Source organism: Bufo bufo, chromosome 7 (assembly GCF_905171765.1).
Source record: "Bufo bufo chromosome 7, aBufBuf1.1, whole genome shotgun sequence".
Taxonomy (NCBI): Eukaryota; Metazoa; Chordata; class Amphibia; order Anura; family Bufonidae; genus Bufo; species Bufo bufo.
This window is the reverse complement of record NC_053395.1, coordinates 214,386,594-214,458,682: the sequence shown is the minus strand read 5'-3', so window position 1 is coordinate 214,458,682 and position 72,089 is coordinate 214,386,594.

The following is a 72,089-nucleotide window of genomic DNA, read 5'->3' as shown; positions in this document are numbered from 1 at the left end:
AGAGTTGGTTGAGTGACTCACTCAGCCTTCCGCTTCTGTACCCCCCTCATCCTCTGTTCCTGCACCCTCCTCACTCTCTGCTGTGTGCACCCCCAAAGACACCACCACGACCACCACCATAGCCCCTCCACTCGATTCAGAGGAATTATTTTCCCATCCATTCCCAGACCTTACCGATGCGCAGCCATTCTTGGCATTGGATGAGGAAGAGGAGGTAACGGCCACCACCCAGCGGTCTGACGACAGTACCTATATCGAGAACAGAGCCCCGCAAGGTGGTGGCTGGAGGACTCCGGTCCGGGCCACCACCAAGCTGGCTCTCCATAGAAGTGAATGGGAGCGTACCGCGCATGCTAGCGGTATGCCCCCATTGTCCATGATGAGACAACCCCTTTAAAGGCTTACGTTTTGCATTCTGTCATCGAATTCTGTTATATTCCGTTATAACGCAAACTATAATAGAATTCCTACATTTCTTGAAACTGGTGAAATTCAGGTTTGCTCATCCCTAGTCAAGAGAGTCCAAATTGGAAAAAAACATGAACCAAAGTAATCCTAGAAAACCCTTCTATGGTTGCACGGCCACAAATTGCTTTAGACCAGGATGCCCAACCTGCGGCCCTCCAGCTGTTGCAAAACTACAACTCCCAGCATGCCCTGACAGCCTACAGTTATCAACCTACAGCAGGGCATGGTGGGAATTGTAGTTTTACAACAGCCGGGGGGCCGCAGGTTGGGCATCCCTGCTTTAGACAATAGACAAGGGGACATAGAACAGAAGGAAAAGGGTGTGGCTTAAACAAAGCAATGGACACCAAACTAAGGGTACTTTCACACTAGCGTCGCCGAAACAGCCGGCAATCTGTATGCAAACGGATAGCATTTGTAGACGGATCCGGATGCGGATCGGTCTCACAAATGCATTGCAATACCGGATCCGTCTTTCCGGTTGTCATCTGGAAAAACGGATCCGGTATTCATCTATCTCACATTTTTAAAGGTCTGCGCATGCGCAGACTGCAAAACTGGTTCAGTTTTTCCAGAACACTTGGGGCCGGATCTGGCATTAATGCATTTCAATGGAAAATAATGCCGGATCCGGAATTCCTGAATTTTGGACGGAGAAAATACCGCAGCATGCTGCAGTATTTTCTCCATCCAAAAACCGTACAGTGACTGAACTGAAGACATCCTGATGCATCCTGAACGGATTGCTCTCCATTCAGAATGCATGGGGATAAAACTGATCAGTTTTTTTTTCCGGTATTGAGCCCCTAGGATGGAACTCAGTGCCGGAAAAGTTTAACGCAAGTGTGAAAGTGCCCTAATCGGTGATGTAAAGTTATACAAAAGTGCCTAAAGCATGTAATAAATTTAGTGCATCTTTAGACTGTCTAGTTTACGTTTATACGTTTAGTAAATCCGCCCCTATGATTTATAAACCACAGACTTTCTGGGGCCGAGGGGAAATGAGAATGTGACCCCCATCCCCACCTTTGCTATGACTGGTAAATATGTTGCGGGGCTGATAATGAGTTGATTGAGCCTGGTAACAATATAATGTGATTGAAGACACCGCAGCTTATTAACACTGGGGGCAGTCATTAGATATTCTAAGCAGAGACAAACTCGCCGTCCTCATTAATAAATGACTGCCGGCTGCTCTAAACGGCGTTCTGTCTCCTCTCCTGGTCTGCCATTAGAATAAGGGCTCATGCACACGACCGTATGGCTTTTTCAGGCCCCTTTCACACGGCGAGTATTCCGCGCGGGTGCAACGTGTGAGTTGAACGCATTGCACCCGCACTGAATCCTGACCCATTCATTTCTATGGGGCTGTGCACACGAGCAGCCCGGCATCTCTTCTGTCTTCTTTGTTGCTGTGTGCAGGAAAAGGACCTGTGGTGACGTCACTCCGGTCATCACATGGTCTGTCACATGATCTTTTACCATGGTGATGGATCATGTGATGGACCATGTGATGACCGGAGTGACATCACCACAGGTCCTTTTCCTGCACACAGCAACAAAGAAGACAGAAGAGATGCCGGGCTGCGCGATCAAGTGCATTAACCCCTTAAGGACTCAGCCTTTTTACACCTTAGGACCAGGCCATTTTTTGAAAATCTGACCAGAGTCCCTTTAAGTGCTGATAACTTTAAAACGGTTTGACTTATCCAGGCCGTTCTGAGATTGTTTTTTCGTCACATATTGTACTTCATGACACTGGTAAAATGGAGTCAAAAAAAAAATTTTTTTTGCACCAAAAAATACCTAATTTAACAAAAATTTGAAAAAAATGTGCAAATTTCAAAGTTTCAGTTTCTCTACTTCTGTAATACATAGTAATACCCCCAAAAATTGTGATGACTTTACATTCCCCATATGTCTACTTCATGTTTGAATTGTTTTGGGAATGATATTTTATTTTTTGGGGATGTTATAAGGCTTAGAAGTTTAGAAGCAAATCTTGAAATTTTTCCGAAATTTACAAAAACTCAATTTCTAGGGACCAGTTCAGGTCTCAAGTCACTTTGCGAGGCTTACATTATAGAAACCACCCAAAAATGACCCCATCTAAGAAACTACACCCCTCAAGGTATTCAAAACTGATTTTGCATACGTTGTTAACCCTTTAGGTGTTGCACAAGAGTTATTGGCAAATAGGGAGGAAATTTGAGAATTTCATTTTTTTGTCTAATTTTTCATTTTAACCCATTTTTTCCACTAACAAACCAAGGGTTAACAGCCAAACAAGACTGGATCTTTATTGCCCTGACTCTGCCATTTACAGAAACACCCAATATGTGGCCGTAAACTACTGTACGGCCACACAGCGGGGCATAGAGTGAAAGGTGCGCCGTTTGGTTTTTGGAAGGCTGATTTTTATGGACTGGTTTATTTACACCATGTCCCATTTGAAGCCCCCTGATGCACCCCTAGAGGAGAAACTCCCTAAAAGTGACCCCATCTAAGAAACTACACCCCTCAAGGTATTCAAAACTGATTTTACATACGTCGTTAACCCTTTAGGTGTTGCACAAGAGTTATTGGCAAATGGCGATGAAATTTGAGAATTTCATTTTTTTGCCTAATTTTCCATTTTAACCCATTTTTTCCACTAACAAAGCAAGGGTTAACAGCCAAACAAGACTGTATCTTTATTGCCCTGACTCTGCTGTTTACAGAAACACCCCATATGTGGCCGTAAACTACTGTACGGGCACACAGCGGGGCGTAGAGTGAAAGGTGCGCCGTTTGGTTTTTGGAGGGCTGATTTTGCTGGACTGTTTTTTTGGCACCATGTCCCATTTGAAGCCCCCCTGATGCACCCCTAGATTATAAACTCCATAAAAGTGACCCCATCTAAGAAACTACACCCCTCAAGGTATTCAAAACTGATTTTACAAACTTTGTTAACCCTTTAGGTGTTGCACAAGATTTAATGGAAAATAGAGATACAATTTCAAAATTTCACTTTTTTGGCAGATTTTCCATTTTAATATTTTTTTTCCAGTTACAAAGCAAGGGTTAACAGCCAAACAAAACTCATTATTTATGGCCCTAATTCTGTAGTTTACAGAAACACCCCATATGTGGTCGTAAACAGCTGTACGGGCACACGGCAGGGCGCAGAAGGAAAGGAACACCATATGGTTTTTGGAAGGCATATTTTGCTGGACTGGTTTTTTTGACACCATGTCCCATTTGAAGCCCCCCTGATGCACCCCTAGAGTAGAAACTCCAAAAAAGTGACCCCATTTTAGAAACTACGGGATAGGGTGGCAGTTTTGTTGGTACTAGTTTAGGGTACATATGATTTTTGGTTGCTCTATATTACACTTTTTGTGCGGCAAGGTAACAAGAAATAGCTTTTTTGGCACCGTTTTTTTTTTTGTTATTTACAACATTCATCTGACAGGTTAGATCATGTGGTAATTTTATAGAGCAGGTTGTCACGGACGCGGAGATACCTAATATGTATACAATTTTTTTTATTTATGTAAGTTTTACACAATGATTTCATTTTTAAAACCAAAAAAATGTTTTAGTGTCTCCATAGTCTAAGAGCCATAGTTTTTTCAGTTTTTGGGCGATTATCTTAAGTAGGGTCTCATTTTTTGCGGGATGAGATGACGGTTTGATTGGCATCTATTTTGGGGTGCATATGACTTTTTGATTGCTTGCTATTACACTTTTTGTGACACAAGATGACAAAAAATGGCTTTTTTTACACCGTTTTTATTTTTATTTTTTTACAGTGGTCATCTGAGGGGTTAGATCATGTGATATTTTTATAGAGCCGGGCAATACGGACGCGGCGATACCTAATATGTATACTTTTTTTTTATTTATGTAAGTTTTACACAATGATTTCATTTTTGAAACAAAAAAAATCATGTTTTAGTGTTTCCATAGTCTAAGAGCCATAGTTTTTTCAGTTTTTGGGCGATTATCTTGGGTAGGGTATGATTTTTGCGGGATGAGATGACGGTTTGATTGTTACAATTTTGGCGTACATGCGACTTTTTTGATCACTTTTATTACCTTTTTTGGGAAGTAAGGTGGGCAAAATTTCAATTTCATCATAGTTTTTTATTTTTTATTTTTATGGTGTTCACCGTTCGGGTAAAGTAACATGACCGTTTTATAGATCAGGTCGTTACGGACGCGGCGATACCAAACATGTGTAGGGAATTTTATTTTTTTCATTTTTTATCAGTGATAAATGTGTTTTTTGATTTTTACTTTTTTTTCACTTTTATTCACTTTTTTTTGACCCAGACCCACTTGGTTCTTGAAGATCCAGTGGGTCTGATGTCTGTATAATACAGTACAGTACAATATATATTGTTCTGTACTGTATTTTACTTACACTAAACAGATCTATGCCTTTCAGCACAGATCTGTTCAGCACCATGGACAGCAGGACGCCTGAGAGGCGTCCTGTTGCCATGGGAACCTTCCCCGTCTGCTCAGTACTGCTCAGAACTTCGCAGACGGGGAAGGGTAAGGAGGGGATCTCTCGGGGGGCTCTCTGGGGGCTCTCTCCCTCCCCATCGGGGGGCTGCAAAGGCACAGCAGCCCCCCGATGGGAGAGGGAGGGAGCTCCCTGCGCTGTTAACCTTTTCCATACAGCGGTCCGTACGGACCGCTGTATGGAAAGGGTTAAACGGCTGACATCGCATCGCAGATGTCAGCCGTTTATACCAGGGTGCCAGCAATGTGCTGGCACCCTGGTATCCCCACTAGACACCAACGATTATACAAGGGGAGGCGGGCGGGGGATCGCGATCCCGCCTGCCGCACCGCCCGCCTCCCGCACCGCCCACACCGCCCGCAACCCTCCCCCTGCACCTCCCGCCACCATAAAAATCATTCGGGGGTGCAGGGGGGGGTGAATAAAACTTTTTTTTTGGCATATAAAGTTTCTGATCCCCGCGGTCAGGGACTGCGGGGACCAGAAACTTCAGAAATCGCAGCAAACCGCAGGTCTGAATTGACCTGCGGTTTGCCGCGATCGCCGACATGGGGGGGTCACGGGACCCCCCCGCGCATTTAGCCTAGGTGCCTGCTCAATGATTTGAGCAGGCACCGGGTTCCGATCACTGCCAGCCGCACGGCAGTGATCGAAAATACACAGGGCGTACATGTACGCCCTGTGTCCTTAAGTACCAGGGCACAAGGGCGTACCTGTACGCCCTATGTCCTTAAGAGGTTAAGGTGAGTTTAATTTAATTTTTTATTTTTTTTAACCCCTCCAGCGCTATTGTACTATGCATTCTGTATTCAGAATGCTATTATTTTCCCTTATAACCGTGTTATAAGGGAAAATAATACAATCTACAGAACACCGATCCCAAGCCCGAACTTCTGTGAAGAAGTTCGGGTTTGGGTACCAAACATGCCAATTTTTCTCACGCGAGTGCAAAACGCATTACAATGTTTTGCACTTACGCGGAAAAATCGTGCATGTTCCCGCAACGCACCCGCACCTTTTCCCGCAACGCCAGTGTGAAAGAGGCCTCAGTGTTTTACGGTCCGTTTTTTACAGATCCGTTGTTATGTTTTTTGTTTCCGTTGTGTGTCCGTTCCGCTTTTCCGTATGCCATATACATTATACAGTAATTATATAGAAAAAATTGGGCTGGGCATAACATTTTCAATAGATGGTTCCGCAAAAACGGAACAGAAACGGAAGACACACGGATGCATGTTCTGTTTTTTTGCGGACCCATTGACTTGAATGGAGCCAAGCACCGTGATTTGCGGACAAGAAAAAGACATGTTCTATCTTTTCACGGTACAGAAATACGGAAATACTGAAACTGAATGCACACGGAGGCACTTCAGTTTTTTTTGCTGAACCATTGAAATAAATGGTTCAGTATATGTTCCGCATACTGAACTAAAAAAACGGGCAGTATACTGAACGCAAAATACTGTCGTGTGCATGAGCCCTAAGTCAGTGCAGGGAGAGCGCGGTGCTCCGTCCAAAGTTCATTCAGAACGGTGCTGCCTTCACCCCTCATCTCCTTACGTCTACTTTTCTGACTCGACATCGATGTAACAGCCTGAGGCTGAGTATCCCTTCAGACATCAGCACTAAGGCCCCTTTCACACGAGCGTGACAGATTAGGTCCGGATGCATTCAGGATGCGTTCAGTGAAACTTGCACCATTTTGCAAGCAAGTTCAGTCAGTTACTGTATGTCTGCGATTGCGTCCACTTGTTCAGTTTTTTACACGCGGTTGCAATGCGCATTGATGCGTAATAAAAAACTAAAGGTTTACAAACAACATCTCCTAACAACCATCAGTGAAAAATGCATCACATCCGGACTTGATTCCGGATGCAATGCGTTTTTCACTGAAGCCCCATTCACTTCTATGGGGCCAGGGCTGCGTGAAAAACGCAGAATATAGGGAGTGCAGAATTATTAGGCAAGTTGTATTTTTGAGGATTAATTTTATTATTGAACAACAACCATGTTCTCAATGAACCCAAAAAACTCATTAATATCCAAGCTGAATATTTTTGGAAGTAGTTTTTAGTTTGTTTTTAGTTTTAGCTATTTTAGGGGGATATCTGTGTGTGCAGGTGACTATTACTGTGCATAATTATTAGGCAACTTAACAAAAAACAAATATATACCCATTTCAATTATTTATTTTTACCAGTGAAACCAATATAACATCTCAACATTCACAAATATACATTTCTGACATTCAAAAACAAAACAAAAACAAATCAGTGACCAATATAGCCACCTTTCTTTGCAAGGACACTCAAAAGCCTGCCATCCATGGATTCTGTCAGTGTTTTGATCTGTTCACCATCAACATTGCGTGCAGCAGCAACCACAGCCTCCCAGACACTGTTCAGACAGGTGTACTGTTTTCCCTCCTTGTAAATCTCACATTTGATGATGGACCACAGGTTCTCAATGGGGTTCAGATCAGGTGAACAAGGAGGCCATGTCATTAGATTTTCTTCTTTTATACCCTTTCTTGCCAGCCACGCTGTGGAGTACTTGGACGCGTGTGATGGAGCATTGTCCTGCATGAAAATCATGTTTTTCTTGAAGGATGCAGACTTCTTCCTGTACCACTGCTTGAAGAAGGTGTCTTCCAGAAACTGGCAGTCGGACTGGGAGTTGATCTTGACTCCATCCTCAACCCGAAAAGGCCCCACAAGCTCATCTTTGATGATACCAGCCCAAACCAGTACTCCACCTCCACCTTGCTGGCGTCTGAGTCGGACTGGAGCTCTCTGCCCTTTACCAATCCAGCCACGGGCCCATCCATCTGGCCCATCAAGACTCACTCTCATTTCATCAGTCCATAAAACCTTAGAAAAATCAGTCTTGAGATATTTCTTGGCCCAGTCTTGACGTTTCAGCTTGTGTGTCTTGTTCAGTGGTGGTCGTCTTTCAGGCTTTCTTACCTTGGCCATGTCTCTGAGTATTGCACACCTTGTGCTTTTGGGCCCTCCAGTGATGTTGCAGCTCTGAAATATGGCCAAACTGGTGGCAAGTGGCATCTTGGCAGCTGCACGCTTGACTTTTCTCAGTTCATGGGCAGTTATTTTGCACCTTGGTTTTTCCACACGCTTCTTGCGACCCTGTTGACTATTTTGAATGAAACGCTTGATTGTTCGATGATCACGCTTCAGAAGCTTTGCAATTTTAAGAGTGCTGCATCCCTCTGCAAGATATCTCACTATTTTTGACTTTTCTGAGCCTGTCAAGTCCTTCTTTTGACCCATTTTGCCAAAGGAAAGGAAGTTGCCTAATAATTATGCACACCTAATATAGGGTGTTGATGTCATTAGACCACACCCCTTCTCATTACAGAGATGCACATCACCTAATATGCTTAATTGGTAGTAGGCTTTCGAGCCTATACAGCTTGGAGTAAGACAACATGCATAAAGAGGATGATGTGGTCAAAATACTCATTTGCCTAAGGCTGAGTTCACACGGGCGAGATTTCCGCGCGGGTGCAATGCGGTAGGTGAACGTATTGCACCCGCACTGAATCCGGCACCATTCATTTCTATGGGGCTGTGTACATGAGCGGTTTTTTTCACGCATCACTTCTGCAATGCTTTAAAATCGCAGCATGTTCTATATTCTGCGTTTGTAACGCAGAACAGGCCCCATAGAAGTGAATGGGGCTGCGTGAAAAACGCATTGCATCCACAAGCAAGTGCGGGTGCGATGCGTTTTTCACTGATGGTTGCTAAGAGATGTTGTTTGTAAACCTTCAGTTTTTTATCACGCGCGTGAAAAACGCATCAAAACGCATCGCACCCGCGCGGAAAAAACTGAACAACTAAACGCAATCGCAGACAAAACTGACTGAACTTGCTTGCAAAATAGTGCGAGTTTCACTGAACGCACCCTGAACATATCCTGAGCCAATCCGTCACGCCCGTGTGAACCCAGCCTAATAATTCTGCACGCAGTGTATAGAACATGCTGCGTTTTTCACGCAACGCAGAACTGGTGCATGAAAAAAAAACGCTCATGTGCACAGACCCTTTGAAATGAATGGGTCAGGATTCAGTGCGGGTGCTATGCGTTCACGTCACGCATTTCACCCGCGCGGAAAACTCGCTCATGTGAAAGGGGCCTAAGTATTTCTTGACATAGACTAAGGCCCCTTTCACACGGGCGAGTTTTCCGCGCAGTTGCAATGCGTGAGGTGAACGCATAGCACCCGCACTGAATCCTGACCCATTCATTTCAAAGGGGCTGTGCACATGAGCGGTGATTTTCACGCATCACTTGTGCGTTGCGTGAAAATCGCAGCAAGCTCTATATTGTGCGTTTTTCATGCAATGCAGGCCCCATAAAAGTAAATGGGGCTGCGTGAAAATCGCAAGCATCCGCAAGCAAGTGCGGATGTGGTGCGATTTTCACGCACGGTTGCTAGGAGAAGATCGCGATGGGGACCCGATCATTATTATTTTCCCTTATAACATGGTTATAAGGGAAAATAATAGCATTCTGAATACAGAATGCATAGTAAAATGTAAATTGAAGTGTTAATAAAAAAAAAAAAATTTACTTACCTGTTCCAATTGATTGCGCAGCCGGCATCCTCTTCTTGCTTCTTCTTTCAGGACCTGCGCGATCAATTGGAACAGATAAGTTCATTTTTTTTAATTTTTAACACCTCAATTTACATTTTACTAAGCATTCTGTATTAAGAATGGTATTATTTTCCCTTATAATCATGTTATAAGGGAAAATATTAAAATCTACAGAACACCTGGGTACCACAGTCAGTTTTTTCTCACGTGCGTGCAAAATGCATTTCACTCGCGCGGAAAAGAACACAACTCAATCGCATACAAAACTCACCCCTCTCGCAGGCAAAAATTGCACGATTTTCCCGCGACGCACCAGCATCTTATCCGGCCCTCACACGCGACGCCCGTGTGAAAGAGGCCTAAAGATGGAGAGGCAAATTGTGAACAAAGACTGGACAGTAGATCATAGAAGGAAAAGACAGAGATCTGACATTAGCATAATACTAAATAGATAAGGCAAAAAGTCAACAGATATTTAAATTAAAACTGAACGTGTCCATAGACCTTCAAAAGTCAATGCGAATATACCTCTCCTGACTCCACCATACTCACTTCATACATATACCGTACATATTATGGAAGTTATATATAGCTAACTGCAGTATTATAGTAGTTATATTCTTGTACATAGGAACAGTTTTATAGTAGTTATATTCTTGTATATAGGAGCAGTATTATAGTAGTTATATTCCTGTACATAGGAGCAGTATTATAGTAGTTATATTCTTGTACATAGGAGACAGTATTATAGCAGTTATATTCCTGTACATAGGAGGCAGTATTATAGTAGTTATATTCTTGTACATAGGAGCAATAATATAGTAGTTATGTTCTTGTACATAGGAGGCAGTATTATAGTAGTTATATTCTTGTACATAGGAGCAGCATTATAGTAGTTATATTCTTGTACATATGAGCAGTATTATAGTAGTTATATTCTTGTACATAGGAGGAGTATTATAGTAGTTATATTCTTGTACATAGGAGGCAGTATTATAGTAGTTATATTCTTGTACATAGGAGCAGCATTATAGTAGTTATATTCTTGTACATAGGACCAGTATTATAGTAGTTATATTCTTGTACATAGGAGCAGTATTATAGTAGTTATATTCTTGTACATAGGAGCAGTATTATAGTAGTTATATTCTTGTACATAGGAGGCAGTATTATAGTAGTTATATTCTTGTACATATGAGCAGTATTATAGTAGTTATATTCTTGTACATAGGAGGAGTATTATAGTAGTTATATTCTTGTACATAGAGGGCAGTATTAAAGTAGTTATATTCTTGTACATAGGAGCAGTATTACAGTAGTTATATTCTTGTATATAGGAGCAGTATTATAGTAGTTATATTCTTGTACATAGGAGCAGTATTATAGTAGTTATATTCTTGTACATATGAGCAGTATTATAGTAGTTATATTCTTATATATAGGAGCAGTATTATAGTAGTTAAATTCTTGTACATAGGAGCAGTATTATAGTAGTTATATTCTTGTACATATGAGCAGTATTATAGTAGTTATATTCTTGTACATAGGAGGAGTATTATAGTAGTTATATTCTTGTACATAGGAGGCAGTATTATAGTAGTTATATTCTTGTATATAGGAGCAGTATTATAGTAGTTATATTCTTGTACATATGAGCAGTATTATAGTAGTTATATTCTTGTACATAGGAGGCAGTATTATAGTAGTTATATTCTTGTACATAAGAGCAGTATTATAGTAGTTATATTCTTGTACATAGGAGCAGTATTATAGTAGTTATATTCTTGTACATATGAGCAGTATTATAGTAGTTATATTCTTGTATATAGGAGCAGTATTATAGTAGTTATATTCTTGTACATAGGAGCAGTATTATAGTAGTTATATTCTTGTACATAGGAGCAGTATTATAGTAGTTATATTCTTGTATATAGGAGCAGTATTACAGTAGTTATATTCTTGTATATAGGAGCAGTATTATAGTAGTTATATTCTTGTACATAGGAGCAGTATTATAGTAGTTATATTCTTGTACATAGGAGCAGTATTATAGTAGTTATATTCTTGTATATAGGAGCAGTATTATAGTAGTTATATTCTTGTACATAGGAGCAGTATTATAGTAGTTATATTCTTGTACATAGGAGACAGTATTATAGTAGTTATATTCTTGTACATAGGAGGCAGTATTATAGTAGTTATAGTCTTGTAAATAGGAGCAGAATTATAGTAGTTATATTCTTGTACATAGGAGACAGTATTATAGTAGTTATATTCTTGTACATAGGAGGCAGTATTATAGTAGTTATATTCTTGTACATAGGAGCACATAGGAGCAGTATTATAATAGTTATATTCTTATACATAGGAGCAGTATTATAATAGTTATATTCTTGTACATAGGAGCAGGATTATAGTAGTTATATTCTTGTACATAGGAGCAGTATTATAGTAGTTATATTCTTATATATAGGAACAGTATTATAGTAGTTATAGTCTTGTACATAGGAGCAGTATTATAGTAGTTATATTCTTGTACATAGGAGCAGTATTATAGTAGTTATAGTCTTGTACATAGGAGCAGTATTATAGTAGTTATATTCTTGTACATAGGAGGCAGTATTATAGTAGTTATATTCTTGTACATAGGAGGCAGTATTATAGTAGGTCTATTCTTGTACATAGGAGGCAGTATTATAGTAGTTATATTCTTGTACATAGGAGCAGTATTATAGTAGTTATATTCTTGTACATAGGAGCACTATTATAGTAGTTATATTCTTGTATATAGGAAGCAGTATTATAGTAGTTATATTCCTGTACATAGGAGCAGTATTATAATAGTTATATTCTTGTACATAGGAGCAGTATTATAGTAGTTATATTCTTGTACATAGGAGCAGTATTATAGTACACTGCTCAAAAAAATAAAGGGAACACAAAAATAACACATCCTAGATCTGAATTAATTAAATATTCTTCTGAAATACTTTGTTCTTTACATATTTGAATGTGCTGACAACAAAATCACACAAAAATAAAAGAAAGGAAATCAAATTTTTCAACCCATGGAGGTCTGGATTTGGAGCCCCCCTCAAAATTAAAGTGGAAAAACACACTACAGGCTGATCCAACTTTGATGTAATGTCCTTAAAACAAGTCAAAATGAGGCTCAGTAGTGTGTGTGGCCTCCACGTGCCTGTATGACCTCCCTACAACGCCTGTGCATGCTCCTGATGAGGTGGCGGACGGTCTCCTGAGGGATCTCCTCCCAGACCTGGACTAAAGCATCTGTCAACTCTGGACAGTCTGTGGTGCAACGTGACGTTGGTGGATAGAGCGAGACATGATGTCCCAGATGTGCTCAATTGGATTCAGGTCTGGGGAACGGGCGGGCCAGTCCATAGCATCAATGCCTTCGTCTTGCAGGAACTGCTGACACACTCCAGCCACATGAGGTCTAGCATTGTCTTGCATTAGGAGGAACCCAGGGCCAACCGCACCAGCATATGGTCTCACAAGGGGTCTGAGGATCTCATCTCGGTACCTAATGGCAGTCAGGCTACCTCTGGCGAGCACATGGAGGGTTGTGCGGCCCTCCAAAGAAATGCCACCCCACACCATTACTGACCCAATGCCAAACCGGTCATGCTGGAGGATGTTGCAGGCAGCAGAACGTTCTCCACGGCGTCTCAAGACTCTGTCACGTCTGTCACATGTGCTCAGTGTGAACCTGCTTTCATCTGTGAAGAGCACAGGGCGCCAGTGGCGAATTTGCCAATCTTGGTGTTCTCTGGCAAATGCCAAATGTCCTGCACGGTGTTGGGCTGTAAGCACAACCCCCACCTGTGGACATCGGGCCCTCATATCACCCTCATGGAGTCTGTTTCTGACCGTTTGAGCAGACACATGCACATTTGTGGCCTGCTGGAAGTCATTTTGCAGGGCTCTGGCAGTGCTCCTCCTGTTCCTCCTTGCACAAAGGTGGAGGTAGCGGTCCTGCTGCTGGGTTGTGGCCCTCCTACGGCCTCCTCCACGTCTCCTGATGTACTGGCCTGTCTCCTGGTAGCGCCTCCATGCTCTGGACACTACGCTGACAGACACAGCAAACCTTCTTGCCACAGCTCGCATTGATGTGCCATCCTGGATAAGCTGCACTACTTGAGCCACTTGTGTGGGTTGTAGACTCCGTTGCATGCTACCACTAGAGTGAAAGCACCGCCAGCATTCAAAAATGACCAAAACATCAGCCAGGAAGCATAAGAACTGAGAATTGGTCTGTGGTCACCACCTGCAGAACCACTCCTTTATTGGGGGTGTCTTGCTAATTGCCTATAATTTCCACCTGTTGTCTATCCCATTTGCACAACAGCATGTGAAATTGATTGTCACTCAGTGTTGATTCCTAAGTGGACAGTTTGATTTCACAGAAGTGTGATTGACTTGGAGTTACATTGTGTTGTTTAAGTGTTCCCTTTATTTTTTTGAGCAGTGTAGTTATATTCTTGTACATAGGAAGCAGTATTATAGTAGTTATATTCCTGTACATAGGAGCAGTATTATAGTAGTTATATTCTTGTACATAGGAGGCAGTATTATAGTAGTTATATTCTTGTACATAGGAGCAGTATTATAGTAGTTATATTCTTGTACATAGGAGCAGTATTATAGTAGTTATATTCTTGTAGATAAGAGCAGTAATATAGTAGTTATATTCTTGTATATAGGAGCAGTATTATAGTAGTCATATTCTTGTACATAGGAGGCAGTATTATAGTAGTTATATTCTGGTATATAGGAGCAGTATTATAGTAGTCATATTCTTGTACATAGGAGGCAGTATTATAGTAGTTATATTCTTGTACATAGGAGCAGTATTATAGCAGTTATATTCTTGTACATAGGAGCAGTATTATAGTAGTTACGTATATTCTTGTACATAGGAGGCAGTATTATAGTAGTTATATTCTTGTACATAGGAGGCAGTATTATAATAGTTACGTATATTCTTGTACATAGGAGGCAGTATTATAGTAGTTACGTATATTCTTGTACATAGGAGCAGTATTATAGTAGTTATATTCTTGTACATAGGAGGCAGTATTATAGTAGTTATATTCTTGTATATAGGAGCAGTATTATAGTAGTTATATTCTTGTACATAGGAGCAGTATTATAGTAGTTATTTTCTTGTACATAGGAGCAGTATTATAGTAGTTATATTCTTGTACATAGGAGGCAGTATTATAGTAGTTATATTCTTGTACATAGGAGCAGTATTATAGTAGTTATATTCTTGTATATAGGAGCAGTATTATAGTAGTTATATTCTTGTACATAGGAGCAGTATTATAGTAGTTATATTCTTGTACATAGGAGACAGTATTATAGTAGTTATATTCTTGTACATAGGAGGCAGTATTATAGTAGTTATAGTCTTGTAAATAGGAGCAGAATTATAGTAGTTATATTCTTGTACATAGGAGACAGTATTATAGTAGTTATATTCTTGTACATAGGAGCAGTATTATAGCAGTTATATTCTTGTACATAGGAGCAGTATTATAGTAGTTACGTATATTCTTGTACATAGGAGGCAGTATTATAGTAGTTATATTCTTGTACATAGGAGGCAGTATTATAATAGTTATGTATATTCTTGTACATAGGAGGCAGTATTATAGTAGTTACGTATATTCTTGTACATAGGAGCAGTATTATAGTAGTTATATTCTTGTACATAGGAGGCAGTATTATAGTAGTTATATTCTTCAACATTGGAGCAGTATTATAATTAGGGATGAGCGAATCGACTTCGGATAAATCATCCAAAGTCGATTCGCATAAAACTTTGTTTCAATAGTGTATGGAGCGAGTGCTCCGTACAGTATTAGAATGTATTGGCTCTGATGGGCCGAAGTTATTACTACGCGAAGTCTCACGAGACGTCGGATAATAACTTCAGAAATTGATTTAAACATTTCACGAACTCGGGAATACATTCTACATTCAAAGCTAATACATTCTAATACTGTACGGAGCGCTCGCTCCATACACTATTGAAACAAAGCTTTATGCGGATCGACTTCGGATGATTCATCCGAAGTCGATTCGCTCATCCCTCATTATAATAGTTATATTCTTGTACATAGGAGGGAGTATTATAGTAGTTATATTTTTGTACATAGGAGGCAGTATTATAGTAGTTATATTCTTGTACGTAGGAGCAGTATTATAGTAGTTATATTCTTGTACATAGGATCAGTATTATAGTAGTTATATTCTTGTATATAGGAGCAGTATTATAGTAGTTATATTCTTGTACATAGGAGCAGTATTATAGTAGTTATATTCTTGTACATAGGAGCAGTATTATAGTAGTTATATTCTTGTACATAGGAGGCAGTATTATAGTAGTTATATTCTTGTACATAGGAGGCAGTATTATAGTAGTTATATTCTTGTACATAGGAGCAGTATTATAGTAGTTATATTCTTGTACATAGGAGCAGTATTATAGTAGTTATATTCTTGTACATAGGAGCAGTATTATAGTAGTTATATTCTTGTACATAGGAGGCAGTATTATAGTAGTTATATTCTTGTACATAGGAGGCAGTATTATAGTAGTTATATTCTTGTACATAGGAGCAGTATTATAGTAGTTATATTCTTGTACATATGAGCAGTATTATAGTAGTTATATTCTTGTACATAGGAGGCAGTATTATAGTAGTTATATTCTTGTACATAGGAGGCAGTATTATAGTACTTATATTCTTGTACATAGGAGGCAGTATTATAGTAGTTGAAGTCTTTAAATACTGCCAAAGCTCTGCTCTTTCTAGGCCATGTCTACATTACTAGATATGGCCTACAGACAAGGGCGATGCTTTCCTGGAATATCCAATATCATAGAATCTTTAAATACTGCAACCAGCTGCAATAATCCGACATGTTCACTCTCAAATCTCTTACTCTACGCACTTTTCAGATTAATTAAAGCAACAATTAATTACAATTATCCTGCCTGTTTTGGAATCCTGGGAGTCTTTGATCTTTCAGGTGTTGAAGAAAATGTATAATAAAGCATTTTAGGATTATCTCTGGGAAGCTTCACTTCATCTGCTATTCTTCACTTGTTTTGCCCTACTTAATCCATTCTTTGTCACCGTATTTAATTTGATTCATTCTTCATGAGAGAACAGAAGTCGTGTTTACCGCTGTGAGATTGATAATGCTCCGTGTTATCAATCTCATAGTCCAGATACAGGACACAGGCTTCAACTAAGAGATTCCATTTATGCTATTAATCTCCGAGATTCCAGCAGCTCCTGAGCCGCTCTTTAGGCTTCTTGTTTTTTTCCTTACTGTTGGCCGAAATGAAGACTACGGCTCAGTCTCCATATAAATGTTGGGTTGTTAAAGCTTTTTGTTTGAGTTTCACGCCAGGTGAGGATTGTGCCGAAGCCAGTGGCTTGTTTGAATCCATATATTACATGTCTTCTGCACGCCCACGCTCTGAGCTCTGCAAAACACAACTTTTTATAATTATACAGCTTTCCGTTAAATACTCCTCTTTATGACAGATCACACAAGCCTCCCTGAAAGACTTTATCCTGTTTCATGCTGATTCGATAACTGTAAGTATATTTATGTCTGGTGCTGTCATTTTATAATTAAGTTAAAGTGAGATGAGATTTTTAGCAAGGCTCATCATCATCACACCACGCACACAAATGACGGAAGGAAGCATCCGCAAACTTAATAACTGGGAACACTGGGGAGGATGGATGCTATCATCTATGCAAATCTTCGGTATTGTATCTGCACGGGCAAAATTAGACCCTATAAATATATATATATAGTCATGTCAAGGATATAGTACATGAACCTAAAGTAAATGAAAAACATGGACATTTTGCCAAAAAAGCCTAAAAGGAATCTTTCAATCTGAGTCTCACTCCCATGATGAATTACGATGGAGGAGAGATCTCCTTTTTCCTGTACTCCTTGTCAACTCCCGCCGAGTATCTTTGAATTAGTTACCAAGAAAAAGCTGAGAAATAGAAGTGACAAGAAATCTCAGCACAGCAGTAGCATTGCCTCTATGGAGAAGAATATATCTGCTGGAATACTGGTCTCAATGTACAGTAAAAAACTAAACTACCATAACTAAAACAAAACTATAACTACTATACTACTGCCCCCTGTGGACAAGAATACATCTACTATAATACTGCTCATAAGTGCAAGATTATAACTACTATAATACTGCCTCCTATGTACAAGAATATAACTACTATAATACTGCTCCTATGTACAAGAATATAACTACTATAATACTGCTCCTATGTACAAGAATATAACTACTATAATACTGCTCCTATGTACAAGAATATAACTACTATAATACTGCCTCCTATGTACAAGAATATAACTACTATAATACTGCTCCTATGTACAAGAATATAACTACTATAAAACTGCCCCCTATGTACAAGAATATAACTACTATAATACTGCTCCTATGTACAAGAATATAACTACTATAGCGGAGACTAGCCACGCTGCTGAATGGCCGCACACGCTTGAGCTCCTCCAGCATTCCGGCTCATTTGCCCTATTTAAGCCTATAATTTGATTGATTATGGGGAAACCTGGCAAGGATAAGAATAGAGGAAGTTCAGAGTCGACCCTTCTGCACTCCAAACAGCCAGAGATGGAGAAGTTTCTTCGGAAAACGCAGAGGATTGCCGCACAGAAAGGCCCCAATATGGCGGCGTCTATTGCTCATGACTCCGATGCAGGAGAACTTTCAGACACAGGTAGTGGTTCCGATATATCGGACAGAAGGCCCAGAGACCCGCCTCTTTCAGAACGGACCCTCCGGCGTGTCCTTAAATCTGCCCTCAAGCCTCTCAAGCAAGATTTGTCAGATATTAAGGATGACATGAAACACCTGGGCCAGAATGTGGTCTCGCTAGAAACTACACAAGAAGCCATCATGACCTATGAGGGTAAGGCGTCGGAGGTACTGGTGTCTCACAAGGCCTTACTTAACGACGCTTTCCTAAAATTAGAGGATCAAGAGAACCAAAGTCTCCGGCGCAACAGCCGCATTCGCGGCCTACCTGAGTCGATTTGCGGCGGAGGCCTTACCGACAGTGGCGCGCGAGCTGTTCTCATCGATGCTTGAACCAGATAGAGCGGCGGGAATCGTGGTGGAGCGCATACACAGGGCGCTACGCCCCAGGCCTAAACCGCAAGAACCACCGCGAGACGTGATTTGCAGCCTGTTGAGTTATGTCGACACCGCGGCCCTCCTGAAAAGGCAACGGGAGATGGAGGTACTTGAGTATGAAAACACCCCGATTCAGATGTTTCAGGATCTCGCGCCATCCACCTTGGCTAAGCGTCGCCTGTTTAAGCCTCTCCTGGATGTCCTGAGGAAAACGTCGACCCCATTCAGATGGCTATATCCCTTTGGGCTGGCAGTCTCCAGAAATGGTAAACTACTTACCGTGCGTTCACCTGCGGATCTCGACTCTGTCTGGAGGTCCCTAGATGTTCCTCCGGTGGAAATCCCCTCATGGTTACCGGCCGACCAAGATGGCCCCCTGCCTACTCCGCCTCATGTCTCAGCCTGGCAGAAGGCTTCCACGGGCAGATCGGATCGTTTGGGACGCGGCAAGATGGACAGGGCCCTCACCTGAACCTGAACCACGTCGCCACCGGCCATGTTTGTAAGCCTGTATCGCTGCTATCTCATTTCTCCAGGCTTGGAGATGACTGTCTCTGATCCACCTGCTTTGAGGGCAACTGGCCTTTCTCCCTTTTTCCCATTTTTTCGGCTTTTTTCGGCCTTTTTTGTATTTCAGGCCTAGTGTTATATATGATGTCATGAAAGAATTGTGACGCTTCTCTAGTTATACCGGACGCTATCTCTGAGGCTGCGAACTTTGTTCCCCACTTGAAGGGTGAAGTCCGGATGATTTTGGTGCTGGACGTACTTTTTGTTTTTGGTCTTCTGTTATAGACCATATAGTGCTTTACTTGCCCCCTCGCTAGTCCAATCCTGTCTTGGCTGGTGATAAGTAAAGCACTCACTCCATCTTGGACTTTGTCCGAGCTGGTCAATTACCAGTTAAATATGTTTAATGTTATATCCCCTATTTTATGTTTTCTGTTCTCCTCTCCCCCTTTCCTTTCCTCTGCTCATACCAATTATGTGCTATTCAGTGCTTCCTTGGGCAACATATGCTCTTACTCATTTGACTGTATGCAGAAATGTCTTCTATTATAGTCGCCTCTCTAAATGCACATGGTCTGAACGAGCCATGTAAAAGGTCTCAAACACTATCTCTCCTTCTGAGGGATAAAGTCTCAGTGGCTTTTCTACAAGAGACACATTTCAGAACAGGCAAAGTCCCCAACCTTCCCCCTAAGAAATTTGTACAATGGTTTCATAGTACTCATGACTCATGCCAGTAGGGGAGTTAGTATAGCTGTACATAAGCACCTTCCCTTCAAACACACAGCTATTTTAGCAGACCCCGAGGGTAGGTACATTTTCGTAAAGGGTGTACTGGGTGATTCCCCAGTGACATTTGCCAATTTATATGCCCCTAATAGAGGCCAAGTACCATGGCTTGTTCAGACCTTTGCTTTATTGTCGTCCTTTTCTGATGGACTACTGGTTTTAGGGGGAGACTTTAATGTAGCCCTGGAACCGGCAGTGGACACCTCGGTAGGTAGACCTTCTGTATCTTATAAGCTTTTGAAAAGGCTTAAAGTTTCTCTGAGGGGGCTGAAGGTCTTGGATGTTTGGCGTACTTTGAACCCCAACAGCCGAGATTATACATTTTACTCGCATGCCAAGATGACCTTTCATAGACTGGATTATCTGTTCTTGTCTGCTTCGCATATACGTAATGTCTATGAGGCCCGGATAGGTAATATCACATTATCCGACCACTGTCCGGACCGCAGAGGAAAGAACGCTTATGGCGTCTCAATGATACTTTGATCCTTGACTAGGAATGAGCGAACCCGAACTGTATAGTTCGGGTTCGTACTGAATTTTGGGGTGTCCGTGACACGGACCCGAACCCGAACATTTTCGTAAAAGTCCGGGTTCGGTGTTTGGCTCTTTCTTGGCGCTTTTTGAAAGGCTGCAAAGCAGCCAATCAACAAGCGTCATGCTACTTGCCCCAAGAGGCCATCACAGCCATGCCTACTATTGGCATGGCTGTGATTGGCCAGTGCAGCATGTGACCCAGCCTCTATTTAAGCTGGAGTCACGTAGCGCCGCACGTCACTCTGCTATGATCAGTATAGGGAGAGGTTTCAGCTGCGACGTTAGGGCGAGATTAGGCAGATTAACTCCTCCAAAAGACTTCATTCTGTGATCGATCTGCAGCTGTGGATCATTGAAGTGCTATTATTGACTTGCTAATTTTTTTGAGGCTACCCAGAGCGTTTTTAGATCACTTTTTTTCTGGGGTGATCGGCGGCCATTTTGTGACTTGTGGTGCGCCAGCACAAGCTATCACCAAGTGTATTTAACCATCGATAGTGTGGTTATTTTGTGCTATATCCTACATCAGCTGCAGGCTGAGCCTGTGTCACCGAAGTGCATTTAACCATCAACAGTCTGGTTATTTTTTGGCCATATACTACATCAGCTGCAGGCTGAGCCTGTGTCACCGAAGTGCATTTAACCATCGACAGTCTGATTATTTTTTGGCCATATACTACATCTGGTGCAGGCTGAGCCTGTGTCACCCAAGTGCATTTAACCATCAACAGTGTGGTTATTTTTTGGCCATATATTACATCAGGGGCAAGTTGAGCCTGTCACCCAGCGCCTAAAAAATAGACCTGACAGTTCTATTCAACCAAATCTGTACTGTTTTAGCTGGTCAAGTTATTTGTAGTGACCGTAAAAGCACACTTTTTTTTCTGGGTTGAAAAACCATTCCCAAATTTGCCATTCTCAAAATAACTAGTTTCTGGTATTTGAGGCCTACTTGAAATCTATCCCAAAAAGAATATCTTACATTGAAGCTAGTGATAGTGTCATTCAGAAAAACCTAAGACACACGCTAGCGTGTTGATAGAAATCTGATTCTGTGATTAAACCTATACCTGTCACACAGCGCAAAAAAAAACAGGCCTCACATCTCTATTTAACCAAATCTGTACTGTTTTAGCTGGTCAAGTTATTTGTAGTGACCGTAAAAGCAGACTTTTTTTTCTGGGTTGAAAAACCATTCCCAAATTTGCCATTCTCAAAATAACTAGTTTCTGGTATTTGAGGCCTACTTGAAATCTATCCCAAACAGAATATCTTACATTGAAGCTAGTGATAGTGTCATTCAGAAAAACCTAAGACACACGCTAGCGTGCTGATAGAAATCTGATTCTGTGATTAAACCTATACCTGTCACACAGCGCAAAAAAAAACAGGCCTCACATCTCTATTTAACCAAATCTCTACTGTTTTAGCTGGTCAAGTTATTTGTAGTGACCGTAAAAGCACACTTTTTTTTCTGGGTTGAAAAACCATTCCCAAATTTGCCATTCTCAAAATAACTAGTTTCTGGTATTTGAGGCCTACTTGAAATCTATCCCAAACAGAATATCTTACATTGAAGCTAGTGATAGTGTCATTCAGAAAAACCTAAGACACACGCTAGCGTGCTGATAGAAATCTGATTCTGTGATTAAACCTATACCTGTCACACAGCGCAAAAAAAAGCAGGCCTCACATCTCTATTTAACCAAATCTCTAGTGTTTTAGCTGGTCAAGTTATTTGTAGTGACCGTAAGAGCACACTTTTTTTTTCTGGTTTGAAGAACCATTCCCAAATTTGCCATTCTCAAAATAACTAGTTTCTGGTATTTGAGGCCTACTTGAAATCTATCCCAAAAAGAATATCTTACATTGAAGCTAGTGATAGTGTCATTCAGAAAAACCTAAGACACACGCTAGCGTGCTGATAGAAATCTGATTCTGTGATTAAACCTATACCTGTCACACAGCGCAAAAAAAAACAGGCCTCACATCTCTATTTAACCAAATCTCTAGTGTTTTAGCTGGTCAAGTTATTTGTAGTGACCGTAAAAGCACACTTTTTTTTCTGGGTTGAAAAACCATTCCCAAATTTGCCATTCTCAAAATAACTAGTTTCTGGTATTTGAGGCCTACTTGAAATCTATCCCAAAAAGAATATCTTACATTGAAGCTAGTGATAGTGTCATTCAGAAAAACCTAAGACACACGCTAGCGTGCTGATAGAAATCTGATTCTGTGATTAAACCTATACCTGTCACACAGCGCAAAAAAAAACAGGCCTCACATCTCTATTTAACCAAATCTGTACTGTTTTAGCTGGTCAAGTTATTTGTAGTGACCGTAAAAGCACACTTTTTTTCTGGGTTGAAAAACCATTCCCAAATTTGCCATTCTCAAAATAACTAGTTTCTGGTATTTGAGGCCTACTTGAAATCTATCCCAAAAAGAATATCTTACATTGAAGCTAGTGATAGTGTCATTCAGAAAAACCTAAGACACACGCTAGCGTGCTGATAGAAATCTGATTCTGTGATTAAACCTATACCTGTCACACAGCGCAAAAAAAAACAGGCCTCACATCTCTATTTAACCAAATCTCTAGTGTTTTAGCTGGTCAAGTTATTTGTAGTGACCGTAAAAGCACACTTTTTTTTCTGGGTTGAAAAACCATTCCCAAATTTGCCATTCTCAAAATAACTAGTTTCTGGTATTTGAGGCCTACTTGAAATCTATCCCAAAAAGAATATCTTACATTGAAGCTAGTGATAGTGTCATTCAGAAAAACCTAGGACACACGCTAGCGTGCTGATAGAAATCTGATTCTGTGATTAAACCTATACCTGTCACACAGCGCAAAAAAAAATAGGCCTCACATCTCTATTTAACCAAATCTCTACTGTTTTAGCTGGTCAAGTTATTTGTAGTCACCGTAAAAGCACACTTTTTTTTCTGGGTTGAAAAACCATTCCCAAATTTGCCATTCTCAAAATTGTGGTGAACGGGAACAATGAGGAAAACATCTAATAAGGGACGCGGACATGGACATGGTCGTGGTGGTGTTAGTGGCCCCTATGGTGCTGGGAGAGGACGTGGCCGTTCTGCCACAGCCACACGTCCTAGTGAACCAACTACCTCAGGTCCCAGTAGCCAGCAGAATTTACAGCGATATTTGGTGGGGCCCAATGCCGTTCTAAGGATGGTAAGGCCTGAGCAGGTGCAGGCATTAGTCAATTGGGTGGCCGACAGTGGATCCAGCACGTTCACATTATCTCCCACCCAGTCTTCTGCAGAAAGCGCACAGATGGCGCATGAAAACCAAGCCCATCGGTCTGTCACATCACCCCCATGCATATCAGGGAAACTGTCTGAGCCTCAAGTTATGCAGCAGTCTCTTATGCTGTTTGAAGACTCTGCTGCCAGGGTTTCCCAAGGGCATCCACCTAGCCCTTCCCCAGGGGTGGAAGAGATAGAATGCACTAACGCACAACCACTTATTTTTCCTGATGATGAGGACATGGGAATACCACCTCAGCACGTCTCTGATGATGACGAAACACAGGTGCCAACTGCTGCGTCTTTCTGCAGTGTGCAGACTGAACAGGAGGTCAGGGATCAAGACTGGGTGGAAGACGATGCAGTGGACGATGAGGTCCTAGACCCCACATGGAATGAAGGTCGTGCCACTGACTTTCACAGTTCGGAGGAAGAGGCAGTGGTGAGACCGAGCCAACAGCGTAGCAAAAGAGGGAGCAGTGGGCAAAATCAGAACACCCGCCGCCAAGAGACTCCGCCTGCTACTGACCGCTGCCATCTGGGACCGAGCACCCCAAAGGCAGCTTCAAGGAGTTCCCTGGCATGGCACTTCTTCAAACAATGTGCTGACGACAAGACCCGAGTGGTTTGCACGCTGTGCCATCAGAGCCTGAAGCGAGGCATTAACGTTCTGAACCTTAGCACAACCTGCATGACCAGGCACCTGCATGCAAAGCATGAACTGCAGTGGAGTAAACACCTTAAAAACAAAGAAGTCACTCAGGCTCCCCCTGCTACCTCTTCTGCTGCTGCTGCCTCGGCCTCTTCTGCTGCTGCCGCCGCCTCGACCTCTTCCTCCGCCTCTGGAGGAACGTTGGCACCTGCCGCCCAGCAAACATGGGATGTACCACCAACACCACCACCTGCGTCACCAAGCATCTCAACCATGTCACACGGCAGCGTTCAGCTCTCCATCTCAGAAACATTTGAGAGAAAGCGTAAATTCCCACCTAGCCACCCTCGATCCCTGGCCCTGAATGCCAGCATTTCTAAACTACTGGCCTATGAAATGCTGTCATTTAGGCTGGTGGACACACACAGCTTCAAACAGCTCATGTCACTTGCTGTCCCACAGTATGTTGTTCCCAGCCGCCACTACTTCTCCAAGAGAGCCGTGCCTTCCCTGCACAAACAAGTGTCCGATAAAATCAAGTGTGCACTGCGCAACGCCATCTGTGGCAAGGTCCACCTAACCACAGATACGTGGACCAGTAAGCACGGCCAGGGACGCTATATCTCCCTAACTGCACACTGGGTAAATGTAGTGGCGGCTGGGCCCCAGGCGGAGAGCTGTTTGGCGCACGTCCTTCCGCCGCCAAGGATCGCAGGGCAACATTCTTTGCCTCCTGTCTCCTCCTCCTCCTACTCAGCTTCCTCCTCCTCTTCTTCCACCTGCTCATCCAGTCAGCCACACACCTTCACCACCAACTTCAGCACAGCACGGGGTAAACGTCAGCAGGCCATTCTGAAACTCATATGTTTGGGGGACAGGCCCCACACCGCACAGGAGTTGTGGCGGGGTATAGAACAACAGACCGACGAGTGGTTGCTGCCGGTGAGCCTCAAGCCCGGCCTGGTGGTGTGCGATAATGGGCGAAATCTCGTTGCAGCTCTGGGACTAGCCAGTTTGACGCACATCCCTTGCCTGGCGCATGTGCTGAATTTGGTGGTGCAGAAGTTCATTCGCAACTACCCCGACATGTCAGAGCTGCTGCATAAAGTGCGGGCCGTCTGTTCGCGCTTCCGGCGTTCACACCCTGCCGCTGCTCGCCTGTCTGCGCTACAGCGTAACTTCGGCCTTCCCGCTCACCGCCTCATATGCGACGTACCCACCAGGTGGAACTCCACCTTGCATATGCTGGACAGACTGTGCGAGCAGCAGCAGGCCATAGTGGAGTTTCAGCTGCAGCACGCACGGGTCAGTCGCACTGCGGATCAGACACACTTCACCACCAATGACTGGGCCTCCATGCGAGACCTGTGTGCCCTGTTGCGCTGTTTCGAGTACTCCACCAACATGGCCAGTGGCGATGACGCCGTTATCAGCGTTACAATACCACTTCTATGTCTCCTTGAGAAAACACTTAGGGCGATGATGGAAGAGGAGGGTCATTTTTAGCACTTTCAGGCCAGTCTCTTCAAAGTGACTCAGAGGGAGGTTTTTTGCAACACCAGAGGCCAGGTACAAATGTGGCCAGACAGGGCCCACTACTGGAGGACGAGGAGGACGAGGATGAGGAGGAGGTGGAGGAGGATGAGGATGAAGCATGTTCACAGCGGGGTGGCACCCAAAGCAGCTCGGGCCCATCACTGGTGCGTGGCTGGGGGGAAACACAGGACGATGACGATACGCCTCCCACAGAGGACAGCTTGTCCTTACCTCTGGGCAGCCTGGCACACATGAGCGACTACATGCTGCAGTGCCTGCGCAATGACAGCAGAGTTGCCCACATTTTAACGTGTGCGGAATACTGGGTTGCCACCCTGCTGGATCCCCGGTACAAAGACAATGTGCCCACCTTACTTCCTACACTGGAGCGTGATAGGAAGATGCGCGAGTACAAGCGCACGTTGGTAGACGCGCTACTGAGAGCATTCCCAAATGTCACAGGGGAACCAGTGGAAGCCCAAGGCGAAAGCAGAGGAGGAGCAAGAGGTCGCCAACGCAGCTGTGTCACGGCCAGCTCCTCTGAGGGCAGGGTTAGCATGGCAGAGATGTGGAAAAGTTTTGTCACCACGCCACAGCTAACTGCACCACCACCTGATACGGAACGTGTTAGCAGGAGGCAACATTTCACTAACATGGTGGAACAGTACCTGTGCACACCCCTCCACGTACTGACTGATGGTTCGGCCCCATTCAACTTCTGGGTCTCCAAATTGTCCACGTGGCCAGAGCTAGCCTTTTATGCCTTGGAGGTGCTGGCCTGCCCGGCGGCCAGCGTTTTGTCTGAACGTGTATTCAGCACGGCAGGGGGGCGTCATTACAGACAAACGCAGCCGCCTGTCTACAGCCAATGTGGACAAGCTGACGTTCATAAAAATGAACCAGGCATGGATCCCACAGGACCTGTCCATCCCTTGTGCAGATTAGATATTAACTACCTCCCCTTAACAATATATTATTCTACTCCAGGGCACTTCCTCATTCAATACTATTTTTAATTTCATTTTACCATTATATTGCGGGGCAACCCAAAGTTGAATGAACCTCTCCTCTGTCTGGGTGCCGGGGCCTAAATGTGTGACAGTGGCCTGTTCCAGTGGTGGGTGACGTGAAGCCTGATTCTCTGCTATGACATGAATACAGATTCTGCGCTGACATAAGGCCAGATTCTCTGTTACGGGACCTCTCTCCTCTGCCTGGGTGCCTGGGCCTAAATGTGTGACAGTGGCCTGTTCCAGTGGTGGGTGACGTGAAGCCTGATTCTCTGCTATGACATGAAGACAGATTCTGCGCTGACATAAGGCCAGATTCTCTGTTACGGGACCTCTCTCCTCTGCCTGGGTGCCTGGGCCTAAATGTGTGACAGTGGCCTGTTCCAGTGGTGGGTGACATGAAGCCTGATTCTCTGCTATGACATGAAGACAGATTCTGCGCTGACATAAGGCCAGATTCTCTGTTACGGGACCTCTCTCCTCTGCCTGGGTGCCTGGGCCTAAATATGTGACAGTGGCCTGTTCCAGTGGTGGGTGACGTGAAGCCTGATTCTCTGCTATGACATGAATACAGATTCTGTGCTGACATCAGGCCAGATTCTCTGTTACGGGACCTCTCTCCTCTGCCTGGGTGCCGGGGCCTAAATGTGTGACAGTGGCCTGTTCCAGTGGTGGGTGACGTGAAGCCTGAGTCTCTGCTATGACATGAAGACTGATTCTGCGCTGACATGAAGCCAGATTCTCTGCTATGGCATGAAGAGACTAATTCTCTGCTGACATGAAGCCAGATTCTTTGCTATTGCATGAAGAGACTGATTCTCTGCTGACGTGAAGCCAGATTCTCTGCTATGGGACCTCTGTCCAATTGATATTGGTTCATTTTTATTTTTTTTATTTTTATTTTAATTCATTTCCCTATCCACATTTGTTTGCAGGGGATTTACCTACATGTTGCTGCCTTTTGCAGCCCTCTAGCTCTTTCCTGGGCTGTTTTACAGCCTTTTTAGTGCCCAAAAGTTCGGGTCCCCATTGACTTCAATGGGGTTCGGGACGAAGTTCGGATCGGGTTCGGATCCCGAACCCGAACATTTCCGGGAAGTTCAGCCAAACTTCTCGAACCCGAACATCCAGGTGTTCGCTCAACTTTATCCTTGACCCTTCACATGCCTGCAAAATTAAGGCCTTGATCTCTGAATTTTTTGAGTTAAATGATACTCCAGACTCCCCTCCCTCCCCCTCCATATTGTACTAAGGGGGGAACTCATTGCCTTAGGGGCTTATGTAAAGAAGCAGAGGGCACAAGCGTTAGACGCCTTGTTGGCGAAAATTGCTCGCCTTGAATCCTCTCATAAGGAATCTAAGGCTTTAAACACACTGGCGGAACTGACTGAAGCCAGAACGCGTTTAAAAAACGTATTGAATGTCACTTCGGCAAAACTAGTACTACGCTCACGATTTAGGGCCTACGCCCATGGGAATAGAGGAAACAGACTGATGTCGGCCATTGCCAAGAAGCAATTCTCTGACTCCTTTGTTTCCTCTATTAAGGATTCCAAGGGAAAGGTACATAAGTCCACCCCAGATGTCGCCAAGGCATTTTGCGCCTTCTACGAGGCATTGTATAATCTACCCCCTCCAACTGGGACTACCCCTAATGACCTCTCAGAAGCCACGGATAAATTTCTGCAGACCCTGAACCTCCCTTCCATATCCAAGCCTCCCACCTGACTAGGCCCATCTCTGACTCGGAGATTCGTAAAGTCCTCATGTCTATTCCCTCAGGTAAAAGCCCCGGCCCTGATGGATTTTCCATCGCCTATTATAAATCCTTTCAGGATGTTTTAATCCCCCGTTTCAGGAATTTGTGCAACTTTCTTCTTACTGGAGGCTCCCTTGCTCCACACTCCTTATTGGCGCACATCACTGTCCTCCATAAGGAGAATAAGGATCCGACTTGCTGCAGCAACTATAGGCCGATCTCTTTGCTCAACAATGATTTGAAGTGGTGGGTGAAGATTTTGGCTACTAGGCTTCAAGATGTTTTACCTGACATTGTCCATGAGGAGCAAGTAGGTTTTGTCCATGGCAGACAGGGGTCTGAAAACACGGTACGGCTCCTCCATCTTGTAAATTGGGCCAAAAGATCCTCTAAGCCCTTGGTCTTGGTGAGTACCGATGCGGAAAAGGCCTTTGACAGGGTCAGTTGGCACTTTATGTCACGGACCCTGTCAAGGTTTGGCCTCCCGGACCAGTTTATTAGTGCCATCAATACCTTATATTCGGGCCCCCTCTGCCATGGTCAAAGTTAATGGAGCACTGTCCCCATCATTTCACATCACCAATGGGACGAGGCAGGGGTGTCCCCTCTCTCCTGCACTATTCATATTAGTGATGGAGACCCTTTTATGTAAAATTAGAGCGGACCCAGACATCAAAGGCCTACAGGTTGGTTCCTATACTCATGTTGCTGCAGCATTTGCAGATGATCTCCTAGTCATGACCTCCAATCCTAAAGAAGCCTTGCCCAAATTGCTGAACATATTTGAGGATTTCGGGTTTGTATCCAATTTTAAAATAAATTATGGGAAATCCGTGGCACTCAACATTTCCTGCCCCCAGAACGAGATCAAGGCGCTTAAGCGTAATACCCCATTTACCTGGGCCTCTAGAGACATTGCGTTTTTGGGGACACATGTTTCGGCTAATGTCCAGGATCTAGCCTCCCTCAACTATATGCCGCTTCTGCAAAAGGTCCGTACCCACCTACAAAATTTGAAACTTCCTTTTGTTTCCTGGGTTGGAAGGAAAAATTACCTTAAAACTTTTATCCTCCCCAAATTTTTATATTTGCTGCAATCCCTCCCTATTTGGCTTCCAAATTCATATTTTACAGACGTCCGCCGAGTGTTCACACGCTTCCTCTGGAATGGCAAATCACCTCGTATTGCTTACTCTGTTCTAACAAGAGATAGGAGGTTTGGAGGCTTTGGGATGCCAGATGTAAAGCTATATTACACTGCTGTTCAGCTATGTAGATGTGTATCGGTCCTATCACGCAAGCCTGGCTCCCTTTGCACGCGCCTTGAACATGCACTACTCACTAACCAAGATCAACTTGCTCTGTGGGGTGTTAGGCCCTTCTCAGCTAATCATTACTCTTCCTCCCCGGTCTGGAAAGGAATGTTGGTAGAGTGGTCCAAAATGGTTCAGTCCCAATTGTTTAGCTTCCCTAATCCCGGTATGCCTCTCAAATTATTGCAAAGCATTGACCTTCTGTGTCAAACCCCTCTGGGATTTGGTCGCTGACATTTCCTTGCGAGATGTCCTTCTCCCAGATGGTAGTTTGCATTGGGACTCAATAATGGATCGCCCCGAGGTTAAGGATGCACCTTTTTTCCATTTGGCAAATTTCAAAAGAGATATCACTTTGTGTACTGGATCTTTTGCTGGCAGTAGCTCTCCCTCCTGGCTCGAGAAAAAAGTCTTGGCTATTAAACCCCCATAAGACCTTTATCCCAGATGTATAAAGAAATGCTTTCCTCCTTGCCACCGGAGCTTCGATATGTGACCTCATGGGAACGAGAGCTTTCTTTGACCCTAACGGAGCCGGAAAAAGCCTTTGACCTGGCCCACTCGCATGGCTTCAATCGTTGTGTGAGAATTCAGGAGAATTCCTTTAAGCTTCTTAGTAGGTGGTATAAAACACCTGAATTCTTACACAAGCTAAACCCAGAGGTCCCAGAAACATGCTGGAGGTGTGGCACAGAAACTGGCTCCTTGTCACACATTTGGTGGCTTTGCCATAAGATTCAACCATTTTGGAAGTCGATAGAGTCACTGATCAATCATATATGCAAAACCAGGATTACCCTGGATGCTAAACTTATCCTGTTATGGTGCCCGAATAGTACCCTTACCCCTGCCAAGCACAATCTCCCGACAATGTTGCTCACAGCAGCTAAACTACTCGTCCCCTTTTTATGGAAGAATGATTCCCCTCCGACTCTTTCTATGTGGACAGAAAAGGTGGACCAGATCTACCGCTTTGAGGAGCTAGCGCATTGGGAAACCAACTCACGCTCTCGCTTCTTGAAACTGTGGTCTCCATGGAAAGCGCATAGAAACTTTACGTGACAGAGCAGAAACCCCCTTTCTTCCCTTTCTTCCCTATCCCCTTCCCTTTCCTGACTGTTCCTCCCTATGTTCCCTTTCCCCCCTTTTTTGGTGTTTGTCTCTAATTGATGGCTATGATCGCATGTAATATTTACACATGATGTATATGCTCGAAAGCTATTTTGATTTTCACTGTCACCTTATTGTTGTCATGTGTGGACATGTGGCCTTGATTTTCTTTCAATAAAAAGAAATATGGTTAAGAATATAACTACTATAATACTGCTCCTATGTACAAGAATATAACTACTATAATACTGCCTCCTATGTACAAGAATATAACTACTATAATACTGCCTCGTATGTGCAAGAATATAACTACTATAATACTGCTCCTATGTACAAGAATATAACTACTATAATACTGCTCCTATGTACAATAATATAACTACTATAATACTGCCTCCTATGTACAAGAATATAACTACTATAATACTGCTCCTATGTACAAGAATATAACTACTATAATACTGCTCCTATGTACAAGAATATAACTACTATAATACTGCCTCCTATGTACAGGAATATAACTACTATAATACTGCCTCCTATGTACAAGAATATAACTACTATAATACTGCCTCCTATGTACAAGAATATAACTACTATAATACTGCCTCCTATGTACAAGAATATAACTACTATAATACTGCCTCCTATGTACAAGAATATAACTACTATAATACTGCCTCGTATGTGCAAGACTATAACTACTATAATACTGCTTCCTATGTACAAGAATATAACTACTATAATACTGCCTCCTATGTACAAGAATATAACTACTATAATACTGCCTCGTATGTGCAAGAATATAACTACTATAATACTGCTCCTATGTACAAGAATATAACTACTATAATACTGTTCCTATGTACAAGAATATAACTACTATAATACTGCTCCTATATACAAGAATATAACTGCTATAATACTGCTCCTATGTACAAGAATATAACTACTATAATACTGCTCCTATGTACAAGAATATAACTACTATAATACTGTTCCTATGTACAAGAATATAACTACTATAATACTGCTTCCTATGTACAAGAATATAACTACTATAATACTGCCCCCTATGTACAAGAAAATAACTACTATAATACTGCTCCTATGTACAAGAATATAACTACTATAATACTGCTCCTATGTAAAAGAATATAACTACTATAATACTGCTCCTATGTTCAAGTATATAACTACTATAATACTGCTTCCTATGTACAAGAGTATAACTATAATACTGCTCCTATGTACAAGAATATAACTACTATAATACTGCTCCTATGTACAAGAATATTACTACTATAATACTGCTCCTATGTACAGGAATATAACTACTATAATACTGCCTCCTATGTAGAAGAATATAACTACTATAATACTGCTCCTATGTACAAGAATATAACTACTATAATAATGCTCCTATGTACAAGAATATAACTACTATAATACTGCTCCTATGTACAAGAATATAACTACTATAATACTGCTCCTATGTACAAGAATACAAATACTATAATACTGCCCCATATGTGAAAACATATACTATCTAGTCTTTCTGCACATGACTATATCCGTTTTGCAGTCCACAAATTGTAGATCTGCGGATGCAGTCCATGTGCATCCTGCAATTTTTGCAGGCGTCGCTTTAAAAAAGCCTATTCTTGTTTGCAAAACATACAAGACTAGGACACGTTCTTTAATTTGTTGCCTGGCTGCATGGATGCGACCAGTACACAGATGCCATGTGATGATGATGGTATCTGGACTGGAGGGTGAAAGGTTTTGGTAAAGCTCCGCCAGCATAATAACATTGCGTGGCATCTACTAAACTTCTTCTTTATTGGGAGAGAGAAAGGTGTCTGCTTTTATCCCGGCCATCCCAGGAAGTGTTTTGATTGTGGCAGAGGAGTCAGAGGTAATGGTCATATCCAGTGCAAGGTGCTGTCAGAGTCTGAGGGGGTTTATGAGACAGAATAGATGACGAATGTGAAAAGGACACTCAGGAAGGATCACCCAAGCAAAAAGAAACCCTATGCTGTAGAGTCCCAGGTAGAGTCAACCATGGAGACAGTTGGTACGCAAGGCAACTCCAACTCCCATCTATGATGATGAGTATTACCTCTATGCGCTTCCTATAGTGTTGTGTGATGATGGCCGAGTTCTCTTTAAAAGTGCTTTTCAGCATTGTGAACAGTATTAAAGTAAGAAAAACCAGGCACATAGTGTATGACCACCTGAGATCGGATGTCATCTTCTTACAGGAGATGCGTCTGATGACATCAAGACTTCTTCTGAGGCTAAGAGGAAATGGAGGTCTGGTCCTTCTTTCTGGTCGCTGGCTGTGGAGCCTTATGCCAGGGTTGCTATATTGTTCACTAGTGATGAGTGGCAGGGTCAATATTCAAATTCGTGATATTTCTCGAATATTTGGTAGAATATTTGTCATATATTCGAGAATTCGCAAATTCTAGATTATTTTCTTGATCGTGAAAAATCGGCAATGTAGAATTTGCGTAATGCGCTCGAAATACAGGAATGGGTCAATATAGCTACATTTTTCAAGCTGCAAGAAGTTTCCTGAAACTGGAAAAAAATGGTTGGCACTGCAGAACATTACAACAGCTCAATATGCAGATAGAGTGCTCCAATATATTTGCGATAGCGAAATCGGCACCAATGATGCGAATATTTTGGTGCAATACGTGCAACTTCACATTTTAACAAGTCTGACTACTTATTAGTGATTGGTGCACTAAGTATTGTCGTCAATACTGTCGTAAATCTGGGCCAGATTTATCATTAGCTCAAGTCAGAATAATGGAGTGAAAAAGTCGAAATTTTTTGCGCAATCGCCAAAACTGGGCAAACATTTGCGACTTTTTTCTGCTCTGCACTATGCTCGCCAGTTTTCTGAAAGTGGGCGTGTTTTCTTATGTAAATGAATCTCTAGACAAATTTACTATTGCAACTATTTAAAAAGTCGCAAAAAAGTTGCAAAAAATGCGCAATTTCACTCCAGTGAGGACTATGCTTATCTTTTAATAGAACATGCGACTTTTTCGTAAAGACGTGCGACTTTTGTAAAACTGCTTACTGCGGGATAAACTGCTAATGTGAAACCACATTTATTACAGTCTTAAAGGACTGATCATAAATCTGACTTTAGCCATATGTGAAAGTGGAGTGAGCTGTCAGAGTAATGATAAATCTGGCCCTATGTATGCATGTATGGACAGCAGAACCGGTCAGCTACACTATATCAGGATATAACCTACACTGACTATCTCCCACTAACTATCTGTATTATACACTGCTCAAAAAAATAAAGGGAACACAAAAATAACACATCCTAGATCGGAATTAATTAAATATTCTTCTGAAATACTTTGTTCTTTACATAGTTGAATGTGCTGACAACAAAATCACACAAAAATAAAAAAATGGAAATCAATTTTTTTAACCCATGGAGGTCTGGATTTGGAGTCACACTCAAAATTAAAGTGGAAAAACACACTACAGGCTGATCCAACTTTGATGTAATGTCCTTAAAACAAGTCAAAATGAGGCTCAGTAGTGTGTGTGGCCTCCACGTGCCTGTATGACCTCCCTACAACGCCTGTGGATGCTCCTGATGAGGTGGCGGACGGTCTCCTGAGGGATCTCCTCCCAGACCTGGACTAAAGCATCTGCCAACTCCTGGACAGTCTGTGGTGCAACGTGACGTTGGTGGATAGAGTGAGACATGATGTCCCAGATGTGCTCAATTGGATTCAGGTCTGGGGAACGGGCGGGCCAGTCCATAGCATCAATGCCTTCGTCTTGCAGGAACTGCTGACACACTCCAGCCACATGAGGTCTAGCATTGTCTTGGATTAGGAGGAACCCAGGGCCAACCGCACCAGCATATGGTCTCACAAGGGGCCTGAGGATCTCATCTCTGTACCTAATGGTAGTCAGGCTACCTCTGGCGAGCACATGGAGGGCTGTGCGGCCCTCCAACGAAATGCCACCCCACACCATTACTGACCCAATGCCAAACCGGTCATGCTGGAGGATGTTGCAGGCAGCAGAACGTTCTCCACGGCGTCTCCAGACTCTGTCACGTCTGTCACATGTGCTCAGTGTGAACCTGCTTTCATCTGTGAAGAGCACAGGGCGCCAGTGGCGAATTTGCCAATCTTGGTGTTCTCTGACAAATGCCAAACGTCCTGCACGGTGTTGGGCTGTAAGCACAACCCCCACTTGTGGACGTCGGGCCCTCATATCACCCTCATGGAGTCTGTTTCTGACCGTTTGAGCAGACACATGCACATTTGTGGCCTGCTGGAGGTCATTTTGCAGGGCTCTGGCAGTGCTCCTCCTGTTCCTCCTTGCACAAAGGCGCAGGTAGCGGTCCTGCTGCTGGGTTGTTGCCCTCCTACGGCCTCCTCCACGTCTCCTGATGTACTGGCCTGTCTCCTGGTAGCGCCTCCATGCTCTGGACACTACGCTGACAGACACAGCACTACCTGAGCCACTTGTGTGGGTTGTAGACTCCGTCTCATGCTACCACTAGAGTGAAAGCACCGCCAGCATTCAAAAGTGACCAACACATCAGCCAGGAAGCATAGGAACTGAGAAGTGTCTGTGGTCACCACCTGCAGAACCACTCCTTTATTGGGGGTGTCTTGCTAATTGCCTATAATTTCCACCTGTTGTCTATCCCATTTGCACAACAGCATGTGAAATTGATTGTCACTCAGTGTTACTTCCTAAGTGGACAGTTTGATTTCACAGAAGTGTGATTGATTTGGAGTTACATTGTGTTGTTTAAGTGTTCCCTTTATTTTTTTGAGCAGTGTATATAAGCTAACTAACTATCTATCTGTAATGACACAGGAAAGCACAGAGCACAGCAATGTCACTGCTCTCTCTCTCACAACTGCAAAATACTGCATACAAGGGCTGCTGGGGAGGTTCTTATATAGTAAGGGGTAGGCAACTTTCCTATTGGTTGCTAGGGATGTTGCTAAACTCAGACAAAGACATTGCAGCCTTCTCATTGGCCCACAAGCAAGAAGGGAGGTTACTGATGAAAAAAAAATCTAAAATATTCGAAATTACTGATATTTATCACTATATTCTAAATATTCGCGAATTCTCGAAGTGCCGATATTCGCGATTAATTTTCGCTATTCGAATATTCGAGCCCAACACTATTGTTCACCACCAAAAATGTGACTATAGACTGACAGAAGTTATTATAGGTCGGTGTCTGGTCCTGGAGGTCACTATTCACGGTTGAAGACTCCGGCTCATTAATATCTATGGCCGACAGTCAGTGGCGGAAAGGATTCAGTTATTTAAAGAGGTTAAGCAGTATCTTTTTACCTCTCTCCCAGCGGAATTGGCTGGAGATTTCAATGTCACTAGGACATCAGGTGACAGATCCTCTGACTGAGAAGTGACCAGGGACTCTAACATCCTAAATAGCATGATCCAGCGGGCAGGCCGCAGCAACGTGTTCACACAGGGTAAGAACCAAAATGTACATACTCCTGTGCTGACAGAAGTAGTCACATAGATATGGCTTTTGTAAACCCTACAGAAGTGGTTAGTGGAATGAGCGAGAAGGTTGTCCCTTACTCTGACGACTTGGCCTTGTCTTTCTGCTTAAGATCCACTAAGCGTCCAGATGTTGGTAGGGGGCTATGGAAACATCTCTGGAGCAGTCCTCTCGATAAGGGAGATGTTTGAGAGACGTAAAGTAGAGTAGACCATGAGTATCTATGGGCCACTTTGTCAAAGTATGGAATTCCGGGACAATTTAAACCTTTTATAGAGAGGCAGAGCGCTTTTCTCTGATCAATGGTTGGCAGGGTGACACGTTCAGGATTGAGGCGGTGGTGTGACAGGGTTGCCCGTTGAGTCCGCTGCTGTATGTTTTTGCCTTAGACACATTCCTGAGGTCACTGCAGGAGCGTGATTTTCAGGGGGTGCCGGTCCCCCACGGCTTGCCTGTAAGTGTTGCTGCCTATGCAGATGACATTACTGTGGTGATATCGGAGCCTCGTGAGGTACAGATATTGTCTGAAGCCATTAGAAGCTATTCAGAGGTCTCAGGGTCTCTGGTCAACCTTGAAAAAAAGAGTCAAGCTTTCTGGGCACAAATTCTGATCGCGATTTTGATCTAGCACAATTTGCGAAAGCCTCCACCTATATTAAGATATTATGGGTTAAATTTGAGAGTGAGGATTACGCCAGTCTAAATTGGGAAGAGAAATTGGAAGCTGGAAATGCCAAGGTTCAGCGATGGAAGAAATGGAGGCTGACCTATAGAAAGAGAGTTAAAATGTTGAAGACTTACCTGGTCTCTGTGTTCTTATACCATATGTCTCTGTCATTTTCCCTTTGCCAGAATCTTTCTTGGCTAGGCTCTTCAGCCTGTTCTTCCAGCTTCTTTGGGGGAACACGTTGAACCCAGTAAAAGGAGGGATAGCCTACCTACAGAGGACAGAGGGAAGTTGGATATGATAAATCCAACAGGGGCGTAGCTAGAACTGACTGGGCCCCACAGCAAAATTTTGTATGGCCCCCCCTTCATGAATATCCTGGCATCGTATGTGTGCATATGTAAGGGAGGGTTCACATCACATTTTTGCCTTCCATTTGATGTACAGTACAGACCAAAAGTTTGGACACACCTTCTCAGTCAAAGAGTTTTCTTTATTTTCATGACTATGAAGGCATCAAAACTATGAATTAACACATGTGGAATTATATCCATAACAAACAAGTGTGAAACAACTGAAAATATGTCATATTCTAGGTTCTTCAAAGTAGCCACCTTTTGCTTTGATTACGGCTTTGCACACTCTTGGCATTCTCTTGATGAGCTTCAAGAGGTAGTCCCCTGAAATGGTCTTCCAACAGTCTTGAAGGAGTTCCCAGAGATGCTTAGCACTTGTTGGCCCTTTTGCCTTCACTCTGCGGTCCAGCTCACCCCAAACCATCTCGATTGGGTTCAGGTCCGGTGACTGTGGAGGCCAGGTCATCTGGCGCAGCACCCCATCACTCTCCTTCATGGTCAAATAGCCCTTACTTTATAAGTTTTCCCAATTTTTCAGCTGACTGACTGACCTTCATTTCTTGAAGTAATGATGGCCACTCGTTTTTCTTTACTTAGCTGCTTTTTTCTTGCCATAATACAAATTCTAACAGTCTATTCAGTAGGACTATCAGCTGTGTATCCACCTGACTTCTCCTCAACGCAAATGATGGTCCCAACCCCATTTATAAGGCAAGAAATCCCACTTATTAAACCTGACAGGACACACCTGTGAAGTAAAAACCATTTCAGGGGACTACCTCTTGAAGCTCATCAAGAGAATGCCAAGAGTGTGCAAAGCAGTAATCAAAGCAAAAGGTGGCTACTTTGAAGAACCTAGAATATGACATATTTTCAGTTGTTTCACACTTCTTTGTTATGTATATAATTCCACATGTGTTAATTCATAGTTTTGATGCCTTCATAGTCATGAAAATAAAGAAAACTCTTTGAATGAGAAGGTGTGTCCAAACTTTTGGTCTGTACTGTATACGTTGGAAAAAAGGGATAGAAAAAAAGTGCAGCATACTTTGCTTTTGTATCCTGCAAAGTCTGTTAAAAAAAAAAAACGTATAGGTTAACGTATATTTTTTTATTTTAATTTTTTTACAATGGGACTCTATGGTGACGGATGCCACTGTATCGTATCAGTCTGAGGCATTTGTTAACATATACATTTTATGTATACATTAGACGAATGGCAAAACGTGATGTGAAACCGGCCTTAGTGTGCCATGATAGTGCCAAGTGCTAGAGGCACAGAAGGGAGGCTGCAATGTACTGCATGCTATAGTACAGAAGGCTGGTCCTGGTGATCAGTGGTGTGGACTGTATTCTACAAGGCTCACTCCACAGTGTCATGTACTGGAATCTACAGTAAATACTGTAAAGATATTAGCCCTTCCCCCGAATAATAATAGATTTAGTGACAATATAATCACCAACATATAGAGACTAAATAATACCACCATATTGGATAATAGCTCATACCATAACTGGATAACAAAACACTGTAACGTTATAGCTCCATATCATGACTGGATAACACCATACAGCGACTTAATAACCGCTATACAGTGACTTGATAACTGCCATACAATGACTGAATAACGCCGCCGTACAGTGACTGGATAACAGTGCCATACAGTGACTTGATAACGCCACCATACAGTGACTGGATAACGCCGCCATACAGTGAATGGATAACGCCGCCATACAGTGACTGGATAACGCCACCATACAGTGACTGGATAACGCCGCCATACAGTGACTGGATAACGCCGCCATACAGTGACTGGATAACAGGGTATAAGGAGACACAGTACAGTATGTGACCAGGGGCACACTATAGAGTATAAGAGGGCACACTACATGGTATGATTAGGGGCACTGTACAGGCTATGGTAAGGGGGCACATTACCAGTTAGTAGGCACAGTATAGGGTATAAGAGGGCATAGTAGAGGTTAGGAGGCATAGTACAGGGATATACCCTTATGCTCCTGTAATGTGCCTCCTACAGGGTATTATAATGGGGCATAGAGCAGGGTATAGGGCACAGTACAGGGCAGGGGGCACAGGACAGGCGGCACAGTACATTATAAGGAACACAGCATAGGGGGCACAGTACAGGGCAGGTGGCACAGTACAGCATAGGGGGCACAGTACAGGGCAGGGGGCACAATACAGCATAGGAGGTACAGTACAGGGCAGGGGGGACACAGTGCAGCATAGGGGGACACAGTACAAGGCAAGGGGCACTGTAGAGCATAGCGGGCACAGTACAGGGCAGGGGGCACACACAGTACAGCATAGGGGGCACAGTACAGGGCAGGGGGCATAATACAGCATAGTGGGTATGGTACAGGGCATGGGGGCACACGCATTGCAGCATAGGGGGCAGAATACAGCATAGGGGACATAGTACAGGGCAGGAGGCAGAATACAGCATAGGGGGTATAAAACAGGGCAGGGGGCACAGACTCACCATTGTTGGTCAGGCTGGCAGTGAGTCTGAAGGTCGGCAGCATTGGCTGGCAGGCAGGCTGCAGCAATGCTCAGAAGGCTGAGCAGGAGGTCAGCTGGCACTACAAGTGAGGCGGGTGGGCAGGTAAGAGAGACAGCCTGCCAGGCGGGCAGGCGCGCGGACGGTCACATCCAGGGTCCACATGGAGCTTCTAGGAGTCTGGGAGCTCACTGCTGCTCCACCAATCGGATAACACAGTGCAGCAGCGCAGTTTTACCAGTCCCCACTCCCCAGCCAGAGTCAGCCAGCCCTCACCTTAGCCACTTAAACGTCTGTGCGCCGAGCTGCCCACACTCCACCAGCGCACTCGCCACATTAATTTTAAAAAAATGAAATCCTCAGCCGGCGGCCCGGGCCCCCAGTGGCGTTGGGCCCCATAGCCATTGCTATGGCTGCTATGGCGATCCCTACGCCAGTGAATCCAAGGGTGCTCTTTGACTCATTGTTCCTAAAGGTTAATTATGGTAGCCTGGACTCGGAGATCCGCTCCCTGTGAGTGAATAGTACCAGGGATTGGATATTTCCTTTTGCAGAGACTTGGGGGCAAGGTGGGCGGCAGCCTCAAGAAGGGTCAATGGACTTGTGACTACCTACCCCAACAATTGGATTATGTTCTTAGGTGCCTGAGAAATTGGAGGATTGACAAATGATGATTTATGATCAGTGAAACCAGGTAAGATCTGTACCGGAAAAATAAAAATAAAAAAAGGGGGTCAGTCAGCACATCCCAATGCGCAGGTGCACGCCGCCATGGCTAGAAACACGAAGAAAAAAACACACTGCAGCAGCACTCTACAAACACAAATAATGTACAATAATGCCATAGTTATAGAAAATATTCTGCTGCTAATGCTACGCTTATTTTATACATTTGAGATTCTTGGCAAATACATTTTGTACAAAATTATTTGGGCCCATTTGTGGATTTATCTTCATAAAGCAAATGTGTTTCTTACTGATTCATTTACTTTCTTTCCCTTTAACAGTGATGGATTATTGTTTGGTTAAAGTTATTATCATAATTATTTTATTGTTGGATATGATTGATTTCTGGTAAATGACCATTGTTTCTGTTCATTCTGATTTAATGTATGTTTGTTTATACTAATAAAGATCACCTCCTATGTACAAGAATATAACTACTATAATACTGCTCCTGTATACAAGGATATAACTACTATAATACTGGCGCCTATGTACAAGAATATAACTACTATAATACTGCTCCTATGTACAAGAATATAACTACTATAATACTGCTCCTATGTACAAGAATATAACTACTATAATACTACCTCCTATGTACAAGAATATAACTACTATAATACTGCTCCTATGTACAAGAATATAACTACTATAATACTGCTCCTATGTACAAGAATATAACTACTATAATACTGCTCCTATGTACAAGAATATGACTACTATAATACTGCTCCTATGTACAAGAATATAACTACTATAATACTGCTCCTGTGTACAAGAATATTACTACTATAATACTGCTCCTATGTACAAGAATATAACTACTATAATACTGCCTCCTATGTACAAGAATATAACTACTATAATACTGCCTCCTATGTACAAGAATATAACTACTATAATACTGCCTCCTATGTACAAGAATATAACTACTATAATACTGCTCCTATGTACAAGAATATAACTACTATAATACTGCTCCTATGTACAAGAATATAACTACTATAATACTGCCTCCTATGTACAAGGATATAACTACTATAATACTGGCACCTATGTACAAGAATATAACTACTATAATACTGCTCCTATGTACAAGAATATAACTACTATAATACTGCTCCTATGTACAAGAATATAACTACTATAATACTGCTCCTATGTACAAGAATATGACTACTATAATACTGCCTCCTATGTACAAGAATATAACTACTATAATACTGCTCCTATGTACAAGAATATAACTACTATAATACTGCTCCTATGTACAAGAATAGAACTACTATAATACTGCTCCTATGTACAAGAATACAACTACTATAATACTGCTCCTATGTACAAGAATATAACTACTATAATACTGCTCCTATGTACAAGAATATAACTACTATAATACTGCTCCTATGTACAAGAATAGAACTACTATAATACTGCTCCTATGTACAAGAATATAACTACTATAATACTGCTTCCTATGTACAAGAATAGAACTACTATAATACTGCCTCCTATGTACAAGAATACAACTACTATAATACTGCTCCTATGTACAAGAATATAACTACTATAATACTGCTCCTATGTACAAGAATATAACTACTATAATACTGCCTCCTATGTACAAGAATATAACTACTATAATACTGGCTCCTATGTACAAGAATATAACTACTATAATACTGCTTCCTATGTACAAGAATATAACTACTATAATACTGCCTCCTATGTACAAGAATATAACTACTATAATACTGCTTCCTATGTACAGGAATATAACTACTACAATACTGCTCCTATGTACAAGAATATAACTACTATAATACTGCTCCTATGTACAAGAATATAACTACTATAATACTGCTCCTATGTACAAGAATATAACTACTATAATACTGCCTCCTATGTACAAGAATATAACTACTATAATACTGCTCCTATGTACAAGAATATAACTACTATAATACTGCCTCCTGTGTACAAGAATATAACTACTATAATACTGCCTCCTATGTACAAGAATATAACTACTATACACATACAGCAGGGGTCTAGCTAACAGGAACAGCCGGTCCCCTGCATCTGATCAGGCGGGCGCAGCTCCTACACCCGTCCAATCAGCGTGCCGTAGTACTACTACGCCGCTGGTCGGGAAGGGGTTAAATGTCTGGTTTTATCTATGTTATGTCTGGAAACTTGTTTTTGTCTGGAAAACCTGATGTGCCATTGAGTATCACTGAAGCTCTAATGTAAGTCTATACCAGACGGGAGCTAAAACATTGTAACTGTTTGTGCTGAGTTTCTCCACCCTCCCAGTAGAAGGTTCTAGTCTAGCAAAAACCGTAAATAAAGAGAGCAGTCAGACCCCTAGTGTGCTGCAGTTAGGGAACAGGAGACTCTGCCAGACTACTAGAAGACGCTGAGACGGGGATATGCTGCCACAGACCCTGGATCACCAGCCTTGGACCAGGCTACCAGCCTTCTGAAGAGAGAGAGGCAGTGGCGTAACTACCGGGGAAGCAGCTGCTTCGGGGCCCGGCGTCCCGGCAGCGTTTGTGACAGTTTATTTTCAAGTTCGTTAAATATCGACGTCTTATTGTTCAGGGCCCCTTCACAGCAGCTGACCAGGCCCCCTCGCTAATGTGATCTAATCTTACTGTCTCCTGATGTGTCTGGGATTCGAACCCACAACCTCCAATGTCTGAGTGTATCAGAGGCAAAGCATTTACCCTCACAAACATAAAGGCTGCATTACAACTGATTGAAAAAAAATGAGACTTCTACTGTTATAGCTGGCTAAGTGTACATCTATACACATGACAGCTGCCCCAACACACCCAGCACTGCTATATCTCTATATGGTAGCTGTCCCAGCACACTCAGCTCTGCTATATCTCTATATATGAGCAGCTGTCATGTGTAGATGTACACTTAGCCAGCTATAACAGTAGAAGTCTAATTTTTTTTCAGTCAGCAGCAAGGCATCTCTTATGGTCTTGCGGTTAGATGCTTTGCCTCTGATACAGAAGGTCATGGGTTTGAATCCCAGCAGAAACCTTCTCTGAAATACAAGCACTGACTCCATATATGGACATACAGGGCGGGACACAGGAAGAGGCTGCATCGCTGACATGGAGGTAAGTAGAAGTGTTTATTATTATTTTTTTTTAATACCCGACTGTTACTGCCATGGGGGGAGCGGGGGGCACTTGATACTGGCACATGGGGGGAGGCACCTGATACTGCCACATGGGGGGGGGGAAGAGGCACCTGGGGGGGAGGGGGGGTGTTGGCACCTGATACTGGCACCTGGGGGGGGAGGGGTTGGCACCTGATACTGGCACCTGGGGGGGGAGGGGGGGTTGGCACCTGATACTGGCACATGGGGGGGGGAGAGGCACCTGATACTGGCACCTGGGGGGGAGGGGGGGTTGGCACCTGATACTGGCACATGGGGGGGGGAGAGGCACCTGATAAAGGCACATGGGGGGAGGCACCTGATACTGGCACATGGGGGGGGGGAGAGGCACCTGATACTGGCACATGGGGGGGAAGAGGGGTTGGCACCTGATACTGGCACCTGGGGGGGAGGGGGGGGTTGGCACCTGATACTGGCACATGGGGGGGAGAGAGGCACCTGATACTGGCACCTGGGGGGGGAGGGGTTGGCACCTGATACTGGCACCTGGGGGGGAGGGGGGTTGGCACCTGATACTGTCACATGGGGGGGGAGAGGCACCTGATACTGGCACATGGGAGGAGGCACCTGATACTGGCACATTGGGGGGGAGAGGCACCTGATACTGGGACATGGGGGGGGGAGAGGGGTTGGCACCTGATACTGGCACCTGGGGGGGGAGAGAGGCACCTGATACTGGCACCTTGGGGGGGAGAGGGGTTGGCACCTGATACTGGCACATGGGGGGGAGAGGCACCTGATACTGGCACATGGGGGGAGGCACCTGATACTGGCACCTGGGGGGGAGAGAGGCACCTGATACTGGCACATGGGGGGGGAGAGGCACCTGATATTGGCACATGGGGGGGAGAGAGGCACCTGATACTGGCACATGGGGGGGGGAGAGGCACCTGATACTGGCACATGGGGGGAGGCACCTGATACTGGCACCTGGGGGGGAGAGAGGCACCTGATACTGGCACATGGGGGGGGGGAGAGGGGTTGGCACCTGATACTGGCACCTGGGGGGGGGTTGGCACCTGATACTGGCACATGGGGGAGGCACCTGATACTGGCACATAGGGGGGGGAGAGGCACCTGATACTGGGACATGGGGGGGGAGAGGGGTTGGCACCTGATACTGGCACCTGGGGGGGGAGAGAGGCACCTGATACTGGCACCTGGGGGGGGAGAGGGGTTGGCACCTGATACTGGCACCTGGGGGGGAGGGGGGGTTGGCACCTGCTACTGGCACATGGGGGGGAGAGAGGCACCTGATACTGGCACATGGGGGGAGGCACCTGATACTGGCACCTGGGGGGAGGCACCTGATACTGGCACATGGGGGGGGGAGAGAAGCACCTGATACTGGCACATGGGGGGGAGAGAGGAACCTGATACTGGCACATGGGGGGGAGAGAGGCACCTGGTACTGGCACATGGGGGGAGGCACCTGATACTGGCACCTGGGGGGGGAGGGGGGTTGGCACCTGATACTGGCACATGGGGGGGAGAGAGGCACCTGATACTGGCACATGGGGGGGAGAGAGGCACTTGATACTGGCACTTTTTTTGCGTGGGGGGGGGAGATGGCACTATGATACTGGGACATGTGGGGGGGGGAGGAGAGAGGCACTTGATACTGGCACATGATGGGGGGGCATTATGGGGGACACTAGGCCGGCAGCCTATCAGAGGCCGGACACTGAGGGGCATCTACTGGGGCACTATATATGGGGCATTTTATACTGGTACATTATGGGGGGGCACTAGCAGGAAGGGGGGAGAGGAGCACTATGGAGGCATTTACTGGTTGCACTATATAGGGGTATTTTATACTGGGACATTATGGGGGCACTATGGGGACATTAGCTCAACTGGGGGCATTACAAGGGGGTATTTTTGCACTGTCACATTATAAGGAGAATTATTTCTACTGGGGGGGCATTATGGTGGGCTTTATTACTCCCCCATGGTATGACCCCCTAGTAGCAGCACCAGCCTCTCTCTCTTTCTCATTAGGATAAAGCACAACATCAGCTCCGCCGAGCCCCCGGCCAAGTGTTGAAGTGGCGTCCGAGATCCCCAAGGGCCAAGCCATGTGAAATATGTTTATGTTATACACATATAGCATCCACTGTGCCCCACAATATACAGTATACCGCTACACTGTGCCAAAGGAGTGGGGTTTACACAGGAGGAGGGAGGTGCGAAGCGCGCTGGGGGGGGCCCTTACAAATATTTGCTGTGGGGCCCAGTCACTTCTAGTTACCCCCCTGGAGAGAGGGACAGCTAGCTCAGGCCTTTCCTCAGCATGAAACCCTTCTTCTGCTAGAGAGGAGACTGGAGAAGCCAGCTCTATGCCTCACCTGAATTGTTTTGCACTTGAGTTCCTCCAGTAAAGAAGCACCCTGACTCTTTGGACTTATTTCCCATTGGGGTGCACCACGCCTTACCATCACTTCCGGAGAGCAGCAACACGTGGTGACACCTCGACTGTGTCAGAGGGACCCAGCGTAGCATTGGGGTCACCCCAAACCCGGCCACTGCACACCACCTTACATTGTGTAAATTACCGTGAAATCCAGCATCTAGGTACGGTATGTTTTATGATGTTCTGCAGCATCTGAGGCACAGAACCATAATGTATACACTGCAGTGGCTGAATAACCTATTGATAGAGAGGAAGCAGTACATGTCAGCGAGTTTCTGGTACAGAAGAAGGAACGTGTGGCAGGTTTCTCCTGGATGAGATAAGCATCATCGGTGGCACTGCCTATCCCTGTATAATTGTCAGGTTCTGACATCAGAATGTGAGGTTTAGGCTACATTCACACGACCGAAAGTGTTTTGCAGTCTGCAAATTGCAGATCCTCAAAACACGGATACCGGCGGTGTGCGATGCGCATTTTACAGACCGCTCATGGCTGGAGCTATATAAAGAATACCTATTCTTGTCCGCGGTTATTGACATGAATCGGACATGCTCTATCATTTTTGCGGGGGCCACGGAACGGAACAACGAATGCAGACAGCACATGGTGTGCTGTTTGCATCTTTTGCGGCCCCATTGAAATGAATGGGTCCGCACCCGTTCCGCAAAATTGCGGAACGGATTCGGATCCATTTATATGGTCGTGTGAATGAGCCCTACAATCATGTCAGTAGATTTCCCTTGATGAGTATTATAATAATAATGTATCATAATGTATCTCTGTCTATATTTTAGGAATCCCTTGTATTTGTATGACTTTTCTGCTTCGCTCATCTATTTCCTGTTTATGCTTTTACCAATCCGGCAGTTTTTTACCCTGCTTTACAAATTGAATTGATTTCCCACAAACAAGACTATGGGTTATCAATAAAAGTAAAGCGACATGTTGTATCGATTGATGGCTGAGGGCGAGCCCCGGGACAGGCAGTTCTGCTACAGTGCGCCGCCACTATTCTATAATACTTGGAGCTTCGCCTGTGCAGCCTTCAGGAGGAATAGGAACATACACAGCTGATAGCTCGTAGGCAATTATTATGAGATTCCCAAACTGATGAAGTCAGGAGACGCAGAGTCCAGTGACTGTGAGAGATGTGGGGGCCTTGGCTGTCACACCAGATAACGTGGAATAAGTCTGACCTGCTGTTGTGTCACTATCCTGGATCTAATACAGCTTCTCATTGTTCATTTCCAATTAAATTTTGCCATAAAAATTTCCCATTCAGGTGTAAACTGTTGCAATCAATAAAAGGAGCGAAATACATCTTGTGGGGGTGAGCAGCCGTAATTCCTCATTACTTCAGCGGTGGGAGCATTAAAAGAAAATATTGAGCGAAGACCAGACTGTGCTCGACCTGGACTATTCGACTCTGTCTAATAGCCTATCTATCTATTTCATATCTATCTATTGTAAGGGATCGCTCTCTTAAGCAGGGCAGCGATGACAGAATCCTCCTCAGAAAACGGGGTTCAAGTCCAAAAGGTGCTTTATTTTGGCACTTCAGCACCAGCACAAACATAAACATCGCAAAAATAAACACCTGCCTGTCTAGGCACTACCTAATACATAGGTCGTCTCTACCTCACCTATAGAGCGCAGTTCACACACAGGGTACGATCCGACTTTTCTCAGCCATATACGGTCCAGCAGCCTCCAGACTGTGAGCACACCAGCACTCTTGGGGGGAGATGGTCCAGAAGTCCTCCCCACTCTGACTATGTGACCCTCTTTCCTCAGGCGTCGTTGGGCCCCCCAAAATTCAGGCTTTCACACAGCCTTGTGGCCCCTCAGCCCTCCTGGCTGAGACCACACAGAGCCTCTGCAGGCTTCCTTTTCCAAATTCTCTCTCTGTCATGTCATACACAGAGGGTTGTTTTATCCCTCATTAATTACACAGCAGGCCTCACCTGCGATAACTTCAGGTAAAGGGAATACGTGTACTGGAAGGGTGAGGACTGGCAGATCCCACCACTAAACCTACCCACCAGTCCAAATAATATCTAGCCCAGAACAGAATCTAGACAAACCTGTCTCAGCAAACTACACTTTGCTGAAACCACTAGAGCTTTCTGGATTTCAGTTATCTCACCTAGCTGAGGTATCTTGGTGGGATATACACGCCTTCCAGCACTGTACACATTACCACACTATCTATCTATCTATCTATCTATCTATCGTGCTGCCCATAATTATTCATACCCCTGTCAGACCAAGAAAAAAGTGTGAAAGTCACTGTTAAAGGGGCGGTCACTGTTAAAGGGGCGGCCACTGTAAAAGTCACCATTAAAGGGGCGGTCACTGTTAAAGGGGTGGCCACTGTGAAAGTCACCGTTAAAGGGGCGGCCACTGTAAAGTCACAGTTAAAGGGGTGGTCACCTTTAAAGGGGCGACCACTGTGAAAATCACTATTAAAGAGGCAGCCACTGTGAAAATCACTGTTAAAGGGGCAGTCACCGTTAAAGGGGCAGCCATTGTGAAAGTCACTGTTAAAGGGGTGGTCACTGAAGTCACTGTTAAACGGCCGGTCACTGTGAAAGGGGAGGTCACTGTTAAAGGGGCGGCCATTGTGAAAGTCACTGTTAAAGGGCTGGTCACCGTTAAAGGGGCGGCCACTGTGAAAGTCACTGTTAAAGGGGCGGTCACCATTAAAGGGGCGTCCTTTGTGAAAGTCACTGTTATTTAATATAAAATTGCAATAAATAAATACCCGAGTAACGCCGGGTCATCAGCTAGTCTAACCTATAAATACAACCTATTAATGCCACATGAGAGATATTACACAGCATCTACAGAACAATGCGTATATCCAGATCATGGAACTGCACACGACCATTTAATGAACAAAAGAAGCTTTATTGGAATACAATTAATAAGAGACATACAATGGAGTCTGCATGATTCAGTGGAATAAATGACATTTACAAAACGGGACCATGGGAGGGGGCTAACAATGAGTAAATTATATAAAGGAAGCAAATGATCTATGAACATGATTAGAAAAAGATATATGCAGCAAAAGCATCACAGCAGTAATAAAAAGGTGTTCGATTAAAGTCTCCCTGGAGGACAACGCCTATAAGGGTACCCTGACAGTAAGAGTGCATATAGTGCCATGTGCCGCAAGTACCAAAGAGAGTAAAATTATCAAAACGGTTCACAGTATTTGGGTTGAAGGGTCCGAGATGGGGCTTTGCCCCTTGTGGGAGATGTGTTGCATGCCCCAATGTGTTGAGGGGTGATTCTTACCAAGACTCTACCGGCCAACAGCCATAGGGCTCAGCAGCATTTCTTACAGTTTGGGGCTGGCGATCACATGACATCTACATCTTTGTACTGTTTTAAGGGTGCAATGGATTTTATATACCGGTATTTAATACCTGTTTTTAATACTTATTCTACGATCCATTGCAATTTAAATGTGTCACTCTGTGTCTATGGTCGCAGTGTGTGTCCGGCACCCGTCAGGGGATCTAGTCAGGTAACCGCAACCCCGGCGCATGCTGCTGCCATCTCGGTTGAGGGCATCTACCCCACTAATTATAACTTGGTTATATGATTGGATTGCTTTGACGTACGCGCGGCACCCTCATCATCCTTGTGACATCCCGGTGGGCAGGCCGCGCATTACATCATTCTTTGCCTTTAGTTTGGATCATGTGACGAGGGGCGGTACACACTGCCGCATGACCCGTGACACATAGACGCTCTACAGGTGTGTTTTATCTTTTGTAATATATGTAGCTATATAAGGTGCAACCATCCCACTGCCCCTCACTTCCCCTGACGAAGCCAGTCGGCGAAACGCGTTGGATAAGTGAGGACACTGGGATGGGTTTTTGGCTGGAAGATCTCTTCTATGAACTGTGAACCGTTTTGATAATTTTACTCTCTTTGGTACTTGCGGCACATGGCACTATATGCACTCTTACTGTCCGGGTACCCCTATAGGCGTTGTCCTCCAGGGAGACTTTAATCGGACACCTTTTTATTACTGCTGTGATGCTTTTGCTGCATATATCTTTTTCTAATCATATTCATAGATCATTTGCTTCCTTTATATGATTAACTCATTGTTAGCCCCCTCCCGTGGTCCCGTTTTGTAAATGTCATTTATTCCACTGAATCATGCAGACTCCATTGTATGTCTCTTATTAATTGTATTCCAATAAAGCTTCTCTTGTTTATGAAATGATCCTGTGCAGGTCCATGATCCGGGTATACGCATTGTTCTGTAGGTGCTATCTATATATTTATCTCATATCTACCAATTTATTTCTCTCATGTCTATCATATCTGTAACGGATCTCCTGGCACCCCGACCGGGTACCTCCGTTGATGAATGCTCCCAGTGCCTCCCGAGGACTCCAAGCACTCCGCTCGAAACCGATACCACCACAGGAACCAGGAACAGCTCTTACAAGAGCTAGGAGTAATAGCCAGGGGAGTATACACATATAGCAATCTCCATACACATGAGATGACACTCTATGTTGAGTGTAAAACAGGAACTCTTTATTGAGGGCTACCCGCCCGTATTTATGCAGGTCCCCATCTGGTGGACACTCCCCTAGGGGACCAGATGGAAGACTGTGACACAGGACAGATATGCAGCAATTCAGGATACACAGACACAACACATCCCCACAATGCATCATGGTTTCCTCCTCTCTGCCCTGGAGACACCCGAGGAGTAATTCAATTATCTCTCAGGACAAAGGGAAATCGCCAATACACATGTGGGAACAACAGGACAGAAATCACCATTTAAACATACAATGTCACAACCCTTACAGTAAACACAGACATTTAACATATCCCCAGATAGCTCAAGTCTGAGTGCATATTATTAGGTGAATGGCACTCAGACTACACGAATACAATAAAATTAGCTATCTGGGTACCCTCACATAACATACAATACAATTCCACAGACAGATGGTTCTGTCACACACCTCAAAACCCCACAGATTTAAGCTGTGCGGCCGGTATGTCTTCTCCTTTAAAGTTAGTATGGGCCATAATCCTGAGGCAAGAGGCTGGCAAACAGGCCCCTCCAAAACCCAGTGGCAAGGTTATTTTCGCCACAATATCTATATTTCATCTATTTATCTTATATCTATCTACTTATCTATCTGATATCTATCTATCTATAAATCTATGCATGTCATATCTATCTATCTATCTATCTATCTATCTATCTATCTATCTATCTATCTATCTACCACATAACATTAACACTTATGTAATTCATTTTATTTCCCAACTCCCTTTCCCTTAAAGGCTATGTACACTTTGGGGGGAATTTTATTATTATTATTATTATTATTATTATTATCATCATTATTATATTGCAATTTATGTTTGCTTAAGCTGAGACTTCTTGCTGAGGTAGGGGAAGAGAGAGCAGCTTTTTTTACGGACAATTCCTGTAACAACCAAAAAAAATAACATGGAATAAGGTTATTAACCAAAAAACAACTCAGATTCTTTTTTCAAGGAACCAAATAGGATCTCGTTTGACCTCTTAATGATGTTTTTTTAAATGTTCTAAGGAACTTGAAGTAATTTCTATTGGAAGTCCATCACCGATTCTCAAAGACGCCCCTTGTGGTCATGAGATCCCCTTTAATATCTAATTTACTCAAACTGTGGTAGACATCACCATTACAATGATCCATATATGTTCTATATTATAATTCTGTATCCCTCCACCGCGCACTTTTTTTTATGTTTATTTAGGAAAATATTCATTTAGATTCAATATATGTTCCTTTTTGTCCTTTTTTCCCCCATGTAAACACAGATAAATCCCACACACAGCTTCTTATGTAGTTTTCAAATGCAGGATGTGCCAGATAGATAAAACATTTCATCATGATAAAAGTGCTTTTTGCAAAGACAGGGTCCCAGGTGGTGCCGCCAACTGGTATAATCCAGTGATTTAGAATATATATTTGGCCCGGGACGCAGTTACTCCTGAATGTGAAGACAGCTGTAAACGTTATTCTTTCAACATCATCTCCTAAAAAAATTACATCTTTAACTGTACAAGCCATAGCCACTGATAATATGATTTTACTTATTCATCCGGCCTTTCAAGGAGACATCCAATTTAGATAGTACACTGCAAGGAACCCGTATTCCCTAAAGAATTGTTCCTGGAATATTTATACGATATTTGCTTTTTGGCTTCTTTTCCCAGCAGCATACAAATCTACTGAGTTAATGCTATTTTGTGTGTACAGCATGAATTCTTACAATACAATACACTTTTTTTTACTATCTCGCTTAAGAAATGTATTTATTATACAGCAGATACAAAGCATCAACCGGCTGCAAATAAAACAGAGCCCTCTGCAAAAAAAAAAGTGCAAGAAAATATATTGTATATCCTTGAGTAACCATCTTCTGTAAAGGTGCCCATAACACCAAAGGCCAAAGGTTTGCACATACTTGGCTCGGCTGCGCATTATCTTCCAATGGGGAGAGAGGGGAAAGCTGCTGCCAGGCACCTCCGATGGCTGCTTTTCTTACTAGACTACAAAAGGATTGGGTGATGAACATGCCCGGTCCTTAACGGGAGAGTTGGGAACTCTCCATACTTGGCTGTTGGCTGGCCCCTCCAACAACAGCAGGTTCACCAGCCAATAATCTAATTTTTGTTACAGATGTACAAGAAACAAGTCTTTAACCCCTTCACTAAGCTAGACCACCTGGATGTTATCATGAACCACTACACTACTCTGTACCCCCAGACATGTAGACATTTACCTCTTCACTTACCTAAACCACCAGTGACATTACCAAAACCCCTTCATTGCTGTAGACCACCAGGGAGATTTAATCCTTTACTTTCCGTGACCACCAGGGATGTTACCAAAACCCCTTCACTGCTTTAGACCACCAAAATTCTAGACATTTATCTCTTCACTTTCCACAACAAGGGATGTTACCATAATCCCATTCAATAAGGTTGGCCAAATAAATGTTACTATAAACCCCTTCACTAAGCTAGACCATCCTGGATGTTATCATGAACCACTACACTACTCTGTACCACCAGACATGTAGACATGTACCCCTTGTGAGGCAGTGACAGGCCTCGTGGGTATTAGGAGAGGTGTGTGGCAGATCTTTCTATCTCTTCCCCGTCAATCAGCAGGTCTGATGCAGCACCATGTGCCACAATCATTACTGGGGGGTAAAAGCCCATCCCAGACTGTCAGTTGGAGTTTGTGGTTACAACCAGAGGCCAGGTGAGGCTATGGGTGTGTGTTTTCAGTTAGGTTTGGCTGTGAAACCATTGACTGACCGTGTTATAGCCTGGAGGCTGGCATTCGCTTGGCTGAGGAAGCCGGATCTGACACTGTATCTGAGCAGCACTGTATAGGTGAGTCAGGGATCGTATCGTATGTTTAGTTAGAGCCCAGCCGGGCAGGTGTTTATTGCTTTGTTGGTCTGGTATTGCTGGGGTGCCAAAATAAATGCACTGTTTGGACTGAAACCCGTTTTTCAGCGAGATATCTGTGACCGAAACCCCCAGAGACAAAGTTAATCCCTTACACCCTTCACTTCCCTAAACCACCAATGGCATTACCAAAACCCCTTCATTGCTGTAGACCACCAGGGAGATTTAACCCCTTAAGGACTCAGCCCTATTTCACCTTAAGGACTTGGCCTTTTTTTGCAAATCTGACCAGTGTCACTTTAAGTGCTGTTAACTTTAAAACGCTTTGACTTATCCAGGCCGTTCTGAGATTGTTTTTTCGTCACATATCGTACTTCATGACACTGCTAAAATTGGGTCAAAAAAGTTAATTTTTTTGCATAAAAAAATACCATATTTACCAAAAATTTTGAAAAATTAGCTAATTTCAAAGTTTCAGTTTCTCTACTTCTGTAATACATAGTAATACCCCCAAAAATTGTGATGACTTTACATTCCCCATATGTCTACTTCATGTTTGTAGCATTTTGGGATTGATATTTTATTTTTTGGGGATGTTACAAGGCTTAGAAGTTTAGAAGCAAATCTTGAAATTTTTCAGAAATTTACAAAAACCAAATTTTTAGGGACCACTACAGCTCTGAAGTCACTTTGCGAGGCTTACATAATAGAAACCGCCCAAAAATGCCACCCATTCTATAAACTACACCCCTCAAGGTATTCAAAACTGATTTTACAAACTTCGTTAACCCTTTAGGTATTGCACAAGAGTTATTGGCAAATGGGGATGAAATTTGAGAATTTCATTTTTTTGCCTAACTTTCCATTTTAACCCATTTTTTCCACTAACAAAGCAAGGGTTAACAGCCAAACAAGACTGTATCTTTATTGCCCTGACTCTGCCGTTTACAGAAACACCCCATATGTGGCCGTAAACTACTGTACGGCCACACAGCGGGGCGTAGAGTGAAAGGTGCGCCGTTTGGCTTTTGGAAGCCAGATTTTGCTGGACTGTTTTTTTGACACCATGTCCCATTTGAAGCCCCCTGATGCACCCCTAGATTAGAAACTCGATAAAAGTGACCCCATCTAAGAAACTACACCCCTCAAGGTATTCAAAACTGATTTTACAAACTTTGTTAACCCTTTAGGTGTTGCACAAGAGTTATTGGCAAATGGGGATGAAATTTGAGAATTTCATTTTTTTGCCTAATTTTCCATTTTAACCCATTTTTTTCACTAACAAAGCAAGGGTTAACAGCCAAACAAGACTGTATCTTTATTGCCCTGACTCTGCCGTTTACAGAAACACCCCATATGTGGCCGTAAACTACTGTACGGGCACACAGTAGGGCGTAGAGGGAAAGGTGCGCCGTATGGTTTTTGGAAGCCAGATTGTTTTTTTTTACACCATGTCCCATTTGAAGCCCCCTGATGCACCCCTGGAGTAGAAACTCCATAAAAGTGACCCCATCTAAGAAACTACACCCCTCAAGGTATTCAAAACTGATTTTACAAACTTTGTTTACCCTTTAGGTGTTGCACAAGATTTAATGGAAAATAGAGATACAATTTCAAAATTTCACTTTTTTTGGCAGATTTTCCATTTTAATATTTTTTTTCCAGTTACAAAGCAAGGGTTAACAGCCAAACAAAACTCATTATTTATGGCCCTGATTCTGTAGTTTTTTTGACACCATGTCCCATTTGAAGCCCCCTGATGCACCCCTAGAGTAGAAACTCCAAAAAAGTGACCGCATTTTAGAAAGTACGGAATAAGGTGGCAGCTTTGTTGGTACTAGTTTAGGGTACATATGATTTTTGGTTGCTCTATATTACACTTTTTGTGCGGCAAGGTAACAAGAAATAGCTTTTTTGGCCCTTTTTTTTTTTTTTGTTATTTACAACATTCATCTGACAGGTTAGATCATGTGGTAATTTTATAGAGCAGGTTGTCGCGGACGCGGCGATACCTAATATGTATACAATTTTTTTTATTTATGTGAGTTTTATACAATAACTTCATTTTTAAAACCAAAAAAAGTTTTAGTGTCTCCATAGTCTAAGAGCCATAGTTTTTTCAGTTTTTGGGCGATTATCTTGAGTAGGGTCTCATTTTTTGCGGGATGAGATGACGGTTTGATTGGCACTATTTTGGGGTGCATATGACTTTTTGATCGCTTGCTATTACACTTTTTGTGACGTAAGATGACAAAAAATTGCTTTTTTTACACCGTTTTTATTTTTTACGGTGGTCACCTGAGGGGTTAGATCATGTGATATTTTTATAGATCTGGTCGATACGGACGCGGCGATACCTAATATGTATACTTTATTTTTATTTATGTAAGTTTTACACAATGATTTCATTTTTGAAACAAAAAAAATCATGTTTTAGTGTTTCTTTAGTCTGAGAGCCATAGTTTTTTCAGTTTTTGGGCGATTATCTTGGGTAGGGTATGATTTTTGTGGGATGAGATGACGGTTTGATTGGTACTATTTTGGCGTACATGTGACTTTTTTGATCACTTTTATTACCTTTTTTGGGAAGTAAGGTGGGCAAAATTTCAATTTTCTCATAGTTTTTATTTTTTTATTTTTATGGTGTTCACCGTGCGGGGAAAGTAACATGACCGTTTTATAGATCAGGTCGTTACGGACGCGGTGATACCTAATATGTGTAGTGTATTTTATTTTTTTTATTTTTATTCAGTGATGAATGTTTGTTTTTTTATCTTAACTTTTTTCACTTTTTTTTACATTTTTTTTGACCCAGACCCACTTGGTTCTTGAAGATCCAGTGGGTCTGATGTCTGTATAATACAGTACAGTACAATATATATTGTACTGCACTGTATTTTACTTACACTGAACAGATCTATGCTAAAAGCATAGATCTGTTCAGCACCATGGACAGCAGGATGCCTGAGCAGGCGTCCTGTTGCCATGGGAACCTTCCCCGTCTGCCACAACTTCGCAGATGGGGAAGGGTAAGCATGGGGCTGAGGGGGGCTGTCGGGGGGCTCTCTCCCTCTCCATCGGGGGGCTGCAAAGGCACAGTAGCCCCGCGATGGAGAGGGAGGGAGCTCCCTGACCGATGACAGTTAACTTTTTCCATACAGCGGTCCGTACGGACCGCGGTATGGAAAGGGTTAAACGGCTGACATCTGCACAGATGTCAGCCGTTTATACCAGGGTGCCAGCAATGTGCTGGCACCCTGGTATAACCACTAGAAGCCAACGATCATTCAAGGGGAGGCGGGCGGGGAATCACGATCCCGCCTGCCGCACCGCCCGCCTCCCGCAACGCCCCCACCGCCCACCGCCGTGGGGATCAGAAACGGCAAAAAGCGCAGCAAACCGCAGGTCTGAATTGACCTGAGGTTTGCTGCGATCGCCGACACGGGGGGGGGGGGGGGTCACATGACCCCCCCTGGCGTTGTCACAGGATGCCGGCTGAATAATTTCAGCTGAAATCCCGTTCTGATTAACCCCTGGGGCGCCGGAATACTGATTTCAAGTTAGGACGTACCGGTACGCCCTGAGTCCTTAAGGACTCGGGAAATAGGGCGTACCGATACGCCCTGCGTCCTTAAGGGGTTAATCCTTCACTTTCTGTGACCACCAGGGATGTTACCAAAATCCCTTCACTGCTTTAGACCACCAAGATTCTAGACATTTATCTCTTCAGATTCCACAACAACAAGGGATGTTACCATAATCCCCTTCAATAAGCTAGGCCACATTGATGTTACTATAATTCCCTTAACTAAGCTACACCACTAGGGATGTTACCATGGACCCCTTCACTACTCTAGATGACCAGAGATGTAGATATTAACCCTCTACACTGCCCTTCATTACCATGGGCTTCTGAGAACCTCAACACCCTCAGTTTAGGATACCTGATCTTTGGGAGGCAATGATTCTATGTATCAATTCTTTCTTCACTTCCTAATATGACATTAATCAGAGAAATACATTTCCAGCTAAGGAGGTTACATATTGTAAAGTCACAGCAAGTTTTCCTTTATTCTCCCATAGACAGGCACTGAGAGATTATATTGCGGCGATATCACGCTCCATAAAATATCAGCTTTCTGGAGACATAAGTAATGGGGAGACATAAAGGAAGAAAATATAGCCTTTTACTGAAGCTGGGCTATAGTGCAGATTACACTACCTGCACTGAAGGACAGTAATCTCATCCCTCGCTCGTTTACAACTGGCTCAAATGGATTGATTAATGGTATGTCAGACATAACATCAGCGTGAACGTAAGGATCTGGTCACTGGAACCTCAACAATTCTGAGAATGCTGGGGTGCAGATGGAAGTATCTTTAACCCATTAATGAAAATATACAGTGACCTCTCATTTCGTGCCTGATCTCCTATGAAACCAGGCTAGATCCCTTCATGTCAATATATACACTGCTCAAAAAAATAAAGGGAACACTTAAACAACACAATGTAACTCCAAGTCAATCACACTTCTGTGAAATCAAACTGTCCACTTAGGAAGCAACACTGAGTGACAATCAATTTCACATGCTGTTGTGCAAATGGGATAGACAACAGGTGGAAATTATAGGCAATTAGCAAGACACCCCCAATAAAGGAGTGGTTCTGCAGGTGGTAACCACAGACCACTTCTCAGTTCCTATGCTTCCTGGCTGATGTTTTGGTCACTTTTGAATGCTGGCGGTGCTTTCACTCTAGTGGTAGCATGAGACGGAGTCTACAACCCACACAAGTGGCTCAGGTAGTGCATCTTATCCAGGATGGCACATTAATGTGAGCTGTGGCAAGAAGGTTTGCTATGTCTGTCAGCGTAGTGTCCAGAGCATGGAGGCGCTACCAGGAGGAAGGCCAGTACATCAGGAGACGTGGAGGAGGCCGTAGGAGGGCAACAACCCAGCAGCAGGACCGCTACCTCCGCCTTTGTGCAAGGAGGAACAGAAGGAGCACTGCCAGAGCCCTGCAAAATGACCTCCAGCAGGCCACAAATGTGCATGTGTCTGCTCAAACGGTCAGAAACAGACTCCATGAGGGTGATATGAGGGCCCGACGTCCACAGGTGGGGGTTGTGCTTACAGCCCAACACCGTGCAGGACGTTTGGCATTTGCCAGAGAACACCAAGATTGGCAAATTCGCCACTGGCGCCCTGTGCTCTTCACAGATGAAAGCAGGTTCACACTGAGCACATGTGACAGACGTGACACCGTGGAGAACGTTCTGCTGCCTGCAATATCCTCCAGCATGACCGGTTTGGCATTGGGTCAGTAATGGTGTGGGGTGGCATTTCTTTGAAGGGCCACACAGCCCTCCATGTGCTCGCCAGAGGTAGCCTGACTGCCATTAGGTACCGAGATGAGATCCTCAGACCCCTTGTGAGACCATATGCTGGTGCGGTTGGCCCTGGGTTCCTCCTAATGCAAGACAATGCTAGACCTCATGTGGCTGGAGTGTGTCAGCAGTTCCTGCAAGACGAAGGCATTGATGCTATGGACTGGCCCGCCCGTTCCCCAGACCTGAATCCAATTGAGCACATCTGGGACATCATGTCTCGCTCTATCCACCAACGTCACGTTGCACCACAGACTGTCCAGGAGTTGGCAGATGCTTTAGTCCAGGTCTGGGAGGAGATCCCTCAGGAGACCGTCCGCCACCTCATCAGGAGCATGCACAGGCGTTGTAGGGAGGTCATACAGGCACGTGGAGGCCACACACACTACTGAGCCTCATTTTGACTTGTTTTAAGGACATTACATCAAAGTTGGATCAGCCTGTAGTGTGTTTTTCCACTTTAATTTTGAGGGTGACTCCAAATCCAGACCTCCATGGGTTGAAAAATTTGATTTCCATTTTTTAATTTTTGTGTGATTTTGTTGTCCGCACATTCAACTATGTAAAGAACAAAGTATTTCAGAAGAATATTTAATTAACTCAGATCTAGGATGTGTTATTTTTGTGTTCCCTTTATTTTTTTGAGCAGTGTATATAAATTAATCTAAAGCTACTTTCATGGAGCAGAGCAACATAAATAATGAAAGCGGCCTTTCCCACAATGCCTAACAAACTCCATTAACTATAGGGTTTCCATTATAACACCTGGCAGAAGCTCATGAGGGTTATGGAGGATTTACATGTTGATGGCCTCTCCTCAGGTAAGGCCATCAGCTGTATAGTGTACCAGGCACAGTGCCATACATTGTATAGTGGTTGTGCTTGAATTGGGCTTAGCTGCACCTAGGCCATGTGACCGATGGAGGTGACAGGTGAAGAAGAGGCTGCAGCACTCGTCTAAGTACCATGGCCCCTTCCAACAGTTTAAAAGCTATGTACAATTGTTTCTAATGATTGCATTTTACTCATTTTAGGCTAAAAATCTTTTTTTTTTAATTGGTCTTTATTAAAAAAAAATATTGAGGCATTCACAAAGGGTTAACAGTTTTCCTAGCTGTGTTCATCCTACTTTCACTTTGGTCATCTCTAATTCACGAGGAGGTCATAAACACTTATTAAAGGCCACATTCTTATCAGTCAGATAAGGATTGAGCTTTGAAGAGTGTTTATAAGGTCAGAGTTAAGGGGCCGTCAGCTCCCTGTCTGAAGTAGCAGAGAGAAAATTCAGATCCTGCTAGTAGAGCATCTCAGCTCTGTACAGAGAAAAGGGCTCCATATTTTTAATAAAGACCAATTGAAAAAAAGTAATCTTTACCTCATAATGAGTACAATGCAATAATAAAATCGCCCCCAAAGGTGTACATTGCCTTTAATGACTGGGGTGATAAGAGATGGACTCCCACTGACTCCATGCAAACATGGAGGTATACAGAAGTACAATATGGGCTCATAGATATGTATGGCATCATACTGCAGCCATGTGAGGCTATAAGCAGAGACAGCTCACACTATCTGGATTTAATAGAGGCTTCCTTCGACCCCTCACCCCATGTCCCATAGCATGGTCACCCACTAGGTCCCTTTCACAAGTGCATATCACAGAAGCTCTTAGTCTGGGGATAGGTGCCTTTTAACCAGTGCACCTGTCTCCATTGTATTTGCATCATTTGATTTTCTAATAATATGAATGCAAATAAAACATTTACATGACATTTCTCATCCCCCAAATCATAAGAAAAGTTATGGTACTCGGAATTATGTTTTCAGATTTTTATTTTTTTGTAATAATTATTACACCTGACTAAAAGGTTTCCTGTACACGAGAGAGAACAATCCCATTACATGCAGAGTAATGCGTTCCAGATCCCTTTGGCAGTGCAGGGATTAACTACTATGTTTGAAGGAATGTGTTTTATTAAATAATTAACGCACCTTTTTTTGAAGCCGTCTGACATGAAAAACCATTATATGCAAAATAATTAACAACTTCAATAAAGTGCTTTCTAGCCGGGCTAATAACCAGAGAGGAAAAGCATAAAAATGTAAATTTGTGAAAGGAAATCTAAAATCTATATGAGGCCTGAAACTCTAGCCAAATAGTGAGAATTTGGAAATAAATCAAAATTTATTTGCAAGAACATGGAAGAATGTGTTACAATGTATCGTGAACTCCTCGGGATTTATTTTAAGAAATTAAAATGTTACATTGTTTCCATTTTTTGCCTCCTTAATGCAGCTTTTTTATGTGACCAGCAGTGACGTGCTACTTGGGGACACATCACCAAGTCCAGTCTTTGAATTCTGCAGCGCACGTGACCCTGTCCACCTGAAAGTTCACAGACAGGGACCAGTGAAAGGAGTCATGGAACCAGAACGGATCAGTGGGGAGCAGAAGAGTAGGTGTTTTGTCCACAGGTTCAGCAGGGTGGTGTTCAAACGTAAAAAAGTAAAATAGCTGGACAACCCCTTTAAGGAGGGGTCTAGTTTAGGCTACATGCACCCGACCATGCCTTGTTTTACGGTCCGTAAATTGCAGATCCGCAAAACATGGATGCCCGCCGTGTGTGTTCCGCAAATTGTGGAACGGAAAGGGCCGCCCATTATAGAAATGCCTATTCTTGTCTGCATACCAAAAAAGTATAGGACGTGTTCAACTTTTTGCGGGGCCACGGAACGAAGCAACGGAGTGCTGTTCGCATCTTTGTATGTGAGCTGCAAAACAAATGCGGTCGTGTGCATGAGTCCTTAGAAAACCTATTTTCACTTACCCTTTAAGGGTTCATTCAGTCTTTTTTTTTGCATTTTTATAGCTTTTTCACATCTTTAAGCAGCGAAATATGCAAAAAAAATAAAAGCAAAAGGACCAAAAAAGGGTGAATTCACCAAATTTATCACACGGCATCTTGGACAATTCTGTGCAACAGAATCTAAAATCTACATACAGATCTCGTCCGAGACATTTGCGGCATATCGCTAGAATATGCCACCAATGTCAGATAGGGGCAGGCCCCACCTATGTTCAGAATGGGACCCCCGAAGTGAGCGGAGAGCAGCTGCGCATGTGCAGTCACCATCCATTCATTTGTATGGGACTGCTGAAAAAAAATGAGTGCTGGCTCAGCTACCTCTGGCAGTCCTATAGCGGTGAGTAAAGTGGAGACAGCGCTTGCGTGGTGCTCTCTCCGTTCATTCCGTTAATTTCTATTTTCGGAACGGCTATAGAAATTAATGGAGAGCACACTGCGCATGCGCAATGCTCTCATTTTCTTTTGGGGGCACGTTTTAGAGACAGTTGCGGGTCTCAGAGGTGGGACCCGCACCTATCTGACATTGATGGCCTCTCCTAGCGATGTGCCGTCAAAGTCCTAGGTGAAACCACCTCTTTAAATATGTCAGGGACTCAGGGTAAAAAGTTGTATATACCCCATGTGTGAAGCAAGCATTAAGGAAGAAACAGAAGGGAGACCCTCATTTCAGAGTGTGAAGAAGCAGAGAGCTCCTCCAGTGTCAGACTGGATTCCCTTGGGCCCACTGCAGGAAATGATTCTGAGGGCCCACACGCTACGTATGCAGGCCATATGCATGTTCATTTTTTTATCATTGCACATTCAGGACTTCTCATCAGTCTGGTTTATTAGGATATCTGGTGGTTATTGTTTCCAAGGAGAGCTACAAGTCTTAAGGCCGATTTATTGGCCTGCATTTGTGGGAGGGGCTATGCCACGCTATTTAGGATCTTTTCCCCCTCCCCTACATCCTACGTCTGCTCAACACACCCACCCTTCCCACCCTCCTTTTCATCATCTCACCAGGGGATGGCCTCCTTCAGTCATCTCTACGACGTTGCGGTGACGGCACAAATCAAACCGTTTAGTTAACTACTAGTTAGGGTCCCGGTTCAGGGGTAGCCCTGACCACAAATTATTCTTTGTTAGACATTAGGGGCCCTGTTTCATAAGGGGCCCATTATTTTGTCAGAACTTGGGCAGCCCGGAGAATCCTCTGTGATGGGCCCATCTGACCCTGTATTATTATTGTTAGTGAACACAATGTAATGCTTCATTTCTCCTGTGGGGGTGCTGCAGGGAAATTCAACACTTGTTATCAGGATTACTTACAGGTTACAGTTGATTACTGGAGGTCCCGGGATTGCAAGAATCCACAGCAAAGTCTATATGTGAAATAGACAGATCCTGATTTCAGTGCAATGCAACAGGTAACATTCGGCAGAAGTCAAGTGGCAAATCTGCACGGGATGTGACGGATTCAGATTTCCATTTATCTGTTATTGGTCCCAGTTTTGGCAGCTGATAGCAAATTCTCGGGAGGGCAATCCATAGCGCTCAGTGTCAATGGCTGGGTCACGTTCCATTGACTCGGAGTGCTGGGGCCTACCTACCGGCAAATTCCGAAACTCCAAATCTCCTTCATAGACATGAGGTTGCAATGTTTTACCCATATGATTTTTACTAATTTAAATAATAACAGTGATACATATTTTTTTTTATCATCTAAGTGTTGTGGGCATGCTCTGATCTTTGCAGGGATCAATTTGCAGGGACGTGGAGGAGCTGACCTGTAAATAGTGATCCTATGTTTATAGGTGTTATCTGTCATTGTAATCCTGACTGTGATGACAATGAGATGACTGCTGACACAAGAAAAATTAGGAAAATTAAAAAATAACTGCAAAAATCAGGAAAATAAAAAAATAACTGCACCCTAATTAATTTTAAAAATATGGTTTTTATAAGAACTTGATTTATGCAACAGGTAATTGATGACACAATCCCCTTTAGTGTACCTGAAGCCACTACTTAGGAGCTTAGTGTATACGGATTTATTATTGAGCTTGATTTATAACTGTATACAGTAAGCTCCCTCTAGTGGTGGCTGCAGGCAGACAGAAATGTATCATTTCAAGGGTTTTTCTATGAAAATATGATTGCGAAATCCGACATCCCATCCGATCAGCTGTTCTGCTGTAAGCCGGGCACAGGAACAAAGCCGGTTACTGCAGTCCTCCTCCCATCCGCGTCAGTGGGAGGAGCACTACAGTAACCAGCTCCATTCACCACACACCATGGACAGAGCCATGGTCAGGCTAAGGATATACCATCAATATAAAAGGATTGGACAACTCCTTTAACCCTATGATTATGCAGAGGATCTGAAGATCCGTATAAAAAAACAAAAAACAAAGCTCCGATGAAATTGATCAGAACAGAATTTCACACAATTTAAAGGATAAAGCACGAAATTGTGTTTAAAGGTGGACATCACATTCAGGCTAAGGTTTGGTAGGTGCGATGTTCTGCATCTTAACGCACAGCGCATTATAAGGGCAATAAGGGGTCTCTACGTGGTGGAGTCAATGAATTCTCCTGTCATTTCTCGGAGAGGAAACAGACAAGCCATCTCCGTCTTCGTGAACGCCAGCTTGACAATAAGACAAATAACTGAAGAGTTTGCCCTGATCATCGGTAAAGGAGCCGACACTTTAGAATTTGATAGATAGCGTACAGTAAAGCCTTTTTCTGTAGACCGTACTGGGGGAAAAAAAAAATCACGTTCCGGCTCACGACAAGTTGTACATCACCGGAGACATTACACTCAGCTGTGAGCAGAACATAAAGACTTCTTGCTTATGTTCTGTGCAAATGTTTGCAATATACCGAGGTAGCGGCGAGCGAGTCTGCGGCTGCATCTTCGAAAATCTCAGCTTCTCATTCCTCCATAGATCACAACGTAATGGGAACATTTTTCAAGACAGCAGCAAAGGCAAGAAAACCTGAGCAATAAATGAATCGGAGATTGTGGCTTCTTGGCAACTGGAGGAGAAATATACAAAAAGAAAGCAAATTTTTGATGTTTCCATGAAGTCTCCTTAATGACTAGCTCATCATGGAGGGGGGGGGGGGATTCCAGTGCTGGGACTCCCTATGACTAGCGACTTCAGTGTAAGCAGACAAGTCCTGCAAACCTCCCTAGAGCTCGGATACATGAAATGTTCAGACTGTAGACAGGACTTGAAGGCCTCAGGGTGAGAGCTACTTTCCGCCGCTGCTCTTCTGTTCTGGTTAGTAGAGGGAGTCTTGGGTGGGGAACCCCCATCCTCGTGTCCTAATAGGGCTTATGAGAAGGGGTTGTCTAAGGGCTCATTCACAGGAACGTGTGCCGCCCGTGCAGCGCATTGGGGACTGAAAAAATTGCGGTCCCCAATGCACGTGCATGTCCGCGTGGCCTGCGCTGATGGATGCAGACCAACTCAACTTGAAGGCATGTTTTATTTTTTCGTGGTGTGGAGGCACGAACTGAAATGCCACAGAAGCGCTCCGTAGTGCTTCCATGGCCTTCTGCCCGTGCCTCCACATCGTATCTTCCGGATTCAAGTGAATGGATCCGCATCCGTGATACGGTGCGCACACAGCGGTGCCCGTATATTGGGGTCCAGCTGTTTGTGGGCTATGGCGGCACATGTTTGTGTGCAGGAGCCCTAAGGCAAGCTAAGGCCTCCTTCAAACTTCCATATCCGTTTAACCTCAGTGGAAAATCTGTCCATGTTTCATCCTTGCAGATGTCCATGTAGGACAGGTGTTTGGTGTCCGTTTTTTTGCCCTCCGTGTGTCATCTGCATTCCACGGACAACGTTCGTCTGAAAATTTATTTCCAGAGCATCTCCTACCAATGTGAAGTGAAACAATGAAATAACGCGGATGTTATCCGTGTTGTGTCAGTGCTTTTTCACGGACCTATAAACTTCAAAGGATGTGTTTGGACTGCATCATGGACCACAGTAGCGCATGTCTTCACGATCTTTCCACTGACCGTAAAACCACTGATGTGAGAACAAACACATGAAAATCAACTGGAATGGGTACATGTGCCATCCATTGAAAAATGCAGATAGCACACGTCCATGAAAAACGGAAATATGAACGAGGCCTGTGGCTGCTTTTACACAGTCAGTGTTTGGTCAGTGATTATCATCAGTGATCAGGAGCCAAAACCAGGTGCGGGTCAGAAACACAGAACAGGAGCAAATCTTTCCATTACACCTTATCTCTGTCTTTTGCTCGCAATAATAGATGAGCGAAGTTATGAAAAAATTCGATTCGGCTACTTGGTCGAATTTAACAAAGAAATTTGATTTGTGAGGAATTACTTTGTCACGAAGCACATTCCTTTGTATGTAGCAGACGCAAAGATGGGGAACGGCGATTGCACCGCCTCAGATGCTGCGTTCATCATTGATCGCAGCATCTGATTTTAAAATGAAGGGCTTTCAGGGGCTAATCCAGTTAAAAAAAAAAATATATATATAGACACACACATATGCTCACCTTATCCATTTGATCGCAGAGAGGCTGTTGTGGCCATCTTGATTAAAGACATCGAGCGAAATCTTGTGCGGTGATGTGACGGCGCACACATCACCCTGCGTGAGATTTTGCTTGGTTTCTGCAATCAAGATGGTCGCATTGACCTCTTTGCGCTCAAATGAATAAGCTGAGATTTTTAAATTTTTTAAAGCGCCATTTCCAGAAAAATTGATTTGTTACCATGAACGGCGAGGAAACTCGGGATTCGCGGCAAAATCAAATTTTTCATGAAGTTTGGATCGAAGTCCACTTCGGATACTTCCATTCGCAATCACTGAAGTGTGAACTATGGCCGACCGCGTGAAAGCGGCCTAAGTGTCTGTTTGGTGAGGTCCAACCGCAGGGCCCCCGCTGGTCTCCAGAATGTGCCACCATCTGGACCATTCCATTCACCCCTACGGGACTGCTGGAGGTAGCCAAGTACAAGCACCATCTCCGACCGCCCTATAGAGCGGTAGTACACACGTTCGACCCCCTGCCCCGTTCAAGCAGTACTCATCGGAAATCCCCATCCTACAGGACTTCTGGTTGTGGGACATCTCCTCTGACAGACCTTCCAGTATGGCGACTGGTAGGGAAATGGACTTCCCAGTTCCAACCCAAGAAAAAAAAGAAATCCACGTAGCTAGAACCATGATAAGAACCTGACCCCGAGTGGCACAATTTCCGACAGAGCGCTGCTCCCGGGGAGGACATTCTATTCCGAGCAGCTCAGGAAAACTGCAATTGCCAGAAGGCATCAGAATATTGGAGCATCTGTTCCATTTTACACTCTGTAGTCACCAATCTCTCCCAGCCTCGGTGCCTTTTACACTGCATTCTCTAAATTACAGAAGATTGACGGCTGCAGCGATCGCACCTTCTACTTACGACGCCTTCTAATTGGAAGAAACCATATAACGATATCTTACCTCACATTAGAAACACATTATTCTATGTCGCAGCTGAAAGAGTAAAAACCTCCAATAATTTAAGTTCATTATCATTATATCATCTTCGAGCTGGATGTGCGCTATTCCATGCAAGATAAAAGCAAAAGAGCCATTCTCTTTCCTTTCCTAAAGCGACCCAACTGCTGGGGGTTGTAGTTCTGCACTGGCTGTAGAGCCACAGGTTGGAGATTAATGGCCTAAAGGGGAGGAGGGAGGATCCCATTTAAGGCCTCGTGCACACAGACAATCCGTGCAATTTGCGGTCCCCGAAGCCTGGGCAACATCCATGCGGATTCTGCAGACGGATCCAGACCCATTCAACTTGGGTCCGTGGTCTGTCTGCGCCACAAAAAAGTAGTGCGCTACGTTTCGCACCGACCTTCCAGATTGCGGATCGGTTCGCATCCGTGCACACAGCCGGTGTCCGCATATTGCGTCTGACGATTTAAACTCAACGTCTGGCTTTCAGGGCATGCTGGGAGTTGTAGTCTATGGACATCTAAAGACCCACAAGATGGAGATCACTAGGCTAAGGCCCCTTTCACACGGGGCGAGAATTCTATGCGGGTGCAATGCGTGAGGTGAACGCATTGCACCCGCACTGAATCCGGACCCATTCACTTCTATGGGGATGTGCACATGAGCAGTGATTTTCACGTATCACTTGTGCGTTGCGTGAAAATCGCAATAAGCTCTATAGTGTGCGTTTTTCACACAACGCAGGCATCATAGAAGTGAATGGGGCTGCGTGAAAATCGCAAGCATCCGCAAGCAAGTGCGGATGCGGTGCGATTTTCACGCACGGTTGCTAGGAGACGATCGGGATGGAGACCCGATCATTATTATTTTCCCTTATAACATGGTTATAAGGGAAAATAATAGCATTCTTAATACAGAATACATAGTACAATAGCGCTGGAGGGGTTAAAAATACTAAACAAATTTAACTCACCTTAATCCACTTGGTCGCGTAGCGGATCTCCTCTTCTTTCTACTTTCTATTTTTTTTTAACCCCTCCAGCGCTAGTTTACTATGATTCTGTATTCAGAATGCTATTATTTTCCCTTATAACCATGTTATAAGGGGAAATAATACAATCTACAGAACACCGATCCCAAGCCCGAACTTCTGTGAAGAAGTTCGGGTTTGGGTACCAAACATGCGCGATTTTTCTCACGCGCGTGCAAAACGCATTAAACCGCTTTGCACTCGCGCTGAAAAATCACACATTTTCCCACAACGCACCCACAACGCCCGTGTGAACCCAGCCTTAGGTCCCTTTCACACGAGCGAGTTTTTTGCGCAGGTGCAATGCGTGACGTGGACGCACAGCACCCGCACTGAATCCTGACCCCTTCATTTCAATGGGTCTGTGCACATGAGCGTTTTTTTCACGCATCACTTCTGCGTTGCGTGAAAATCGCTGCATGTTCTATATTCTGCGTTTTTCACGCCGCCCTGGCCCCATAGAAGTGAATGGGGCCGCGTGAAAAACGCATTGCATCCGCAAGCAAGTGCGGACGCAATGCCTTTTTCACTGATGGTTGCTAAGAGATGTTTGTATCACGCGAGTGAAAAACGCATCAAAACGCATTGCACCCGCGCGGAAAAAACTGAACTGAACGCAATCGCAGACAAAACTGACTGAACTTGCTTGCTAAATGGAGCGAGTTTCACTGAACGCATCCGGAGCCAATCCGCCACGTTCATATGAAAGAGGCCTAAGGGGTTAAAAGGAAAGATTATTAACTTGTTTCTTAATCTTAATGAAATAATAATTCTGGAATATCTCCTCTTAAAACACTGCATTGTGTCGCTCCCCTGTTATTCCTCCTGACAATGTATAAATAATGTGACAACTGGGCGTTACCAAGTTACTCCGTGTGCATTCCATTTCCGTATGTCTGTATTTCCGTTCCGCAAAAAAATAGAACACGTCCTATTATTGTCTGCATTACGGACAAGGATAGGACTGTTCTATTAGGGGCCGGCTGTTCCGTTCCGCAAAATACGGAATGCACACGGACGTCATCTGTATTTTTTGTGGATCTGTTTCTGCGGACCGCAAAATACATACGGTCATGTGCATGAGCCCTTAGACTGTGAGGGACACACCCAATACACAAGGGGAATAAGGATGCTCAGTTGTCAACTTAGGCCTCTCGCACACGACCGGTTTTTTTTACGGTCCGCAAAACGGATTTCCGTTGTTCCGTGATCCGTGACCGTTTTTTATTCCGTGGGTCTTCCTTGATTTTTGGAGGATCCACGGACATTAAAAGTGAAAAAAAAAAACTAAGTCAAGTTTCCATTGAAAATGATAGGAAAAACGGACACGGATCACGGATCACGGACGCGGATGACTATCTTGTGTGCATCCGTGATTTTTTCACGGACCCATTGACTTGAATGGGTCCGTGAACCGTTGTCCGTGAAAAAAATAGGACAGGTCCTATTTTTTTCACGGACTGGAAAAACGGATCACGGACGCGGAAGCCAAACGGTGCATTTTCCGATTTTTCCACGGACCTATTGAAAGTCAATGGGTCCACGAAAAAAAAACGGAAAACGGAACAACGGCCGCGGATGCACACAACGGTCGTGTGCATGAGGCCTTAGACTGTGAGGGACACACCCAATACACAAGGGGAATAAGGATGCTCAGTTGTCAACTTAGGCCTCTCGCACACGACCGTATGGCTTTTTCAGTATTTTGCGGTCTGCAAAAAATGGATCCGCAAAAAATATGGATGACGTCCGTGTGCAATTCTTATTTTGCGGAATGGAACAGCCGGTCCCTGATAGAACAGTCCTATCCTTGTCTGTTATGCGGACAATAATAGGACATGTTCTATCTTTGAACGGAACGGAAATACGGTAATATGGAAACGGGAGGCATACAGACTACATTGCTTTTTTTTCGGATCCATTGAAATGAATGGTTCCGTATACGGTTCGTATTCGTAACACAAAAAAACAGAACGTAAATAAAATAAAAAAACGTTTGTGTGCGAGAGGTCTTATTCAATGATTTCCAGGAGGAATAAGAGAGGAACGGCACAACACAAGCTTCTATAAGAAGATCCTCCTGAATTGTTATTTTTAAGCATTACTAAGACGTGTTATCAGAGTTTTCGGGTCGACATCTACAAGACGTCATTCCGCTGTAATTATCAGGACAAGACTTGGAAAAGGTAAAACTCATCAATAAAAAGACGCAGTTCAATCAATCGGAGGATGATGACAGTAACGGGACGTGGGTTCTCAGTCCTCATTCTCCTATGTCCTTTGTGACATTATATGCTGATTTATAGACCTGGTACTATACGGTGTCCTGTGTGAGATAATGATGATGGATAATCCCGGAACCTCGTCTACCTAGGAGAAGACTTCAATCAGCGCCGGCTTACTCAGAAGGACCTTTAAGGAGGACCTGTGACTTCATGATGGGACATGTCTGTTTTAGCAAGTAAATTCTGAAGAAGGAATTCTTAAGCATCGATCCTTATGATTCCACAATGGGATATGACTCTATTAATCCTACTAGAAGTCTATGAATGAAATGCTAGCCATTTGCAATAAGGGTGCACTACTCCCCCATGTAATAACTGTTCTGGAGCATCTATTTTTATGGCTCTATGTTGTGCCATTCCTTTATTATTCCTGCTAGAAGTTATGAATGAATTGCCAGCAGTTTGCAATGAATTTATGCCCAATCTGTAAACGTCTAATATTTCTACTTACAGGTACAGTATATGTTTTGCTTATTTCCGTCCTCTGTCTTCTTAAAACGTTCTCCTCTACATGTCATTTTGCAGAATCTCGTGTAACAATACCGGCTGACGCACGGTTTGCTGCAGTTATAGGGCTCATGCACACGAACATGGGTCAGCTGTGTCCGTATTACGGCCCGCAAAACCGCAGGTGTGCGGTATATAAGCCCCGGCCGCGTGCGCACCGTATCACGGATGCGGACCCATTCACTTAATAACCGGAAGATACGGACCGGAAGCCCACAGAAGCACTATGGAGCGCTTCAGTGGCATTTGGTAGATCCCTAAAAATGGGTTTGAAGGAAAAACAGAATGACAGGGAGT